This window comes from Aristolochia californica, unplaced genomic scaffold, assembly GCF_029961685.1.
Source record: "Aristolochia californica isolate CCGP_79_NKW_82.1479 unplaced genomic scaffold, dmAriCali1.0.hap1 SCAF_16, whole genome shotgun sequence".
In the NCBI taxonomy this organism is placed as follows: domain Eukaryota; kingdom Viridiplantae; phylum Streptophyta; class Magnoliopsida; order Piperales; family Aristolochiaceae; genus Aristolochia; species Aristolochia californica.
In genome coordinates, this window is record NW_027181837.1 from 13,769,107 (window position 1) to 13,841,195 (window position 72,089).

The 72,089-nt window shown below is 36.2% G+C and overlaps 3 protein-coding genes across 6 annotated transcripts; 2 read left to right on the top strand and 1 right to left on the bottom strand.

The window, feature by feature from the left end:
- Nucleotides 1-22,764: 22,764 nt before the first annotated feature.
- LOC137953231 (uncharacterized) lies at nt 22,765-27,008 on the top strand. The gene is made up of 6 exons (XM_068800516.1): nt 22,765-23,250; nt 25,697-25,823; nt 26,038-26,177; nt 26,347-26,409; nt 26,488-26,556; nt 26,676-27,008. Exons 1-6 carry the CDS (start codon nt 23,047-23,049, stop codon nt 26,745-26,747), a joined length of 675 nt encoding a protein of 224 aa, XP_068656617.1. The 5' UTR covers nt 22,765-23,046; the 3' UTR covers nt 26,748-27,008.
- A 6,438-nt stretch (nt 27,009-33,446) lies between these two features.
- On the top strand, nt 33,447-37,730 carry LOC137953451 (pentatricopeptide repeat-containing protein At2g01390-like). Of its 2 annotated transcripts, XM_068800869.1 has the most exons (3): nt 33,447-33,669; nt 33,797-34,664; nt 36,460-37,730. In XM_068800869.1, exons 2-3 carry the CDS (start codon nt 33,914-33,916, stop codon nt 37,446-37,448), a joined length of 1,740 nt encoding a protein of 579 aa, XP_068656970.1. In that variant the 5' UTR covers nt 33,447-33,669; nt 33,797-33,913; the 3' UTR covers nt 37,449-37,730. The 2 variants fall into 2 exon arrangements, with proteins under 2 accessions (XP_068656970.1, XP_068656969.1); XM_068800868.1 differs by having other exon boundaries at nt 33,447-34,664.
- Nucleotides 37,731-38,704: 974 nt separating this feature from the next.
- On the bottom strand, nt 38,705-48,447 carry LOC137953116 (coatomer subunit delta-like). Of its 3 annotated transcripts, XM_068800345.1 has the most exons (13): nt 48,098-48,447; nt 44,996-45,018; nt 43,340-43,393; nt 42,527-42,566; nt 42,195-42,418; nt 41,494-41,736; nt 41,249-41,414; nt 40,352-40,650; nt 40,072-40,267; nt 39,825-39,978; nt 39,665-39,727; nt 39,465-39,561; nt 38,705-38,956 (listed from the first exon to the last, which is right to left on the bottom strand). In XM_068800345.1, exons 3-13 carry the CDS (start codon nt 43,340-43,342, stop codon nt 38,867-38,869), a joined length of 1,575 nt encoding a protein of 524 aa, XP_068656446.1. In that variant the 5' UTR covers nt 43,343-43,393; nt 44,996-45,018; nt 48,098-48,447; the 3' UTR covers nt 38,705-38,866. The 3 variants fall into 3 exon arrangements, with proteins under 3 accessions (XP_068656446.1, XP_068656445.1, XP_068656447.1); XM_068800344.1 differs by lacking the exon at nt 44,996-45,018; XM_068800346.1 differs by lacking the exons at nt 44,996-45,018; nt 48,098-48,447 and adding an exon at nt 47,704-48,024.
- Between the last annotated feature and the right edge of the window lie 23,642 nt (nt 48,448-72,089).

Here is a 72,089-nt window from a genome sequence, read left to right on the forward strand (position 1 = left end):
AATCTTCCCCGACACGGAACGGAGTAGGAGAGCAGCTTTAGAGACAGATAAGGATCGTCGCGGTCGGTGGTCATGAACCAGAAACTCATAGAAATAGAATAGCGGTATAGAGATGTTGAATTGATGGAAAAAAGAAATACTTCATTGACTTCATTAACTTCATTAACTTATTATAATTAGAGTACATGAAGCTCTAATTATAATAGAGGAAGGTAGAAGAGTCCAAGTACAATAAAACTACTTTTGTCCCAATTACACCCAAACTCTAACACTTAAAGCTAAGTCCTAGCACAACTCAATATAGATAAAAGACAAACATAACTCAAACTAGAAGTTTTCTAGGACGTGACCATAAGATAAAGATGCCTATGTGAGTCCTTCTTGATCTTCCAACTTATGTGATAAGTATGTTAGCTCGTGGTAATCATGGTGGGTCCTTCTTCTTATGTGCCTGGGCCCATCTTGCGGGCCTTCCTTGGTCGTGTGGCTCATCTTATAATACTCTTAGATATGTGGGCCTTCCTTGGTCATGTGGGCTTGGGCCTATCTTCCAAAACTCCCCCCTCAAGTTGGGGGTGAGAGAACAACATGAACTACCAACTTGCTGCAAATATAATATTTTTGTATAAAATAGCACATATTCCAATATGCCTTCATCTTCCAACACTCCCCCTCACGCTGTTGTATCCTTATATGAGACCCTACTAGCATAATATAATTAAGAGTAAAAATCACTCCTAACCGGTAAGACATTGTTTCATACTCCAGTCCAAATGTTGGATGTAGGGCATACTCCGTCTTCTGTCGGTAGTGTGTTTATCGGCATTGCTCTGAAGTGTCCACCACCATGTCCCTCCACAGAATAACAACTCTCGAGTGGTAGGAGTAATAAAAGCCATTACAGGGGGGTAGTGGATTTATTTATAATGGTGTCCCAATCCGGACACCGACTCTCATGATATCCCAACCGTGATATTTTTTAGAGTTAAATTTACCATGGTGTCCCAACCGTGATTATTTTTGAAAGTCAAATAAATTATGGTATGAGAAAAGGACTGAGGTCACCTCTTCTTCAATAATAATTTCTCATCCAAAGAGACATAATACCAACAGCTGTAATGTAACACAACCATCTTCCAACACATATAACACGAACCAAAATAATAAACCTTCTAGAAGGACCCATGAAATAATCACAATCCGATATAAATATTTTTTCTTAGATGCATAAGCTTCATCTTTTGTGCTCCCCCTTTCTTGAATATTTTGGTCACATAAAACTTATCCACAACATATGGAATAAAATACTTCTTGTTTGTACTTCTTCTACTTCTCCCCCTCAAGCGGGAGGTAATGGCAGTGATCCCTGCCTGAACCAAATATCATAGATGCAACCATAAGCCCAAATAACAGAGATGTATAGATAAGCCCTCAAACCAAGGAGAAGTGAGATATTCTCCTGATATATCAACTCAAAAAGTGATGCAAAACAATGGGCTTAAATTCGGATTTTTCAATGCAACAGAATACCAGCATGACCTTTGATTCTTCCAATGCGAATATATCTTTAAATATAGATCAGATTGACATGAAATTTTCTTCGTCTGATACTACACTTAAATAAATTTCATCCATGTATAATTTCACTTCATAAAATATAATTATCATAAGATAAATAATCTGATAGATTTTGGTCTTTGTCATCTGGCCGAACTAACTACTATTTCTCATTTTTTTCAAGAATGACCATTGATTCTTTCGGGATCAATATCTCCTTATAAACAAATCATACCGAGAATTGGTTGAATAGGTAAGAAAATAAAATTACATATATTTCCTTTGATATATAATTATCCATGTAAAGTCTCTTTCTTCATAGCATAAAATACCTCGGAAGTTGAAGCTTTCTGCTGCTACTCGAACCTCTTTTGCAATTTGACATTTGCTACTTCAAATATCAATTTCTATTTGTATATAAATCAGATAAAAAAATGGTTGAATAGGTAAAAGAATAGAATTAAAAATGTTTCTTTATATATATATTTCTCCATATAAAGTCTGGTTCTTGATAGCATAAATTCCTCGGAAGCGGAAGCTTGCTGCTGCTGCTCGAACCTTTTTTCAATCTGACCTTTGCTCATTCAAATATCGATATCTCTCCGTAGATAACTCCGATTGGAAAATTTTATTTTTCCTTAGAAAGTAGACTCAAATATATTTCCTTAAAATATAATTTTTAATATTAAAACCTCTTTATAGATGTGAAAACACAAATAAAACTACTAGTGTGGGGACTAAAAAGAAATAAACTTCGAACCTAGACTTAGGGTTTAGCATTTAAAGAAAAGGATCTCATTATCTCTATGGGTTGATCAAGTAAATTCATAGAACCTGCTTTGATACCATGTTGAATTTATGGAAAAGTGAAATACTTCATTGACTTCATTAATTTATTATAATCAAAGTACATTAACCTCTATTTATAATAGAGGAAAATAGTAGAGTCCAATTACAATAAAACTACATTTGTCCCAATTACACCCAAACTCTAACACTTAAAAATAAGTCCTAGCATAACTCAATAGAGATAAAAGACAAATATAACTCAAACTAGAACTCTTATAGGACGTGACCATAAGATAAAGATGCCTTTGTGAGTCCTTCTTGATCTTCCAACATATGTGATAAGGATGCCAGCTCGTGGTAATTATGGTGGGTCCTACTTCTTATGTGCTTGGATTGATCTTGTGGGCCTTCCTTGGTCATGTGACTCATTTTATAATACTCTTAGATATGTGGGCATTCCTTGGTCATGTGGGCTTGAGCCTATCTTCCAACAAGAGGTGAAAACGTAAAGCAAATAACGAGTATAGGGACTGAAAAAAAGATAAATATGAACCTAAATTTCTAGAGATAATTGATTAGAAAAGATTACATTACCTCCGTGGGTTGGCGGAGGCAACTCATAGAACCTGCTCTGATACCATGTTGAATTTATGAAAAAGAGAAATACTTCATTGATTTTTTTGTAATCAGGGTACATGAACTTCTTTTTATAATAGAGGAAGGTAGTAGAGTCCAATTACAATTAAACTACCTCTGTCCCAATTACACCCAAACTCTAACACTTAAAGATAAGTCATAGCATAATTAAATAACCCAATATAAATAGAAGACTAACATGACTAAAACACCTTTAAATTGAAACTCTTCTGTGAGACCAGCTTCCATAATAATTCTGGCTCTGTAAGACTTCTTATTTTCTAAGACTCATCATGCCACCTCACATGATCATGGTGGGTCCCACCAGCTTGTGTGATCATGGTGGATCCATATCTTATGGGTTTGGGCCCATCTTACAATACTCTCTAATATGTGGACCTTCCTTGGTCGTGTGGGCTTGGGTCCATCTTCCAACATACAATATCTCAAAGTAGATTTTTTGTCATCCAGGGATCAAGTCCAGTCTGCATCTGAGAACCCTTCTATGTTGAAGTAACCATGGTTCTTATAGAGAAGCCCTCTTCTCGGAGCTTCTTTCAGATATCACAATATTCTTTCAAGGCTTGCTAGTGAGTAATTTGTGGTTTGTGCATGTATTGACTGACAACACTTACTGCATATGATATATCCGGCCTTGTTACATAGAGATAAATGAGTTTCTCACAAGTCTTTGATATTTTCTGATATCCACATCTTCTCCAATGCCTGCAGATAATTTTTTATTGGAATCCATAGGGGGTTTCTACTGGTCTACACCCCATCATTCCTATTTCCTTAAGTAGATCAAGGACATACTTCCTTTGAGATAGTATAATCCCATGTTTGGACTGTAGTACTTCAATACCTAGAAAGTATCTAAGTAATCCAAGATCTTTGTCTTGAATTCTTCACATATCTATTCCTTGGTTTCCTAAATACCCTCAGAATCGACAATATTGTCAAGATATATAGCCAAAATCACTTTCCCTTTAGGTGTGTCTTTAAGAAACATGGAGTGATCTACGAAACATCTATAAAATCCAACTCGTCTGAGTGTTTAGCTAGATTTATCAGACCATGCACGAGGAGACTGTTTCAGACCATAATGGGGTTTCTACAATCGACATACTGACTCCCCTCAACCACAAATCCAGGTAGTTGTTGCATATAAATTCTTCCTTTATATCCCCATTGAGAAAAACATTTTTTACATCAAGCTGATAGACTGACCAAGAAGAATTAACAGCAAGAGATAATAAAATATGTACCAAGTTCATTTTGGCCACCGGAGAGAATGTTTCCTCATAATTGATCCCATAACATTGCGTATAGCCTTTAGCAGAAAAGTGAGCTTTAAGGCAAGAAACTGGCCCATCTGGATTGTGTTTAACTATAAAGACCCACTTACACCCAACAATTTTTTTTCCTTATGGAAGAGGAACTAGAGCCCATGTTTGATTCTCATAGAAAGTTTGCATTTCGTCGTCCATTGCTACCTTCTACCTTGGATGTTTCAAAGCCTCCTATTAGGACTGTGGGATTGAGATGGAGGAGATAGATGCAAGAAATTGACAATATGAAGAGGATAAACAATGGTGAGACACAAAATTGGATATAGGGTGAGAAATAGAGAGGCTAGTGCAAGTTTTGGATTCTTTTCTTAAGGCAATGGGTCGAGTATCATATTGTGGTAAAAAAGGAATAGGAGAAGATGGACTTACCTCAATGGAATCCGCAAACTATGCAGGTGTGGAGTCAGCCAACGCTTCAGGGGGTTGAACAATTTCTATAGCATGGGACACAACCCGTCACGGAGAGGCTAGTACAAAAGAGAGACCTGGAGGAGCATTGTTAGCGTAGTATGAAGAGTCTTCTAAAAAAGTTACATCCCTAGATACAAGTAGCCTTTGGAGAGTGGGATTGTAGAAAATATAACCTTTTTGCGTGCGAGAGTATCCTAAGAAGATACACTTGACAGATTTTGGAACAAGTTTACTATGTTGTGGGGTGGTAATATGAACAAAGCATGTACAACTGAAGACTTTCAATGGAAGCGAAAATGGATCACCATGTGGAAACAATAAAGAATATGGGGATTTATGACTGAGAACGAAAGAGGGGAGCCTATTTATAAGAAAACATGTAGTAAGGATGACATGTAGCTAATAAAAGTATGAGACTTTTATGGTATACAGTAAGATACGAGCTACCTCAAGAAGGTGACAGTTCTTCCATTCTGTTGGGGAGGGGGGTGGGGATAGGCAAAAGATGTTTGATGGATAATGTCATGCTCTTGACAAAAATAGTCAAGATCTTTGGAAGTATATTCTTTTGCATGATCAAACCTAAGTATTTTGATTTTCTGACCAAATTGAGTGACAACCATAGCATGAAAAGATTTAAATATGGATGGTATTTTAGATCACTCTTTAAAAAGAAATAGCCATGTGATACGAGTAAAATCATGAATAAAGGTAATAACGTACTTGACTCGAGAAATATTTGAGACACTCAAGGGTCCACATACATTTGTGTGGATCAATGAAAAAGGAGCAATACTTTTAAGTTCTGGACAAGGTGAGTATGTGGTCCTCTGGTGTTTGCTCAATTGACAAACTTCACAATTTAAATTTGACCTATCCTTAAAGGTAAGAAAAAGAAGATGAAGAGATTGTGCGGATGGATATCCCAACCGATTTTTCCATAGACTTGTCTCAGTTTCCTTGCTTGAGACGATATTTATTTGAGGCACATCCAGGTAGTAGAGGTCCCCTTGTTCACGGCCTCCACCAAGCACCCTCTTCGTTATAAGATCCTAAAACACACATGAAGTGGTTGAGAAGGTAATTGAGCAATTGAAACGTTGTGTTAGCAAACTAACAGATAAAAGATTCTAGGGAAAGGTAGGAACAAAAAGAATATATGTGAGTGGAAGTTATGGTGTAACATCGGTGGATCATTTCCCGAGAAATTTAGTTTGGGAGTCGTCATCTATGGTTAAAAGTTCACAAAAGTCTCATTCCTAAGCTGATTTCAATAAACATGATCCCTTGAGAATCACCGCAGTTCCATTTAAGGGCTTGGGTAAATTTTCATCATGGTCCAAATAAATAAAAAGGTTCCTAATTACAAGAGATCCTATGGATGTTGAATTTCTGGAAAAGAGAAAAACTTCATTGACTTGATGTAATTTGAGTACATGGAGCCTCTATTTATAATAGAGAAACTAGTAGAATCCAATACAATTAAACTACCCTTATCTCAAAGTTAAACACTAAAAGATAAGCCCTAGAACATTTGAACAACTAAATATAAAAAGAAGACTAACTTTTGAAGAGTAGATACAGAAGAGTCTTACATTACTCTCACAATAAGAAGTCTTATAGAACTAAAATTATTATGGAAGGAGGTCTCACAGAAGTGTTTAAGTTAAAAAAGTATTTTAATTATGTTAGTCTTCAATTTAGGTTCAGTTGTTTAATTATGTTAGGACTTATGTTTAAGTGTTAGACTTTGGGTGTAATTGGAACAAGGGTAATTTAATTGTAATTAGACTCTACTACTTTTCTCTATTATAAATAAAAGCTCATTGTACTCAAATTACATCAAGTTAGTGATCAACATGGTGTCAGAGCAGGTTCTATGAGTTGACTTGTTCAACCTACATAGATAATGTGATCCTTTTCTGATCTATCATCTCTAGTAGTTTTGGTTCGTATTCTATCTTTTTTCACTCTTTCCAGTCCCAATACCCGTTGTTTTCTTGTCATTCACACCTCCATACTGATCTTTTCATATTAAAAATTATATATTAATGGAAAGATCATTGAGTCTATTTTTCACGCAAAAGGATTTTTGCAATTAGAGTTTTCTACAAAGAGAAATCAATATTTGAAGCAGCAAAGGTCAGATTGCAAGAGAGGTTCGAGTAGCTACATGAAACTTCAAATTTAAATCCTTTTTATGCCATCACGAACAAGACTTTATTTGGATAAATTTATATCAAAATAAATATCTGTAATTCTATTTTTTAATCTATTCAACCAATTCTTAATCTGAGTTTTCTAGAGGGAGATATCGATCTTGAAAGAGTCGATGGTCATGCAATTTAAAGAAGAAAGAGTACTTAGTTTGGCAAGATTACAGAGTCAAAAATATATTAGATTATTTATCTCAAAATATTTAATGAAGAGAAATTTTAATTTTATGAAAGGTATTGAATTCTAGTTTCAAAAGGATAAAATTTCATGTCAATCTGATCTATATTTAAGGAGATATTGGCATTGGAGTCGACAATCTACAAAATGAAGAAAATCAAGAGGTCATAAAAGATTCAATAACGAATCTTTTTGTATCAAATTAGGTATCAAATTAAATATGTTCAAGACTAGTTTCTTTAGAAACAAACCATTTTTTTATTTTGAGTTATATTCTCTCCTATTATCTCTCCAGGCATTAACGTAATTGAGTTTTCTTTTCTCCAAAAATCCGAGTTTTTTAGCAAAATTTATCTTCTAATAAACTATTTTTGGTCTGAATTCAACACTATCTTATGTTTATAAGCATCTTTGATCCTAGAAATCTCTTATATTTGGAAAGTCTAATATAGGAAAGTACTGCTAATTCAGGATAGTCTATCATTGGAAAGTTTCTATTTGTGAGTCCCACTTAATCTTCCAAATATGAGATAGGAAAGTCAGCTTGTGGTAGTCCCTCTTGATCTCCAACTCTTCCAGCTCATGCCAGCTTGTGTAATGACTCATCAAGTCATCCCTCGTCCTCATGGTGGGTCCCACCAGCTCGTGCAAGCTTGGTGGATCCTACCTTGTAACACAAAGAATTCATAACAAATGACCTTGTCCTTCTGAAATGTTGTTTTGGGTGTTGAGGTCTTCCAGTCAAAACATGGGATTATCTTATCTCAGAAGAAGTATGTTCTTGATCTAAAAAAGACATGGGGATGATGGGATGTCAATCGGTAGATAACACCAAGTTGTGTGCAAGTTCTGGTGAAGATGTGGATGTGGAAAAACATCAAAGGCTTGTGGAGAAAGTCATTTATCTTATAGTGACAAGACCAGATTTAACATATGCCATAAGTGCGGTTAGTCAGTACATGCATAAACCACAAGTTATTCACTAGCAAGCTCTGGAAAGGATCCTCCGATATTTAAAAGGAGCTTCATGCAAAGGACTTCTATATAAATGTCACAGTCACCTCAATATTGAAGGATTTGTGGAAGTAGATTGGGCTAGATCACTCGATGACAGGACATCCACTTCTGGATATTGCACTTTAGTTGGAGGGCACTTGGTTACATGCAAGAGTAAAAAGTAGAATGTGGTTGCTAGATCCAATGCTGAAGCAAAATACAGGGTTATGACCCATGTAGTCAGTGAGTTTCTATTGATCAAATCTCTCCTTAGTGAGTTATGATTCTATTGAATTTATGAAAAAGAAAAAATACTTCATTGACATCATTTATTTATTATAATCAGAGTACATGAACCTCTATTTATAATAGAAGAAGGTAGTAGAGTCCAATTACAATAAAACTACCTTTGTCCCAATTACACCCAAATTCTAACACTTAAAAGATAAGTCCTAGAATAATAAAATAACCAAATATAAATAGAACATTAACTTGACTAAAATACCTTTAAACTGAAACTCCTCTATGAGACCTGCTTCTATAATAATTGTGGCTCTGTAAGACTTCTTCTTGTGTAAGACTCATAATGCCATAACTGTATGGGCCTGGGGCTTCTCCTTGGTCTATGGGCCTTGAGCCTATCTTCCACATCTCTTGGATGTGTGTGCCTTCCTTGGTCTTATGGGCTTGGGGCCATCTTCCAACACACTTGGATATGTGGGCCTCCTTGGTCGTGTAGGCTTGGGCCCTATCTTCCAATAGATTCCACAAAAAGACTCATATGGCACTCTATTGTGACAACCAATAGCCATCCACATTACTTCAAATTTAGTCTTTCATGAGAGAACAAAACATATTGAGGTAGATTGCTATTTCATATGAAAAAAAACCAAGTTGGCATTATATCTCTCAAATATATTTCATCTCAAGGACAAGAGACAAATATACTCACAAAGCAGGTTATATCCAAGATACAAACCATTATATGTAGCAAGCTAGGCATTTATGATATTTTCTCTCCCCCAACTTGATGGGGAGTGTTGAAACCCTTATGATACATACCACTATATGCTAGCCACAAACCCTAGACCTTATGCTCCTAAACCCTTAAAAACGCTTAAAACCCTTATACCCTTAAAACTCTAAACACCCAAAACCTAAATCCATAAAACCCAAAAAAACCCTACACCCTAAACCCTAAATCCTAAAAACCATAAACCCTAAAACCTTAAATCCTTAAAACCCAAAAAACTCTAAACCCTAAACCCCCAATTCCCAAAACCTTAAATAACCCTAAAACCTAAAAAACCTTGATTGTCTTTATTGCCTTTAGCTAAAGAGATGGCTTAGTCTTGGGACCTTATTGTCCGAACCCTTCACTCTTAATTTTGAAGCAGGTTTACAACAACTTCCCTTTCATTAATCAAATCACTATTTGAAAAAGTTATAAATTTATTTTCAATCTTGTAGGTCATTAGTAAGCCCAATGGTTGATGTCCCATTGCTTTTCTCTATTTGGGTTGTCAATTATCTATATTATCAATGTTGTCTTATTAATTTGTCAATTTTATCTTATTAATCTATTTTTAATGCATAGATAAGAATGATCGGTCAATCCAATGTGATTAATGGATCATGCTTCATAGCTCATTATGTCCAAGTTAAATCTTATTGATCAGTCACCTTGATTGATTGATCATGCTTTATATTAACAACCAAGTTGCATTCTGGATGATCAATCATTGCTAAGTAATGACCAATCATGCCAAAGTTAGTTTTCTAATCTAGGCTTCAAAGCATCATAAAAATTTATCGTCAGTGATTCTAACATGTTTAAAACTTGGATATGCATAAATAAAACATATTGTGAAAGAAATATTCCCTATAGCTCCAAAACAATTCTTTATACCTCAATTCTGAAGATTGGTAATTACTCTCTCACATGGTTAAAGTTTTTGAGATTTTATAGAAAAACTTGGACTCTATATTTCCATTCTTTATTTCTTCACTCATGGTTGGTTCTTCAAGATGACTTGACAAGTTGATAGAGCTTAAGGTCTTGAGATGCATATGCCGGTTCTTTTACAAAGACCTTGATTTTTGTGTAACTAGAAGGAAAAATATATTAAATGCTAAATTTATAATTGTTAACACTATTAAGTTTTTTTATCATCAAAATATTGATGAGATCCATCTCTAGGTCAATAATATGTTCTTTACTAGTGGTGGAATGGGTGACGTTTGTATGTGACGAGGAGCTTTGAGGTCAATGATAATCCATCATATGTTGTTTTCTTTTTGTGATGTTTTAATATTTTTGATTTGCTAAGAATGTAGTTTTCATTTTTTTATCATTATTCTTCTTTATTTTATTTTATTCCTTTATTTTCTCTTTATTTATTGTTTCTTTCTTTCTTTTATATTTCTTTTTTCTTTCTCTTTCTTCTTCTTTAGTTATTTCTTTCTTGTTTCTATCTTTCTCTTTTTCATATTTTTTTATTTCTCTTTGTTTCTTCTTCATTCTTTATTTGACTTCTTCTTTCTTCTCTTCTCCTTCTTGTTATTTCTTATTTCTTTCTTTCTTACTTATTTTCTTTCTCTTCTTCTTTCTTCCCTTCTCCTTCTATTCCTTTTTTTTTTCTTTCTTTCTTCCTTATTTAACATTCTTTCATATTTCTTTATTTCTCTTTCTTTCTTTGTTTTACATTCATTCTTTCTTTCTTTTTTCTATCTTTTTTCTATCTTTTTTCTATCTTTTTTCTTTCTTATTTCTTTCTTTTCCCTTTTTCTTTCATCCTTTCTTTCTCTCCACCTTCAAACAACTATAAATATAGCCTCAAGGCATGGGTAAAACATTCAAACCTCTTCCTGTTAGCTCAAATTCGTCCTTACACCTTGTTGAATTGAGGATCCCTTTTCCATAATTCCGAGCCAGAGAAAGAAGAAAGAAAAAGAAGAAAAGGGAAGAAGAGCTCTCTGGTAGAGAGAAGAAAAAATAAAAGAGCAAAGAGAGGTTGTGCCAAGCAAAGAGAGAGAGAGAGAGAGAGAGAGAGAGAGAGAGAAAGTAACTCGAGATTGAGATGTGTAACTTGATTAATTCTGAATTACAACACCTCTATTTATAGTAGAGGAAGAGGTAGAGTCCTTATACAATTTGCCTTTCAATCCTAATTATATTCCAACTCTAACTCTCTAAGATAAGTCTATTCAAACTAATCTACTAAAAGACTAATATGAGTTGAACTAGAACTTTTTCTTCATTCACGTGAATTAATTGAGGAGGCCAGCTCATGGCCTTATCCTTGTGGGTCCCTCATGATCTTCTAGCTCATCTTGATAAGGTTGACAGCTCATGAGATATTTGTGGGTCCCACTTGATCTTTATGTCTTCTAACTCAATTCAGCTTGTGCTTCTTAATTCCTTAACTCATGCTTGCTTGGGTGAGGACTCTTCTAGGTTTCCCACGTCCTCATGGTGAGTCCCACCAGCTCGAGCACCATGGTGGGTCCCACATTGTAACACTCCCCCTCAAGCTGGGGGTGAGAAGACATCATAAATGCCCAGGTTGCTGCATATGGTAGACATAATCTTGTGAGTGATCAGCTTGGTGAGAATATCTGCAACTTGACTTTGTGAGGATATATGCTTTAGAGATAAGAAACCAGCTAGGAAATTTTCTTGTATAAAATGGCAATCCACTTCAATATGCCTTGTCCTTTCATGGAAGGCTGGATTCGATGTAATGTGTATTGCTGCTTGATTGTCACAATATAGATCTATTAGAGCTTCTTTTTAGAATCCCAATTTAGTGAGAAAAGATCTTATCCATATGACTTCACTAACAGTGTGTGTCATGGCTCTATATTCTACTTCTGCACTCGACCGTGCTACTATATTTTTGTTTTTGTTTTTCCATGTAACCAAATTTCCTCTAACCATCATACAAAATCCCGAAGTAGATTTTTTGTCATCCGGGGATCCAACCCAGTTTGTATCTGAGAATCCTTCGATGTTGAAGTGACCATGGTTTTTATAGAGAAGCCCCCTTCCTGGAGCTCCTTTCAGATATCGTAGTATTGTTTCAAGTGCTTGCCAATGACTAAGTTGTGGCTTATGCTTGTATTGACTTACCACACTTACTGTGTATTGAATATTCAGCCTTGTTACACACAGGTAAATAAGTCGTTCCACTAGTGTTTGATATTTCTCAATATCTACATCTTCTCCAGTGCCTCCACAAAATGTTGTATTTGCATTCATAGGAGTGTCTGCAGGATTGCATCTCATCATTCTTGTCTCTTCTAGTAGATCAAGGGCATACTTCCTTTGGGATAGCACAATCCCATGTATGGATTGTAATACTTCAATACCCAAAAAATATTTGAGTAGTCCAAGATCCTTCGTCTTGAATTCAGCACATATTTTCTCTTTTGTTTTCTGAATGCCCTCGGAATCACTCCCAATTAAAATAATATCATCCACATATACAACCATAATCACCTTACCTTTAGGTGTATTTTTAATAAATACTGAGTGATCTACAGAGCATTTGTGAAAGCCGGCCCGTATGATGGCTTGACTAAATTTCTCAAACCATGCCCAAGGGGACTGCTTTAGACCATATAGAGATTTTTTAAGGCAGCATATGGACTCCCCCTCAACCACATACCCAAGTCCCACATTGTAACACACCTCTCTTTTTTTTCCTCTTCTTTCTCTCCTTTGGTTTCTTCTCTCCTATCTCCCAAGAGCTAGAGTCCCTCTATTTTCTCTTTCCCTTGAGATCTTTTGTGTTTATGTGTTGACCCTAGAAATCAACAAAGACAAGCCAATATAGTTGAATACAATATACATTTTGGATAAGGGTGGTCATGGGTCAGATTTTGTGAGGAACATGACTCAACCCCATCCGAAAAAACTAGGGGATAGGGTCCTCATTGCACCTTGCAAGGATGGGGTGGAAAAAAAACCTAATGGATTTCAAGGAGAGGATAGGTTTTCCCAAACCTGATCCAAGAGGATTAAATACCTCAAATGCGAGGATGAGATGAGGATATAGGGATAGATCAAGGGATGGGGTAAGAGTAAAAGAATGGGGTGGGTTAGGGTAGGAGGGTACGACTGGGGTTGAAAGAAAGGGAAATAAGAAAGGAATGAGGTTTATTTTTCAAACTCGTTCAAGTATTTTAGGGGTTAGGCTTTGGGATTTGGATTTGGGATCAGGGTCGGTTTTTGGAGTTTTGAGTCAAGGTCAGGATCAATTTTTTTAAACACAAAACTTGAACCTGCTCATCCCTAATTTTGTGTAGTATTAAAGTGTTGGAAGATGGACTCAAGCCCACGAGCTCAAGACAAGAAGCCCACACGTCAAAGGAGTGGCATATATGTAAAATATGGTACTTTCCATAAAGATGGCACAGAAGTGTAAATATGTGTTCCTTTTATGTCTTTTGTTTTATCAAGTTGTAGCCCTAAGGGCATTTTAAAACTATAAATAAAGGCATTGGCTAAGAGGTAGGGCATTGAAGCAGTCTCCTCTCTTTCCACAAATTCGTCCAGCCCACATTTTTCTTTTTGACACAACCCTCTTCTTCCTTAATCCAAACTCTCTCCTTCCACGTTCTTCTTTTTTTTTTCTCCTTCTCTCTTCTTCTTCTTCTTCTTTCTTTTTGATCTAAAGTTCCTTTCATGGGATCCTAAATTCTACATGGTATCAGAGGAAAGAGTTTAGGATCTCTTCATGGAGTTATTATGAAATCTGTTCAAGAAGTGTAAAAGGAGTTCAATCATGAAGAGATAAGTTCATACTCTTCTTATTTACGGTTTTTTTCGTTTCCTTTTCTTATTTACATACTCCTTTTTATTGTTTTTCTTTACTTCTTGAATTTTGAGTCACATCAAGTCAAGATAAATCTTTATATGTTGTAAAGATTTATTTTTATGACTAAATTGATATTATAATCTTGACTCCTTGTAAATCAATTACAAGAGTAATCAAGATCATTTGTTGTTTGCATCTTATTAAGATTGTTGGGTTAAATTCAATTACCTTTATGTAATTTGGATCCATCTCATTTGAGGTAGAATTCCAACACATGTTGTTGTATCTTCTCCTACTTAAGCTTGCTCATGGGTTTGTGTTATGTTGTTGGATGCCCATTATATGTTTGATAAAATTCCAGCAGTCATTTACCCTTTGTAGTTCCATTTTTTTTTAACTTCAACAATTGAATTTTTTTTTACGTTGAAGTCTCCCATGAGTTGAAGATAAATCTCTTCCAAGTGTCTTGGTTTGTTGTTAAATCTTCTCTAATTTTTTGTCTATTGCTCGTTTGTGTGGGAGTTTGGATTAAGGCCTAATCGGTTGCATCTACTTTCTTCTTTTTGTTCTTATGAATACAAGAGAAGTTGAATGATGGTTGAATTTTATTATCACTTTCTAAAGGCACAAATTTGTTGATAATTAGGTGATTGCCTTGTGAAAGAAATTGGTTCTTGTTCTCTTTTGTTGGTGATTGATTTGGTCTATGGGTTCTTCAAATTACATTGAGTAATTGTTCTTTGAAGAAGACCTTTTTCCTTGACCTCCATATTTTACTTGCCTCATCATGGAGACTGGATACAATAGTAATAAGAGTGATATACTCTGTTTTACTACAATTCCACTTAGAGGTCTCTCCAATTACATGAGCTAGTCACAATCGGTTCGGAGGGTTCTTATTACTCGTGACCTCTTGAGCCACGTTGTTAACTTTCCTCCTCCGATTGATGAAGAAGATGTGTCCTACCACAAGTGGGTTAAGGATGATAACATGGTGATAAGTTGGCTCATTAATAGTATGGAAGAGCAGGTGGCCAACAATGTGGTCCACTTGGAAACCGCCAAGAACATATGGGACACTTATGCCAAGCTTTACTCAAGCACTGCTTCATTACAAAAAAATATATGATGTATTACAAAACATGCTACATACGAAACATGGAGATAATATTCACAAATTTTTGGCACGGTTTCGAGGTCTTCTTCAAGAATGGAAACTAGCTCAGCCATATTCCACCGACATTGCCGTTCAAGAACAATAAAGAGAAGCTTTGGCAACAGCCATTTGCTTATCGAATATTAAACCATACCTTGAGGTGGCCAAAACTCAACTTCTAAGTTCTTCTGCTCTTCTATCCTTCGATGATATTAGTGCTACATTACTTCGGATACCAGATCCATCCCCTCCTTCTCCTATTGATGCTCCATCAGCGATGTTCTCTGGCAATCGGGGAACATCTTTCTCATCCTGAGGACGGGGCAGAAATATGAGAGGGGGTTGAACTATGAGAGGGGCTGAAAATAGAGGAGGTAGAACGAGTCAGAATTCTTTCCGTACTGAGCCTCAACTTTGCACTTATTGTGGCCATTAGAACCACCTTGTGGCATCATGCTGGAAAAACTTCATGGCAAGCCTGATTGGGCCACAGCTAACCCAGTCTCGGTTAACGTTGAGGAAAATGAAAATAAGGTTGAATCATCATCCTAAAATTTGACTCTTACGGCTGAGGACTATGCTGCATTTTAGAAAATGAAGTCCTTCATGGAATCCTCTCCCTCATCATCTACTGTTGCCACTACTATTGCCTCAGGTATGCTTTCTTCCTCTTCCTCTTCGATCATCGACTCCGGGGCCTCCGAACATCTATCAGGTAACAAACACTTGTTGTAGTCTTTATCTCCTTATTATCCTCATAAATTCGTTACTATTTCTGATGGTACCCAAACTTAGGTCCTTGGCAAAGGTTCCTCCTCTCTTACTTCATCTATTCCCCTTCAAGATGCTTTGTTTTTTCCTCAATTTCCTTTAAATTTGCTCTCGATTAGCCAATTGACCAAACAAATAATTTGCTCTATCACCTTCTCACCGTCATCTTATGTCTTTCAGGATCTCACTACGAAGCGGGTGATTGGTGGCGGCCATGAAAATGGGGGTTTGTACTACTGCACTCTTCCACCATTAGTTGCATTATCGTCCACTACATCTGAGGCCCAAGTTTGGCACAACCGACTTGGTCATCCGTCTACCCCTTCACTTCGTTCTTTGGCTCCATCTTTAAAAGGACTTTCTAATTTTAGTTGAGAGGTTAGTCAATTAAGTAAACATATTAGGAGTACATATTCTCCTCGTCTTACAACTACAAGTACTGCTCCATTTGAGCTAATACATTCTGAGTATGGGGCCCTTTATGTGTCTCAAATATTTCCCAAGTTAAATATTTTGTCATTTTTGTTGATGATTTTACTCGAGTGACTTTGTTATATCTATTTAAAGAGTGTTCCGAAATTCTTCCTTTGTTTAAAAAATTTCATGCTATGGTCTTGATACAATTTGGGAAGAAAATTCAAACCCTTAGATCTGATAATGCTAAGTAATACATGTATCATGACTTCAAATAATTTTGTGAGAGTAATGGGGTTATTCATCAAACATCATGTGCCTATACTCCTCAACAAAATGGTGTTGCTGAAAGGAAGAATCGTCATCTTCTTGAAGTTGCTCGGGGCTTCCTCTACTCCATGAAGGTACCCTATTTCTATTGGCCTCATGCTATACTTACAACATGCTTTCTCATTAATAGGTTACCTTCATCAGTCCTTCATCATAAAAATTTTTACTCTATGTTATTTAATGGTGAAAATCCTTTTTCTCTTCCTTTAAAAGTGTTTGGATGTACGTGTTTTGTTCATGTTACATCTCCACATAAAAATAAACTTGATCCTCAGTCTATGAAGTGCATTTTTTTGGGATACTCTCGCACCCGAAAAGGTTATGTCTGTTACAATCCTACCTTTCGGAGGATGTTTATCTCTAGGGATGTGACTTTCTTTGAGGACACTCCCTTCTACTCCTCCCATGATGCTCGTCCAGGATGGACTTGTCCTTCTACTACTCCTTGTCCGCTTGTGTCATTCAATCTTGAAGTGGATCCATCCCCTGATACACCGGCCGTACCTTCACCTGTGGAGTTGTCGGATCCACCCGAGGTAAGTCCTTCTCCTCCTATGTATGGGCCTGAATTTGATACTCGGCCTATTGCTTTAAGAAAAGAACGTCGCTCCTGTACTACTTCACATCCTATCTCAAATTTTATGTCTCACCATCGTTTGTCTTCCGAGTGTTTTTAGTTTCTTGCGTTCCTTTCTTCTACTTCCGTTCCACAATCATATCAGGAGGCTCTGAAGCATCCAGGATGGAAGGCAGCTATGGATGAAGAAATGCACACCTTATACGAAAACCAAACCTGGTACTTAACATCACTCCCGAAAGGTAAAAGACCTGTTGGTTGTCGATGGGTTTTTTCGGTGAAACATAATCCGAATGGATCAGTTGCTCGTCTTAAAGCTCAACTGGTTGCTAAGGGCTATATGCAGTGCTATGGGATAGATTATGAGGAAACCTTCTCTCCTGTTGCAAAATTGAATTCGGTACGCATCATCTTATCTATTGCTGCTAACTCCTCATGGCCCGTCTATCAGTTGGATGTTAAAAATGTTTTTTTAAATGGTGATATCAGTGAGAAAATTTATATGGTTCAACCTCTTGGTTATGTGATTGAGGGGGAGTCAGTATGCCGGTTAAAAAAGTCTTTATATGGGCTTAAGCAGTCCCCTCTGGCTTGGTTTGATAAATTTAGTCAAACACTCCTACGGTTTGGTTTTCATCGGTGCTCAGTTGATCATTCCGTATATTATAAAGATACGGTCAAAGGGAAAATATTATTGGTCGTATACGTGGATGATATTATCTTAACCGGTGATGATGCTTTGAGCATACAAGAGGTGAAGTAGATGATATGATAGGAATTCAAGACTAAATACCTTGGTATGCTTAAATATTTTTTGGGTATAGAAGTTCTTCAATCCAAACATGGGATAATATTGTCTCAAAGGAAATATGTCTTGGATCTCCTTGAAGAAACAAGAAGGGTTGTAAACCAGTTGACACACCTATGGATACAAATGTAAAATTATGAGTCACAAATGAAGAAGATATTGATATTGGAAATTATCAAAGACTCGTGGGAAAACTTATTTATCTCACGGTAACTAGGCCAGACATATCACATGTTGTAAATGTGGTGAGTCAATTCATGCAAAAACCACAAATTACCCACTGGCAGGCTTTAGAGAGAATATTATGTTATCTAAAAGGAGCTCCAGGAAGAGGATTGTTATATAAAAAACATGGGCACTTCAACATAGAAGGCTTCTCAGATGCAAATTGGGTTGGATCTCCTGATGATAGAAAATCTACATCAGGATATTGTACTCTGGTTGGGGGAAACTTGGTTACATGGAAAAGTAAGAAGCAAAATGTGGTTGCAAGATCTGGCGCCGAAGCAGAATACAAAGCTATGGCCCATACCGTTAGTGAACTTTTATGGATCAGGACCCTTCTTACTGAACTAGATTTTTATAAAAAGGGGTCCATGAATCTGCATTGTGATAATCAAGCAGCCATTCATATCACTTCAAATCCAGTTTTTCATGAAAGAACTAACATATTGAGGTGGATTATCATTTTATAGGGGAGAAGTTTCAAGCAGGAATAATCTCTCTCAAACATGTGTCATCTCAAGAACAAGTAGCTGATATTCTCGCTAAACCTGTTACATCTAAAATCCTATCGTTTATATGTGGCAAGCTGGGTATTTATGATGTCTTTTCTCGTCCAGCTTGAGAGGGAGTTTTGAAAGATGGGCTCAAACCCACGAGCTCAAAGGAGTGGCATATGTGTAAAATATGGTATTTTCCATAAAGATGGCATAGAAGTGTAAATATGTGTTCCTTTTATGTCTTTTGTTTTATCAAGTTGTAGCCCTAAGGGTATTGTAGAACTATAAATAAAGGCATTGGCTAAGAGGTAGGGCATTGAAGCAATCTCCTCTCTTTCCACAAATTCATCCAGCCCTCATTTTTCTTTTTGACGTAACCCTCTTCTTCCTTAATCCAAACTCTCTCCTTCCACGTTCTTCTTCTTTTCTTCTCTTTCTCTCTTCTTCTTCTTCTTCTTTCTTGTTGATCTAAAGTTCCTTTCATGAGATCCAAAATTCTAAAGAAAGGTTTGATTTAAAATACTAAGATGCTCATCCCTATTGATTAATGGAACAACACTTTGTTCATATTGATCCTCTTCTCAAGAAAGTATCAATCTATCATGTAACAAAGGCGTTGTTGCTTATATACCCTTGAAATATAGAATAATTATGTGATCATCTTAACACTAATTAATCTAAATTTAACAATTAAAAAATATATAAATCCTATATTAGTGACATTATACGTTATCTATGTTTTGTACTTATGAATTGATGGTCATTATCATAAGTATAGAAGAATTTACTTGATATAAAACAATTAAAAATGATAAGTGACTCACTGAAAAACTTATTTATATATTCGTTTTATTATCTATATGAACTGCATAAGATCACTAATATAGGTATACATAAATAAGTAATAATTATTTTTGAAATTTTTGGAATTGTTTTTATGTAACAGATAGAGCCAATTAATTGTTATAAAAATATTAATTTGAAGGTAAGGGTGTTAAGCACCTAGTCAAACATACCAAAATACAGGCATGTTTGGTAGCGGAAAGCCAAGTAATTAACCCAAGACCATAACATCACACCCACCTTCACAAGTTGACGACCACGACGGCTTAACAGTAGTGACACGGTCCACTATTACATGGTCACTGAAATCTAGGTCGATGCGATCGCCCACGCCGGGAGTCGAACACGTGACGTAGCACCTGTTCAGATACCAAATGTTAAGCACTTAGCTAATATACTAGTTTGTAGATGTTGGGTATGCTAACTTGACTAATTTTTTTATATCTTATTGTTCAACTAGATTTCATTTAATTGAATATGATGAAAATCATCTCCCTCAAACTGCAACAGAGTTATTCTACCATCAACATTCATCATTAAGAAGCATAATTGAGAGGACTTCTGGAATATGGAGGCAACAATTTGTAATTTCTGATCGAGAACTTTTATACCTGTATAAGACTCAAGTGAAAATTATCATTGCATGTTGTATTATTCACAATTCTATATGGATATCATATCACAACGATGAAGGGATAGGAGAGGAACCGGTAGAAGTTATTAGGGATGATGTAGAATTTGGACAAGAGTAAGAAGAAGATGAAAATGAAGATGAGATATAAAAGAACTCATTAACCAACCTACAGTTTCAATACCAATGAGACGAAGGAGAAATGAATAAACTAAAGTAGTTACCCATTTTGGTAACAATATAGTAGCTCAAATGTGGGACATATGTAGAGTATAATAGTTGATTTAACATGACCAATTTGTTTTTAGATAAAAAAAGTTTTAAATTTTGTATTTGATATTTTATTTTATTAAAAAATTATTAGATAGGTATCATAATGTATGAGACTTATTATTAATGGTCATTTGTTTCCCTAGAAAAGACACTAATAGGTCCATTTAATTTTGCTTGAAAATTTTTAAAATTTTCCATGTAATTTCCTTGTAAGGCACGAATAAGATTTTATCTGAAGGTTTCTTGAAAATGTATATCCTAGGAAAAATATTTCTAGCTTTCCCTGGGATATGAATTTCCAACCAGGGGCACTAACGAGACCTAAAGGTAAAACAAGTTAAACATACTAGGAAAATCTCTTATTGATGAGTAATTTCAATTTTCAACACCCCTATGGTTTGAAACATAAGCATGCAAGATTGATTGTTTACAAATTAAAAAAATTAAAAATGAAGAAAAATGTCCTAATTTTTCATTATTCAAGTATTTTTGCAATAATTCCTAAGCTCAGTGTAATTTATTTAAAAGTAAAAACTAAATATATTGGAGATCAAAAAGGCCCCATTTGTACTCCTAGTTGGAAATTTATATCCTAGTAAAAGCTAAATTTTTTTTTCTAATATACTCATTTCCAAGAAACCTTCAAATAAAATTTTATTAGTGCCTTATTAGAAAATTACATGAAATTTTTTAAAAATCTCCAAGGAGAGGAGAGGGGCTGATGAAGATCATAGAAGAAGGGGGGAAATCTGTGGAGAGGAGACAGAGGAAGAGAGCTTCCGAAGAGTAAGGTCAAGCATAGAACCCAACGTTTTTCTAGGTAGTAATTTTAATCACACCTAAAAATTTATTTAATCTTCCATGTAAGGATTTCTAGGTAGATATGCATTTCCTTTAAAAGTAAGACACTAATAAATACAAAAAACTCATTTCTACCTTAAAAAAGTTTTTTTTCAAAAAATATATAGCATCCCAATTTGTTAAATTGCTTTGATCCTATTTTTGGCGTAATGGTAAGTTCCGTTTCTCATTACGGTAATGGCAAAAAAAAAAAAAAAAAATCTTGCAAGGATCTCGAGAGTGTAAATACCTAACCAACACAACCCGAAAAAATTAATCTATTAAGTGGGACCAAGGGTCCACACTTACACCCACCCCACCAAATGCAAAGACCAAATCAAATCCAAACAAACCAAAGTCCCATCGGGGAGTGTCAAATGCCAATTACCAAACCATCCATACCCAACATACTAGTTTATTAAGGTGTGAAAAAATAAATACTTAACACAAATCACCAACATATTCTAATACTCCCCTACAAATCAAACCCCGATGTTAAACTCAAGATAAATTTCAAATACAAATATAAATATAAAGTCTCCGTACCAAACATGCAAACACGTAGGGATTCACACGCATGGATTCGAAGGTAAGATGTGCATAACCCTGTATTGATAATGTATAAATATTTGACCAATATAATTTAAAAAAGCCTGATACCTTAACATTGGTACGGAGGCCGTCCGTACCCTATGGAAATATGCGGGTCCCATCCCTATCGTTGATGTATTGAAAAGACATTCGATACAAATGGGCCGTCACAGCAGTGACGGTGTCATGATAGCACGATATGGCGAATGTATGGAAGACGCCGAGGTCATCTGCATAGAAGCTTACTGATTTGCTCCTAGAATCTAACGGCGAATAATTAGCACACGTGGCGGACCTTTGGGGGGAAACCCGAAGCGACAAGAAGAGTGCTTTTTCAATAAGGGGGAGTGGGCCCGGTCGTGGGGCAGAGACCCTACCAAAGTGGAGAATACGACAGAAGTGAATTTCGGTTACTGATAAGAGGTGACAGACAGCTTTGTTGGATTTTCATTTCACCTGCTCACCTACTTTTACCCCTCCCCAGAAGCCGTCAAATCGTTTTATCCCTAATCCGAATATCAAAACTACCCTTACCATCTAACTCAATACCGGTTTAGTTTCGGTATTTCCTTGTTCTTTCCTGACCCACTTTATCCCTGATTGATGTGTTACTACTATTATCACTATAAAAGGGTGGTCCAGCTCGTTCATTGTACTTTGTTTAAGGTTATTTTCGTCATTCTAAAATCTGATCGCTCTTTGTAGTCGGCACATGCGCAGAAGGGTAGAAGGTATTTTTACTTCCCGCCCACTCTCGCAAGCGGTCTCAGTAACCGCCAGCGGTCTCGGCAACTCGACCGAAGCGCAGAAATAACGAACCAAACGTGCCTACGTGTTGTTGTCCCATTGGATTTCTCTCGATCGTCGGGATTCAGAGCACCAACACAGTCTCTCCCTCTCTCTCTCTTTCTTTCTTTACACTCTCTTCACTTTTCGTCTCTCTCCCCCTCGTTCCTGTGTTTTTTCCTCACTGAAATTCTCTCATTTCCACTCACTTTACCCATTTATCGCTTGAAACTTTTTGTGGAATTCGGCTTTCCTTTGCTTGATCTTCCTTTTCGATGCGATTTCGTGCTTGGATTGGTTCGACTTGGACATATTTTTCAGTTTGAGCAGCGGAGGGCTGGAGAAAAATGCTCGAGGCTGTGGAGAGCTCAGGCAATGGGGGATTTTCGTCGCAGTTGCAAAGCTGTGGAGATAGTAGCGAGGAAGAGCTTTCCGTGCTTCCTCGGCACACCAAGGTTGTTGTCACCGGGAACAATAGGACAAAATCGGTTCTCGTTGGTCTTCAGGGCGTAGTGAAGAAGGCCGTAGGACTCGGAGGCTGGCATTGGCTGGTAATTTTGATCGTATAATTTAGGGTCTTTTTGGGAACGGGGCAGTCGGTTTTGGAATAGATTTAGGCTCGTTTTCTGGATTTTCTGGCGTAATTTGTTGGGTTTTGGGGGGAGAATGTGGGTAGTTGGGTGTTTAATTGGGGTTAATATGTGGCTCATTTGGAAAAAAACTGGAGGTTTTGGGTGAGAATAGGCTTTGAATTTTATGAAGTGGGTTTGAGTAAGGGATATGGGTTACTTGGGAATAATGATTTGCAGTTTTCGGCAAAGTTGGAATTTTTAGCTCTGTCGTGTGTTTTAGTATTTGCTTCTATCTGTATTTTGTTCAGCTGCTTCTTCTTTGAATTGGTATTTTTGAGTTAATACTTCGGTTCCGTGATACATGTTGGATAGTATGTAAATTTTGCGATTGATGATAAAAAGTGATTTAGGACACTGCTCGATCTTGCACATTTGATCTTATTATTAGGTTTTCTTTCTATATGAGTTACTGGTGGATTGAGTAGGTGGCTTAATGGCCACAATGATGGTTTGTTTATCTGAGCTATTGGATTGAGGTCTCTCTAATGTATGACAAATTAGGGTGCATGTGTAATTAACAATCATGCGGGGAAAAAGAAGTTAATTGCCTGCGTTTATGATATCTTAAGCTCTAGAGGAGCTTGGTTAGTTGCTTTACCGACATTTGGGATAATTGAGCTGGTTCTAGTGTAGTGCCCTTATTTTATATTTTGATAAGCATGTTCTCAATTTTTTTCTCTTTATTAATCAATTTTCTTTCCATCAAATTGAGAAATTAGATTTTTTTTCTGCAATTATGTTTCTGATGCAATTGCCGAAGCCAATTACTGTGGCTTTGTTGTTCTCAGATTCTGTAACTAAAAGTTGCATTGTGTTGCCCTTGAATGATTTTCTGTAAATTTGGCCTCTTTGATTTTGATTTTTGAAGATTCTGGTCTGCTAGGATTAACTACTCATTTACATTCTTTTTTATTTAATTTTAGAATTTGAAGTTCCCCAGATTATTCATTATTGCCCTCTTCTATTTTATTTATTTCATTAGAGAAACACATTCATCTGCATGCTCTGCAGATCTGAGTTGGGTGCGAAATGGCTATCTCAGCTGTCCGATCACGGCTGAGATAGCCATTGATCAAACGACTGCGATAGTTGTCGATCAGATGGCTGAGATAATGGTTGATCGGACGGCTGAGTAGCCGTTGATCATGATCGGATGGCTGAGATAGCGTTTCACATGTTTCGTACCAAATGGTTTTTCGTATTGGATCAGCTTTCTGTATATATATACATATATATATATATATATATATATATATATATATATTTGTATGGTATCTTTACTTATATTGTTGTCATCTAAAGTATAACATGGCTCTTTTTTGCAACTTCACCCAATTCTCTCTCCTATTTTCTCTTAGTGTCTGCACCCAAGTCTACTCTTCTAACTGAACTTTCATACTTGCTGCAATTGTCTTCTTATTTTGGTTGCAACCAAATAGTTTTCTATTCAAATTGAGCCAAAAGGTTTTTTTTTCTTATTACCTGAAATAAGGAAACTTAGATAATCTATTTCTAGCTTATAAATTGGCCAAACTTAGCAAATGTGGACTAAATCCCAAGTGAGTTTGGGCTAAAATTCTGAGCTTCTCATTGTTTGTTTCTTGAATCTTGCTTCTTTGATGTGATATTTTATTTTTTGTCCTTAGCTTGGATTTTGTCCAGGCTTTAATTGCATTAACTAATGCTTATTCTTTTTGCTTTCAGTGGTTTCTTTGGAAAACTATTGTTTATCATGTAACATGCATTCTATGAAGTGTCTCTTTTATAATATTGTTTCTTAGGGTAGCACTCCAATAACTATTCCCGTTTAAATTTTTTGCTGGGCATGGTTGCACTGTGACTGTTTATTATGGTGATATGTTCTGTCCTTTTGGCCTTCCTAGATATGATTCCCAATTTTTGTGAAGTGGTTCAAATTATTTCTCAGTAATCATCCAGAACAGCAGTTAGTTGCTGTGTTCTTTTCCTGCATTGCGGTGATTTCGCATCCAACTTTTTTATGCATTAAAATTCTTTCTAATTGTTCTTCAATTTCAAGTAAGTTTGTATTGTATTTCTTTTGGAGATCAGTAGAAGATCTATTTCAAAATTTTGATTGCCATCATTGTTTTATTGCACTTGAGGTACGTTAGTCCATTCCTCTTTAAATTACATGTTATTTCTTTTCATATTAGTGTTCAGACAGGTCACTTATGTTTGCATGATAAGTTTCAATTCTTGGAGACATCTAGATATCCTTTTTCTCTTTTTATCTTAATATTTTTTTTTCAAAGACAGGTATTTTATGCATAAAATTTATTATTGTAATGTTATTATCGGTTCAGTCGGGGTAATTTTTTTTGTGCCTATGTTCTTGATGCTCCAGGTCCTTACAAATGGCATAGAAGTTAAGCTACAGAGAAATGCTCTTAGTGTGATTGAAGCGCCAACTGGTAATGAGGATGATGATGATCTTGAATGTGAGAACATTCAGTGGAATGGTTCTGATATTGGTTAGTTTCAAAAAATTTCTCATTGATTTGTTGGGTTATCATCAATACTTCTCAAGATGGGAACAGCAGCTGTTTTTATTACAATGGCAATTGGTTTGAAAATCCTATAATCGGTTTTTTATTTTTACAGTGTCTTAAAGTTTTCTTTGGTTGTATTCTCTTCCATTCTTAATGTTGGTCTAACTTAGCATTTTGTCTTCGTTGACTCATGCAGCATTTGACGACAGCCAAAAGGTCCAGAGGCCAAGGCATCGCCCCCATAAATCAACTGTGTCAGCTCAGAAAGCTGCCAGCCGGTCCCACTCAAGTGATTTGCACTCTAAGGCATCTGCTTCACCAGCTCGTGGTGTAACGGTATAAACTGATCTTGTCTATTCAGTTTTTTTTCTTTTTGTTTAATGGGCAGTTGTTCCCAAGCTCTTTTAAGAATTGTTCAAATTGTTTTTGTTTGTTGTAAGAAAATCAAATGAGTCAGAGAGTAGCCTCTGACCATTGCCTTAACTTTTTCTGACGTGTTGCACAGAGAGTTGATTTAAGCAAATTAGAGACAACTGCACTGTGGAGATATTGGCGTCACTTCAACTTAGTGAGTATCTCAACACTTTTCTCCATTGCCTCTGCCAAAGATTAGGCAACTCTGAACTAATCTTCTTTATATATACAGGTTGCCTCCAGTCCTAACCCATCAAAGGAGCAGCTGACAGATGCGGTTCAGAGGCATTTCATGGCACAGGTATATTTCGTTTAGTTGTGTTCTTTGTCAAGGATGGCTTAGACTATTGGTATTGTTACCATCATAAATCTCCATGAAAGGATTGTAACCGTCTTGTACCCAATTGCTCTATTGCACAGCAATTGGATGAGTTGCAGGTCATAGTAGGCTTTGTTCAGGCAGCGAAGAGGCTAAAAACTGTGTGCAATTGATCAGATCTTGCCCCCTAGCAAACGAAAACATGTGGCTGATGCTAACAGATTTGGATCCGTTTTGCCTTTAGTTTTGTAGTGTTTTAGTTTATCTTTGTAACATAGTGTGTCGTTGGACAGTAGGGATTTCCCTCAATGTTTATGGCTGTTCCCAAGTATAGTGTCCTGTTATCTAGTTATGTATGTAAATATGTCATAGTTAGATGTACTAAAAACTGGTCAATATGGCTTTAACATTGCCCTTATGAAACTAGCGCTGACTTGGTTTTTTTTTTTTTTGGGGGGGGGAGGGGGGGAGGGGACCAGTAGAAAGAGTGTGTTTGGTTTTTCAATGTATATTCTCATCTCTATCTCTCGTCACTGTCTTATTGTAAGAGAAACTATGCAAGCATTTCTCTGTTAGTGTTATTGTGAGAGACGTAGTGCTGGGAAGGTCACAGAGATCAGAGCAAGATCACCATTGTTATCAGTAGAAATGTATACAGGGTTATTTTACTCATTTCCAGTAACCAGTGTATATATCTGGAGTTATGGGTAGATAATATATCTGAAGGTCACGCCTGTCGCATAGCCAATTCTCTGAGGGATAAACTTCTTATAAAGATCACAGCAAGATCACCATTGTTATCAGTAGAAATGTATACAGGTACTTTGATAATTTCCAGTAACCAGTGTATGTATCTGGAGTTATGAGTAGATAATATATCTTATTAGGAACATATGGTTCAAATTTGGTCGAATTCTAATTTTTGTACATGAAGCTAAATGAATGATAGCTATTAGGGGCATTTTGTGAACTTCTTTTATATTCACTTGAGTGAAAGAATAAAAGGAGGTGGAATTCCAGAGCCTAGTGCCTGTGTCCAGCTCTCTTTCCTAACTTCTCTCTTTTTTCTCTCTTTCTCTCATCTTCTCAATTGTTTTCTTATTTTTTATGTTATTAGAGTAGTGAATTCTTGTATCAGGCCGTTTTAGGACTTTTTCTTCTCTTCTTGCTGAATGCATATTTCATAGGGGTTTTCCAAATCACCATTTGATTGGAGTTCTAAGGTCGGAATTTTTCTAGTTTTTTTTCAGCCATAACCCAAGGGTTAATGGTTTTTATTGCTAATGAAGTGAATTCTATTGGTTTTTATTGCTAATGAAGTGAATTCTATTGAAGCTGCCCTCAGAGGGTCCTATTGTTGGAAAGTTCCAAGTTTTTCCCTAATGGAGATCTAATTCCTTTCGTTTTGATCGATTGGTGGTGGAATTGGTTTGCTACACCAGTTTTTGATATTGTCCTTGCCTTAATTACTTTGCGTGGGGCCCACGTAGCCTATTGCCCACTTCAATTATTGTGGGACGGTTTAATTGGGTCTTTCTAAGTGGTTTGTCTCTTTATACTATTGTAATTACTACAGAAAGGTTGAAATGGCAAAATTATCTAAATTTGTTCTAATCTATCTAGAAGTTAAGAGGAAGACCAAATACTTGAGGGATGAACATCTTGTACCACTAATTAATGATCGGGAAGCTAAAAATAGCCTAGTAATGACTTGGTTAACTGCAAAGGAGATATGGATGTCCCTTGAGTCTATATATGTGTTGGAGAGCAATTTATTAAAAATTTATGAACTCTATTTTAGATTGTTTGGCTTGGAGAGAGGTGACATGAAAATTATTGATTATTATAGTAAGATGCATGGTATCCTAAAGGACATTAACATTTATTGCCCATTTATCATCGAAGAAAAACAATTGAGAAAACAATAAGAACAAATTTATGTTGCAAAATTTTTGGAAAACCTTGATCCTAAGTATAATGAGGTACAAACCCAGGTTCTTACTTTAGACGAGGTTGCTTCTCTCCCTAATCCTTTCAGTAGGGCGTGGCTTGCAAGTTTAGTTGTGATAATACATGGTGGTAAGAAAGCATCTATAGTAGTAGGGTGTGACATACAGGATTAGTTGTGTAAGGAAGCATCTATAGTTGACGTTCTTGCCCTTGGTATCTTGCATTAGTCTATTGGATTAAAAATCACTCGTGGCCATGGTAGTAGCAATAGGGGCCAAGGCTGGGATGGATTTGTTTGTCAAAGACAAAGGTCATTCTAGGTGTGCCTATTGTAAGTGTACCAACGATATTTTTTATAGATGCTGGAAAAAGTTTGTTAAACCAGGATGGGTGAACATTACTATTTTTAGAGCGGTGAGAACTCTACAACTTCTTTGTGTTTGGGGTTCTAGATGAGATGCAATAATTAATTCAAATGATGACCTAGTTGGTTTATGTTTCTACTATTGTGCCTCAATCCACTTTTGCTGCAACAACTACTCTTGCTAAATCAGGTGAGTTTGCTTTACATAAACATCTAATTTCTACTTTGGTTATTGATTCTCGTGCGTTAGTTCGTGTGTCAAGTATGTCTTACTTGTCTTCTCAACTTAGTCTTTCTTTGCCTATAAGTCACACTTGTAGATGTCTCTTCTTTAGTTAGTGGAGCAGGACCAATTAAACCTACTTCTTTATGTCTTGATTCTATTTTGTTAGTTTCTAAATTTCCTGGGGATTTCTTCTTTATTAGCCCAATTACAAAGTCTTTAAATTGTTCTATAGTTTCTACCCCTCTCATTGTGTATTTCAAAACCCCCAGACAAAGGAGATGATTGATTCAAGACATGACAAAGATGTATTGTATCACTTGGAGGGATCTTTATTGCTTGCATCCTTTGCACTTCATGTTCGTGGTATACCTTTCTACTGCCATCTTTGTTTTAATCATCCGTCTCTAGCAAAGTTATCACAGTTGTTTCCTCATTATTTTCTCCAATCCAATTCCAGTGCAAATTATGTCAACTTGCTAAGCACTGGTGAGCATTATTTCCTCCTAATCAGTCTTCTAGTTGTAATCTTTTTTAGATTGTCCATTTAGACGTGTTGCGACTATGTCATGTGGTCAGTATGTTTGGTTATAAGTATTTATTGTCATTTATTGATGATTTTAGTAGGACTACATAGGTATATCTCCTAAAGAGAAGTTTAAAGTATTTGATGTATTCCAAACATTTTATAATGAAATAAAGACTCAGTTTGGTGTTATACTTCATGTTTTGCATACCAATAATGGGCCCAAATTTATGAATTATAAGTTTCATTCTTTTTGTCGGTCTACATGTATTATTCATTAGTCTACGTGTGTGTGTATATTCTATAACAAAATAATGTAGCCGAGAGAAAAAATTACCACTTGTTTGAAGTCGTGTACACTTTGTTATTACATATGTATCTTTGTAAATCTTTTTGGAGAGATGTGATCTTTATTGTTTGTTTTTTTATTAACAAAAGGTCTTCTTTTGTACTTGGTTGTTAAATTCTATTTTATATTCTCAAGCCTAAGTTGAGTTATTTCCCTTATGTCTTCCAGTTTTTGGTTGTGTTTGTTTTGTCCATGTACTTGGACTCATAGGGGATAACTATCACCTAAAGTTATCAAATGTGTCTTCTTGAGATACTCCTGAACACAAAAGAGTTATAAATGTTTTTGTCCATCTGCTAGGAAATATTTTTTTATCATTAGATGTCATAGAAGACTATTTTAGCATATCTAGTTTTTCACCTAGTGACATTGTTTGTTTTATTTTTGTTGGTCCTAGCCATGTGGAGGATCCACCTAGTCCACTACTACCAATACCAATAACTAAATTGTTACAAGTGTATCAACTCATACAGTACGGGATCATACCACATAATACTCTCTCTTTGTGACCTGAATCAACACCATATTCGTATAAGGTACCTGAGGTAAGTGATCTCCATCTTCCTGTTGTTGTCCGCAAAGGTGTCCGCACTTGTACACTGTATCTATTTCACGATTTGTCTCTTTTCATTCTTTGTTGGAGTCTTTTAAATCTTTTGCTCTATCATTGTTTTTATGTGATATTCCTTCTTTAGTGTAGAAAACTTTATCCTCTCCTTTATGGACACAACCTATGGATGTAAAAATGGAAGGTCTAGTGGATTGTAGGAATTGGAATCTATTTGAGTTACCCCCTAAGGTGTCTATTGTGGGAAGTCATTTGGTCTATATCGTCAAATTTAATAGCGATGGGGTCCATTGAATGGTATAAGGTACATCTTGTGGCTAAATGATATACCCATACTTATGGTATCGATGTCTTTGAGACATTCTCTCCTATTGTCAGTTATCTTCCATTCGGATTCTGATTTCATTGCTAGTGACACAAGTTTGGCATTTACACCTGTTGGACATTAAAAATTATTTTTATATGGTGACCTGATTGAGGTAGTCTATGAAGCAACCTCTTAAGTATGTTGCTCAGGGGGAGGTTGGAAATGTATATAAGTTAAGTAATATTTACGGTCTTAAGCAAAGTCTCAGGGCATGATTTGAAAAATTCAGCTAGTTAGTTATGTTATTTGGTTTTTTCAAGAGTCATTGTAATTATTCCTTGTTTATTTCGAGAAGATCTACATGAATTGTGGTGGTACTTGTTTATGTGGATGATATTATATTGTCTAGAAGTGATAATCAAATAATTGAGGAGGTGAAAATACGTCTTACACAACGTTTTCAAACCAATGATTTAGAGTCTCTTAAATACTCTTTCTAGATATTTATGTTACTAGGAGTAAAACAAGAATTGTGTTAACTCAAAGGAAATAAGTGACAAACATGCTCTAGGAGTATGGGTTACTAGGGGCGAAACCTATAAATACTCCTATGAAAGTTGGTCATAACTTAAAGTTGACAGTCTAGAGCTTAGGAACAAAACTATGTATAGGTGACTTGTGAGGAATCTTATCTATGCTACTATCACTCGCCTAGATATGTCATTTGTAGTTAGTATGTTTAAAGGGAACACTAGGAAAATGGTTGTTTTATATGCACCATAGTAATTTGAGAATTGAAGCTTACTCAAATGTTGATTATGCAAGATCAAAACTAGATAGGAAGTCCACTTCTCACTATTGTGTTTTGTTGGTGGAAACTTGGTTAGTTCAAAAAGTAAGAGACAAAATATAGTAGTTCGTTCCAGTGTAAAAACTGAATAAAGAGTAATGACTCATACATTAAGTAAACTTATAAAGGTTAGATCAGTGTTACAAGAGATAAATTTTATTAGTACGAAGGTCATGACTATGCGTTGTGATAATTAAGCTGTAATGATTGCAAGCAATCCTATGTTTCATGAATGTATAAACAATATAGAGGTTGATTATTATTTCATCCTTAATATGGTTACTGAGTGTAGTAGTGATCACGCTATATGTTAGGTCAGTTGGTGATAATTACACTAAAGTTTTGGGCAAGGAGTTTAGATTTTTTTTTAACAAGTTAGGGATCTTGGATAAAAACGCTCTATCTCAAAGAGGAATGCTGAAATATATACAAATGTATTTTGGTAATTTCTAGTAACCATTGTATATATCTGGATTTATGGGTGGATTATATATCTTATTAGGAACATATGGTTCAAACTTTGGTTGAATTTTGATGCGTATATGAGTGGTAACTATTGGGGCATATTTATAAACTTCTCTTATACTCACTTAAGTGAAAGAATGAAGGAAGGAGATCGAATTCCAGAGCCCCCAAAAGTGTGCATACATCAACACTCTTTCCCAACGTTTCTCTTTTCTCTCTCTCTCTCTTTTCTCTCCTCTTCTCAATTTTGTTTTTTTTTTTTCGTCATCCATTATTTTCTGCACCTCTCTCTCTCTCTCTTTCTAGTCTCTCTCTCGTCTTAACATGTGACAAGTTGGGGAGGATGAGTCCAAACCCAAAACTAGAACGTGTTCCAACAAAAGTCGATAGACCCGCAGGATTACAATTGCAACACCATGTTTTTTAATTTTATTTAATCGTGGTTAAACCATTACAATTGACATCAATTGATATTGATCTAATCTATACTTTAGTATGACTTTAGTAAGTGCATAGTTTTTGCTTTCCCATTTTATGGTATACCCATTACTCATCTCAAGTTTTGATCAGCCTTAGAAACTGAACTTCATGCAACAAAGTGATAAAATTATTAATAATTTGTCACTCTTAACCTATTATTATGTGTGGATTGGTAGTAAAAAGTGAGAAAGAATCTAGGGTAAAGAATTCATCATCATTTTTTCTCGAATGATATTGACCAAACTATATCCTCTTAGATCAAAATAGTTGGCAATAGTTGATTTCTTTGGCATAAAAGTTGAATAATCTTTTGAATTGTGGTGATTAGTCTTTAACTAAGATTAACTTAATTCCATAATAGTCTTTAACTAAGATTAGCTTAATTCCATAATAATTATTGTCTATTCATTTTTACCATGGTTGGGCTTTAAGTTTCTCTAGATCTTTTTGGTTTCCTAAAATTTAAAATATCTAGAACTATGACTAATCAAATACGAAAAACTATTTGGTACGAAATATGCGAAACATCGAATGACTGAGATAGTCTTTGATCATGATCGGACGACAGAGATAATGACTTTTCGCATAAAATGACTTTTAATATTGGATCACCCTGTATGTCGGACTGGAATATCTAATTTTGAATTAAAATTATTCAAATAATAATTATGTAAAATTTAACGTAACCTTTAAAATCCGAGAGGCAACCGAGCTATACACGAAACGTATTACCAATATGCTCGTCCATCATTTTCTCTCCTCACTCGTCTCTTTAATTGGTCTGAATAAACTGAACACAACGCCACCGATTAGGCTTGGAGCGTCGCCAAGAGAAACTGCGTAGGGAGACCGGCGAGTGCAACTCCACCAGTCTCGCTGCCCAAAGAGTGATTCCTGTACACGGCTATGCATTTGTCTTTTTGTGTCTTCAACTGATTTTCCTGTCAAAGGTCTTTCTGTTGTGTTCGGCTGTGTTCAATCAAACTTCTAATGATCTGCGTTCTTCGATAGAGGTGTTCTGCCTTCTCCTTTCCTTTTTAGTTTTCTCCTTATTCTTGGAAGTTCAATGATTTTCATTTTGCTTAGATATCCTGAGAGACGAGCCTTGCGTAAATTTGGGTTTGTGTTTCTCTCTTTCAGCTGTTCTTCGGAATGTTAAAGAAAAGGAAATCTTTATCTGAGTGAGATATTGGGTCCTTGCCTTTTGCTAATTATTCACATGTTTAGAAGTTAAGAAGTGCAAAAACTCGTTTTCTTATGCCAAGTTGTGGTGGAATTTGTTCATTTATCAGAACAAGGAGTCTTTCTTTGTACTGTTCAAAGTATTTTGTCAATGGATTTCATTCCCTTCAACAATGTGAACGAAAAAAACGATTTTTACGAGCCTTTCCGAGAAGAGCTACTAAATCTGTCAAAGAGAACATTGAGACAAAGGATAAAGAGCTAAAAGTCTACATGAGAAATATCATTCAGAACATATCGAGGATTTTGAGATTATCAACTTGGGATTCTGCGCAGCAGCAATTAGAGAATCTCGCCATTAAATGGGATTCTTTCACCGTGAACCAGGCCCTTAAAACCCACCCGCCCATGGAAAAGGCGTGGTTATTTTTCAACTGGGCTTCGCGCCAAAAAAAGTTTAAGCATGACCAATATACTTATACAACCATGTTGGACATTTTTGGTGAAGCAGGGAGGATTTCTTCAATGCACCATGTGTTTGAGCAGATGAAGGACAAAGGCATAAAGATTGATGTGGTTACTTACACTTCTATGTTGCATTGGCTTTCTAAACATGGGGATTTCAATGGGTCATTGAGGATTTGGGAGGAAATGAAAGTCGGTGGTTTTCATCCAACGGTAGTTTCTTATACAGCCTTTATGAAGGTTCTGTTAGACAATGATAGACCAAAGGAAGCTGGTGAAATTTACAAGAACATGATTGAAGTTGGACGTTCTCCCAACTGCCACACTTATACAGTTTTGATTGAGTATCTTGCAGTAGCTGGTAAGTGGCCCATTTCAAAGTTGTTGTTTCTATAGAATTTGTGAGAATATGGTATGGAAGCGCAGCTTGCCTAATTTGTATCCCTCCATTCTTCTCTTTGTTACTGTTTTCTCTTATAGGGTGAAACTATTTCTCTGATTCTGTTAATCTAGGAAAAGTATGAATTGCACTTTCTTGGAAGTTGGCTTGTTGAAGCCAAACCTGCCCTGATGTCCATTGGTACTACTTGTTTTGAGTCGGCATTGAAGTTCAATAGGAGCTTTCTCAATTACACACAAATTGATGTGTGATATGGAGTTGAAGATAGACCAGAAAGTGGAAATCATGTATGACGATCCCTAAGAAATACTTGGGGCAGCGCTATGATGGTGTAGAGTGTGAGAGCACTTCTGATGTAAATTGGTTGCACCTGCTTTTGTTATTATAGGTGATACATGTTACTTGTCTGATGTGAATGCCTTTAAGTTGTCTCTATTGCTGATATCTGTTACAGCCTTCCACTAGTGTGAGCAAGCATAAGAGCAGATAACTACCGGTCATTAGTTTTTCACAGCAATTATAAGAGCAGATAGCTACCAGCCATTACTTTTTCATATCTAAGCAACTAGTAAAGCTGATGATGCAAGAAGTTGTTGACATCTCACTATTTTCGAGGAGGGGTGAAGTCGGGATACAATTCTGTACTCCCAAATTGTTTGCATGAAAACTGTTGTATAAGTTTTACAGAAACTATGAGAATCCTACTGGGAGATGATAGTTAATGTTGTTTAACTATATCAATATTTTCTGTGAAAAAACTCATCTATGACTATTTACTAATTTATACTGTACGCAATGGAAGTCTGTGTGGAAATTTCTGCCATAAATGTAGAAGTTCTGATTATCTAATAAATGTTCTTTCAAGCTGTTGCAGCTATGGCTTCCTCAACTAGTTCTTGTGATGGTTTGTACTTCCTCTTCTCCTTATTTCTTGATGGCTGTATTTTTCCTGTCCACTGTTGTTGATTTTCTCACTGTTACTGTAAATGGTCTTAACTGAGTATCAGACCTCAAGTAAGAATTGAATATACTATAGTTTTAGTTGTAACAGTGAGAAAAAGGGTCATGATAAAGATGGGGGAAATAATTAGGGTGACTCACAGAGTGGTGAATTGTCTAAAGGCCTAACAAGAACACTGCCATGAACTGTTCCTTCCCTATAAAAGGGAATTGGTTATATCATTCCATTTCCATGTCCATGTTGTTGAACCTCCTTGGAACATGTTAGGATCTTTGTCTCAGTTGACAAACTTAGATCTTCTTGAAAGTTTCTTTGGTGGCTCTAGCTATGACAATCTTCAACATGATATTCATATGTACTGATTAGTTGCCCTTATGGAGTAAAGACAAAAATCAAATTTCATAAAAATAGTGCGAATATCATATGATAGATTTAGGAGAACTTGAACTATAGATGATATTTCTACAAGAAGCAATGCTAATCCAGAATTCAGATTTGCTTGGATTAGGCATGTAATTAAGCTTATTTATTAATTTTGTCTATTTTTTTTTTGTATAGTAGCTTCTCAGCTGTTTGAAATTCATATTTCCTGTTTTTAAGTATCTTGTGGTGAAAAAAACATTTGTGGCCTCTGAATCCTTGACTATGACTTGTCTTTTTTCACGGCAACTATGTGGAACAACTGTTTAGGTGCAAATGTTAAGCATATAATCACTTCTTTGCAATGTTTAGGATTGAACTTCATGCTTTACTAATACTGATTTTAGTTTGACTGAACTACTCGATTGTTTGCAGGAAAATTTAAAGAAGCTCTTGATATCATGAGTAAGATGCAAGAAGCAGGGGTACAACCGGACAAGGCAACATGCAATATTATGGTACAGAAATGTGCAAGAGCTGGAGAGATAGTTGCTATGGTTCAAGTTCTTCAGTATATGAGAGAAACTTCCCTAGTTCTTCGTTATCCTGTATTTCTTGAAGCTCTTCAGTCAATAAAGAATGCCGGAGAAAGTGAACATCTCCTTCGAGAAGTCAATCCCCACCTAATGTATGAAGGCATTGATGAGCAAATATCTGAAACAGAAGCACTGGACAGGACCCTTGTTTTGACTCTTTTGGAAAGACACAATTTTGTGGCTATACGGTGCTTCTTTGATGGATTACTTTGTAAGAAATATTCCCATATGGACTCAGCACTGATTTCTACTGTCATTCATGCATGTTGTGCAAACAACAATGTAGTTGCTGCTTTGACAGCATTTGACTATGGTATTAACATGCATATCGAACTGGAAAGAACTGCATACACTACCCTAATAGGCCACTTCATTAGAACTGCATCGTTTGCAAAAGTAGAGGAGGTGATTCAACATATGGTTAAATCAAGGGTGACCATTGGGACCCATTTATTTTGCCAACTGATCCACAAGCTTGGAAGTGCTGGAATGTTGGATTCTGCTGTAAACATTTTCAACTCTGTGTCAAATGAACAGAATGTAGCCACTTATACTGCTCTCTTGGATGCCTATATGCGACATGGAGATGTTGATAAAGGTATTCAGCTGTACATGAGCATGACTGAGAAGGGGATTCGTGCTTCATCTGGTACACTTGAAGTGTTGATAGGTGGTCTTAGGAAAGCTGGAAGACTTACTGAAATGGAAGTTTATAGGAAGGAACAACGGGACCTACAAAGAAGTGAACATTCCCGGGATATCTATCTGAATGAATGCTTATGTAACCTTCTCTATGATAGGTTTCAGGCCTTGCTAACCAGAGGATAAAGATTAACAGGCAATTGCCATCCAAGAAGTGGGCTGAACTTACTTGCTAAGATCAGCCTATAAAAGAGAGACTTATTTGATTGGGTGACGATTTAGAAACCCATAAGATATTCATATATGAAAACAATTGCAGTGGACACTGCTGGTTGGGAAACACCGATTTGTGTATTGTAAGTTATTTATTATGAAAACAAAGGCTGTTACTTGTAGTTGTAAATTTCACTGGCTGTTTTTTCTTGGTTAGTTTGGCTGAATGAGATAAAGGCATAAAGCTCATCTCATGTAATAATAGAGTATTTGAAAATACTTTGATATAATTACTTAAATGTCAAAATGAACAAGATATGCTTACTTAAAAGACTGTTTCTGTGAAAATAACAAGAGTAAGGATCAGAGAAATTTTGTGCTGACTACTTGTTAGGTGTTTTTGCTAGATTGTCTAATGGTAATGTTTGCCTTCTTCCAGAGAGTATATGAGCTCAAGAGGTACCAATTTGAGAAGATTTTTCACAAGGTGGTGAATATTTCTTCTATGTTTTCTGTTGGTATTGTTCTTCAAATCAGGCGGTTTTTCTTTTGTCCAGATTGATTAAGATGTTCATACCTGAAGAAGCAATCAAGTGTTTCGAATTCAACCAAAATTTCACTTAATAAGGAATTTCCTCTCAAGGAAAAAAAGGATTTTATTACCTGGTAGTTGGATAATCTGTGGATTATGTTTCTTTTTTGTTTGTCAGTAAGAGATCTTCTGACAATTAGACCTTTCTTTTTCTTATTGAACTGTTTGCTTCTGCTTGTAGATATATCTTTGGGAGAATTTTTGAAATTTTGAAGTCGTTTCGTATCATAGATCTACTTTCCCATGGAAAATTATTAACTTGAGTCATTTGAAATTTGAATTGAATTCTCAATGAATTTTTTTGTGCAAAAACAAACATTTCAACCGTGGAGCGCTCGAACATTCTCTCTGCCCTGGGTTGGGAAATTCAACGCTTTTGCTAATTCCATAGAAGTTTTCCTACGGTTTTTTTTTTTTTTTTTTTTTTTTTTATGTTTCTTAATTGTACGTTTTCTACGAGTTTCTTAACAGTGCTACATACTCTTCTTCTGTTTTTTCTGATCTAATTTCTCGTTTCCATTTCCTATTCTGACAACCATGGCCCAAAATGTTGATGCTCAAGAGTTGGCTAGCACCCATCAGGAGAACTTGGAAAAAATGGTAAACGGCATTGGGAAAACAGACTAATTGGAACCTATTAGAAGTATGCTCAAATCTCTACTACTCATTTTCTAAAGTTTCCAGGGAAAATCCAGTGAGACAACCGAGACAAATTTTGGTCTAAAACCACAAAGCTTTCTATTATATTTTCTCCAACAAGCCAAATGGAATTGAGATCCTCGGCCAAAACACAAGAGACTCACACCACTTGGTAGTTCTCTGTGATCAGGACTGTTCTCTGACTGAACTTTGGTGAGGGCCCACCTTTCAGTGGCAAGACATTGAACACCTGCAATGCACATCAGCAAAGATAAATTGTGACAACAGTTGAGGAAGAAGTTGAATAGAGAAGGCTGGATGAAATAATGAAAATTATCAATCTGGAAATTGCTAGTTGCAAAATGTAAGCTACGACAGGTTTCAACACTAATAGCTCTCAAAATGACTTAAGAATTGTTCTTAGTGGATGGAAGCAGTCAAATAATTCAGCAGCCATCCCAGAGATTACAAACAGGGTCGAGCACCAACAACTACTTAAAAAGAGTTAATATTCTTATATACAGATGGTCGACTAATAACCTATAGTGGAAGCACCTAGTGAATCAACTAATCGTAAGGTCATTAGACTCATAAAATATCTACACAGAATCCTTAATAATCTACAATTTTAGAGATGAAACCCTTTGGTTCTCTACTAACACAATACCAATGTCATCTTTCCTTCAAATATGGTGGTCATTCAGTAGCAAAGATTTCTATATAACCAACGTGTAAAACCAGAGTAAAACTTCACAAACCTTCACATCACTGTATGTCTTTAGTGCAGTAAATCTGACATTTATAGGGAAGAAAACTGATGAATCTGCTGGTGGGATTACAAACTCCATTGATCCACTGTCAAGAATTCAACAGGTATATAAGATTAAATAATTCAATAAAAGAAAAAAACTCAACAGACCAATAAATGAAGAAAAAAGCTCAACAAACTACAACTGACCTGCGATTGGAGTTATCTATCAGAAGAATGGACCACTCTAAGACAGAATTCCTTGCATCATACCTACATGGGAGAGGCAGAGAAGAAGGATTATGCTCTGTTGGACAGGACAAGGTAGTGACTCTACGTGACAATATCTGCATATATACAACACATTTACCTCCATTCTCCATCAGCCTGTGGCACAGATGGAGGCCCTCGAAGTGCAGGAAGTGGGACAGAAATCACAACGTTTTGCAGATCAAACATTGTTGATGCTTCATATTCCATATTGACATAAGTTTCATTGCCAGAAATGGAGGGCCAGCAATTGACTACAAATCATAACTATAAGTTAATTAACAAAATCAAGAAATAAGAGCATTAAATCAACAGAGCAAAGAAAAAACGGGCAACCCAAAACCCACTTGTCAATGGCACAAGGGACTCATCCATGCTCTGCATTCTCCACTTCAGGAGAGAGGGACCAGGATCATCCCCAGTCACAGTGGGGAAAGGCCTATTAGGATCCTTCAGTCCAAGAATATTTTCAGTGGAAAATAAATCCTTGTTGATGTTAGGGTGGGTCTTGAATAAGACACTCTGATTTGATCCAGTTTCAATCTGCCGGTCAGAAGAAATAGTCATGATGTTCTTCCATTATGCATGTATATGAGAGAGAGAGTGAGAGAGAGAGAGAGAGCGAACCTGAACTCGAATAAGCCCATCCTCATTATTCAGTATTTGGAGAGAAAGGGTACCTTGAACATCAAAATTTTGAACTCCACCATCACGCTTCAGTGTCACGTTAAGCTTCTCCTCAATGGTCAGTGTAATAGGATCAGTTGGTGGGGCCACTGGCCTCGTTGGACCAACAGTTGATTTTACATCCTCAACAAATTCACCTTCAGCTTTCAGGGACTCTAAGACTTTGTTGGTCTTCTGTGATTTCCCAAGCTGCATACCGGATCCCTTTGGAGGAGCACTAGCAGGTGCAGAGGGACGCCCTGATGATACAAAAATGTACAAACAAATGAATAGTATAAATTCTTACAGCAGAGATGGTCATGAATCCAAAACATGATGCCAAAATATCCGGTAGATTCATTCTCCGTAAGTCAAATATTACATTTTTGCTTCGGAGTATTTGTCAACTATGTCTGCAGCTCAATGATAAGCAAAAAACATCTCTATGTTTTTACCGCATAAACATGTCCAACAGATGTTTATTGCAATAATTGACCACGTTGTTGAATTCTCGCCAGAGCCACAATACTCCTTTTGTGTTTGCATTCCAGCCTTTAACTTGTTAATTAGAAGCATCAGTATAATAAACATGATTTTTTTTCAAATAGTAAGGTTACAAAAGCAAAACAGAAAAGCCAGGATAAGAACAGCAAATCTGTTGCAGCAAAACCTATTAATACTAGCTCCTTGAGACTGTAGAACTATTTCTTTGTTTTTTATTTTTTGAGAACAGCAATTTCTTTAGAATGCATACCATTCAATCAATACACTTTTTTCCTCACAAAGACATCAAATCATTGCAGCTGCTCTCCAGTTTCAATAGATTGACATTAATTGCAAGAGAAGAGCAAAAAAAACCTTTAGGCTTGCTAGCAAACGAATCCAAATCGGTGCTCACACCAAAACTTGAACCACTTCCAAAGCCACCTCCACCACTAGATATACTCAAATCATTGAAGCTACTCTCTAATCTGCTTTGAAGGCCCATAAACCCTCCTTTATCACCACTCCTGCCCTTTTCAATCTGCAGAGGACCGTTGTAAACAATTCAAGCTCAAACACAACTAGCAAGTGATGAATAAGAAGACATTCATAGTTCATACCTTGCTTTTCTCAATCTCACTAGCTTTACGCTTCATGATATCCTTGGTTTCATTAATCTTGCTCTGTCTTAATTGCTTGTGCAGTTTTTCTTCATGACTCTCCATCTCACAGTATTGTTTAACTTGTGCCACAGTTGCACCTTCCTTATGGCCAAGGGAAATGGCTTCATCGAAGGCAAATATAAGCTCAAAAGCAGACTTACCAATTCCTTCCTCATCTAGGGAAGGGGAGTACTCGGGCACCTAAGTTAGTTATGGTATCAAAACTTCTTGGAAGAAACACTACATGCCTTTAAAATTATGAAAGATAACAAGGATCAGTAAATTCATTAGAAAAACATTTTGTCCAAGCTTCTGAAATATTGAAAAATGAAAACGCAAATTGCTGTCACACATTTTTCTTGAACAATGAGAAAGATATTTCATAGTGAAGCACAGAGGCTTATAATAAGATAAAATACAACATTGCAACCACAATACATACACTCCTACATAAAAACTAGCCCAGAGGCTAAGTGTCACTTTCACTTGTATAAATTAATAATTTTTGATAATTCATATGAATTGTTTGAGGATGCCATCTACAGAAGAGCTAGATGATCCAAGAAAAAGAGATATTTCACTGTTAAGCCCCTGAACATCCAATGCTAATCATGAAACCATTCTATAATTCATTCAAAAAACAAAAATATGAAGGATACAAGTTTTGAGAGCAATGTCAAGGTCTCCAAATCTTCAAGAATGTTGCTCTGCTTGTTTGTCACCAGTAGTAAATAAAGCGCTTCAATTGGTTGGTATACATATCGCACATTCTCAGTCTCAACATATGTGTGTTGTTTTCCTGTGCCAACCAACTTAGGAAATGCAGCAAGTAATCCTTCAATCCGTATGCGCGACATATCAACAAATTGCCTTGAAACCAAAGCTGAATATAATGAAGAGGACAAAATTAAGTATATAACACATTCTTATTCAAATGGAGCATGAACTTCTAAAAGCATCCAAAAATCAAGGCCTGAGAAGAGTAACGCACCTTTGCCAGATTTAGAAATAATGGACGCTGCAAGAACCACCTAATTATTGAATACATACCAAAACACAAATCAGTACCATACAAATAGCTCAGCACACAACCTCAGGAGATCTAAAATAGGAGAAAGAAAAAGCAATTGCAAAGCACAAGAAACCTAACTGCAAATAAAAAAGTAATGGCCTTTGCAATTCTAACTGCAATCTACTTATAAACAAAGCAATGGACTTTGCAATCAAAATGAGCCCCTGGCCGGACTTAAAAATGATTCTATAATATTTTCTTTCAGACAAGAAAAAAACTTCTCACTAGTCAAATAAAAAATCCATAACAAGGTGTTCATACAGGAACAATAGACAATCATGACCAATACTTAAAAGTTCATTACTTTTTTTATAAGTTGATTGCAAAATTAGAAATCTGATAATAAGTTGGATAACAAGTTAGCAATATAATATTGGCAGGACTATGTTATCCAATTATGTCAACGTTTGGGCCAACAACAATAGCATGATATTGGTTACACTTTCCCAGGAAAAGCTCCTACATTTAAATATTTTGTAGATGTTTTAGTGGCTACACAAGTATTCCAGAAGATTAACAATTCCCTGAAAAGTTCAGTGAACTATTTTCACAATGCACCCCTCTAAATTGGAGGTGAAATGAACAAGTGCAGAGATCGATTGCACAATTCACATGATAGAAAGAAGACATCAGTGTTGGAGCACACAAAAAAATGTTAGTACATAAGACAGCAGAAAAAAATGAAACAAATATTAGAACATAGAACAGTAGAAAAAATTACTAAGGATTTACCATTTTGAATGTAATTGAATCAAACCAGACACTGGCAATCACCTAGCTTCAGACCTGTTGAAGTCCCCATAAAACCACATACACAGAACATTACTGTGGCTTCAAGATATACAAATCATACTTGTCAAGAATCATAATTCAAGTACAAAGAAATAGATCATCTAATCCAATGTGCAGTAGGCATACACCAATCTGCGCAACTTACAAGTGCCTTTTTACAATTTAAGACCCTAAAAGTGTAGATGTGCAAAAGACACGAAATTTCCTCTTAATACTCTTTGTCCAACTTAAATGCCAGTTTTTCTACCATAAATTCTGATGAGAACAAATGTAAAGACGTAAAGAGGTTTGGTTTTCCTTATATTGTTCTCACACAACCCCACCAACTTCAGTGTCATATGTCAAATCCAATGTTCCAATCTTCAAAAATACCCTTCTCATACCCTTTTTCTTTTTCTTTTTTTGTTTTGAGAAAGATGTAATTGCTTCTTAAGCAATGACCAATTGTTAACGTGGACTGAGTAGCAGTCACACTTTTCCCTCTAACTTGTGTCTGTATATGGTATATATATAGATCCTAAAGTCAACATTTGTATAAATGTCAAGAATCGAATTGTGAATTTATAGCCCTACGTTCAATTATACATGGGCAGATGGGGCATAGGTGGCACAGCCATACACGGATGCGGCACAACCACCACAGCCCACATAGGTGAGACAACGTATGCTGCATAGCCAAAAGGGGAGCACTGGCAATGTCACCAAAACAGGGTTTTCAAAGAGGAATGGCAGCCCCAAGTAACTACAATGCCCACCCGGGGGCTACAACATCTTCAGGTGGCTCAGAAATGCGAAACAGTCACGGCGCAGGCACTATAACAGCAACTGGGACGTGTGCATGAGGAGGAGCCCAGGCGTGCCGTCAAGCGCATGGGCATAGGAGGGTGCGTGGACACAAGAGGGAACACGGGCTGGTGCAGGTACAGCCAAGGCAGCTGTGCGCACACACACTAGGGCAGCAGCCCAGCAACTAGCAGGTAGTTGGCTGGCTGTTTGGTTTGAAATTTGAAATTTGAGTTTGGGGTCTATCCAAATGAATTGGGATAGGGTTATTTAAGACAAATAAAGGCATGTGAGATAATGCTCATTTGAATTCGAATAAAAAAAAGATTTCCCTTGCTTAGGTGGCTAATTCTCATAAGGTCTTAAAGGTATACGGAAGGCTTATCCTTGTTTTGGCTATAAATAAGCTATGTAAACAGATGTAAACTATCTCATTTTCATGCAAAGGATTCCCTTTTACACATAAGAGTGAGTTTCTCTTCCATTTGCCTTATTTCTTGTTGAACAGGAGGCTGACTACTCTACTTCTCATCCAGAATAAGCTAGTCCATGTGCTAAGTTTCTAAGAGTGATTTGCTACGCAATCTAACGGTGTGACACCAAGGTTACTCATGGTGGGGCTGTTCTAATTGATTCTTCTTGTTTTACAGATAATTTTCAATTTGTTTTGAAGCTCACAGTACTAGACAGTTCAGGAAAATTAAAAATGGTGAATATGTTATTGAAGCCAAGATATATGATGGAAAAAAAGCTAGACTCAAATCTAGCTAGAGTTGGCTGCAATGTCAAGGCATTTACAAGATTACCACTCACCCTATTATACTACAGCAACACACCTGTGAATCATAGAAAAGGTTAATGGTTAGAAAAGGAATAAATTTAATTCAGGTAATTACATCTAAATCTAATAAAAGTGGATCTAATTTACATGGACTACAGCTTGTATTATTTATTTCCTATGATAGACACAAGGCTGGACTCAAGGCCATCTCACATTAGTTACATCCAACTATTTCCCTCTTAATAAAATCAAGAAAACAAGTTTGACTCTTCACTGGTTTTACAACCATATCATTATCTCTATCAATTCAAACAAAAGAAAAAAACTTAACTGGATATCCACCATGAGCACATAGAAGAAGGAAAGAATGTAGAACAAGAAGAAACCAAATTCAAAGAATCATATCTAAGCCTAATAGCTAAAACTATTATTCCTTGTTTCCTGTATATGTAACGTTTTTCTCCTTAAAGCTACCTATAGTTTATTTCCTATAGCATTTAGGTGTCTTTTTTTTCAATAATGAATATCATTTCATTGACAATAAATAAGCATAAAATAGTGGGAGGGAGAACCTCGCCCTCAGATTACAAGGACTTTTAAGTATTTTCAAATTTCAAGCAATCTACTAAACAGTAATCAGATCTAACTGATTTCAATATCATAGGTACATCCAGAAAATCCAAGTTGATTACAGGTATCTTGATTTTTCTCCATTTCTACATCAAATTTGTTTCCAAAATCACTATGTTTGAAATCCTTACTTCATTGACTAGTAGCCAATTCAATAGAAATTAAAATTTGAGATTTTCTAACCATCTGGTGGATGTTTGAAGAGCTTCCTACATTTGACAAGGTATGGTTAAGATGCAGTCAACTTCAAAAGGTTACTGCTTCTTATAAGATGACCCAAAGCCTGATAAGGATACTCTTTTCCCCATATAGTCATTGACAAAAGGTCAACACATATCGAGTTAATGAAGAAATCAACCCCCGTTTTTTTCTTCAATCACATCTAAATTGCTTTGCTTGTGAAATTACTCTAAAGATCCAAACTAAGACTTCTACAAAATCATATCCATCACATAAAGATCACACAGACAAGGTGCACTAAGATCTTCACACTCAAAATTTGACCAATGAATTGTGAATTTCAAGCCCTAGCAGCATCTTGTTAGAAACGTGCTCAAGGCTATGACAATCACAGGCAAGTTTCAAGTCAAACAACTAAATAGCTAAAGTCAATGACAGACCTAAGTTAAAAGAACAAGTAACCTTGAAAGATTTTGGGAAGTTTTCCTCTTCCTTGTGACAGAAGTATTTCAATTAAGAGATTTTTGGTATCTCAAGAGAGCAGGTTCAACAAAGGTACTGTAAGGACTTTAATTTGTCATCCTCTATTTTATCTGGCTTTTTTGTTTTTCTTCCTCTTCTTTAACCAAACACTAAGTACGTATGAGTAAAATATAAGGCCACCAAAGTAAATGAAGACAATGAGCAAAAACCAGAAAAGAAATCAGCACGATACATCCCAAGGAAGGGATAGAATCTCCTGCAAGCAGGCATTATAGAGAGTCTCCATTTTCAGCTAGAGCATCTGGTAAATGATGATATGGATCATGTGAAAAACACGTAAAACATAACCTTAACATCCTCATACAATTACAGGAACTGAAGGGGGAAGGTTTATTCCTAGAAGCCCAACTAATGAACACGTTGAATTGTCCTCTACCAGAAGTATGGCAACATCAACACTGTCACCATGCATAAGTCACTCAAGGAGAGCCTAGAATCAGTAGATTTCAAGTTACAAAGCCAAATGGCACATAGATATCACTTGAACATTTGCCCAACTAACTCAAATGACACCACCACCTCCCAGACCGAATTGCTATTTGAGCTATTGGCAAAATTATGCCTCAGTCAACCCTATGTGCTGATAAATAGGTTCATACTGAACTCAATAAATACCAATACTTTTTCATTGTTGACTACACACGCACACACCTCCTTCCCCCTCGTGACCAACGAGGCAAAGGCCCAAGATATAATAATAAATACCAATATCATCCTCCAGTTCTCTCAGTTCATGGAACTATGAGGATGCTCAAATTCTTGAATGGTCAAGAAGGGAATATTGTGAATAATTCTTTCATTACTCGCCCCTTGGTGACTCTTTCTTTTAAAAGTTCATCTGTTCTCTCTTCCAAATGCACCAAACAACACCCTCCAGCGTCAAATGCCATAAAATCCATCCAGATCTTGGCAATGGGAGGAGATGAATTTTTGAAGGTCAGGGAACAAGAGTAGTGCCTAAATTGTTTGAGTTTGTTCATTGATTTGAGGTAAAAAGTTGTAAGCAGTACAAAAGAATTTCGCAAAGGTGTGTAATTCCCTAATCTAGTATCATCAATGCAGTTCCCTTCGGAGAATATAAATTAGACAAGGTGGTTGGAGTTGTCCATCCAATCCCATATTACTCATCCCCATGCCCCATCTGTAGGTTTTGCAAGCACATGAAAATTCAAGGCATACCACCTGGTGGCCAAAAGGAAGTACTATAGCAATGCTTCTCTAACGAGGTATAGTGACATGTATGCAAAGAGATACCAATCAGCAATGGCTAGATGTTTTTTCTCTACCTTTAATACAGCATATACATGAGTCTTAAATGATATTGAAATAAATAAAAATTATATGTGCCTCATGTTTCAGCGTTATTGTCAGGAACGTAGAAGCATGCCTTGTGTGCTCATGTTACCGAGTTCAGGGAGAAAGGATGTTTTTCTCTCCTAATGAGAGAGAAAGGATCTCCACTCTCTGCTTACACGAATCGAGAGAATTATAAGTGAACGGGACAGAGTCCGCTCCCATGTTTTCTCCTCTAACAGAGGTCGGAGAGAAAGGATCTCAAATCTACGAAATCAAAGATTGGAGACCAGAGACCGGTCATTGATCTATGAGATCAGAGAGAAAGGGGACGGCCCCGCCCCCCTTTTTCCTCCCGATCCAGAGATCGGGGATAAGGGGAGGCACCGCACTGCCCCATCCTCTCCGATCCGGGACAGGGAAGGCACCGCCTCCCATTTCCCGCCACCAATGAAAAATAATAAAAATGCTAATAGTAAGTACCATACCTAGTGGAGTCAAGGAAGATTGCAAGAGGAGAAATGGACTCTGGAGTGTGAGACGGGGTAGTCAGGATGAGATGAGACGGTGCTGGTCCTGCTTGCCAAGCTAAATTGCAGTTACCAGTAATTCGAGGTAGCAAACCTGTCCCGCAAGCTTGCTTTTACCAAGACTGTTTTGGTTGCGTTTGCCCCCCTCTTCACAAGGGAGTTGATCATAGAATTCCTTCAAAATAAAGACGTCTTTAGAGAAGAAATGTTGTTTGGTTACAAGATTGCTTAGCAAAAATCAACATCTTGGAGACCATGCTGTCGTAACCAAAGATTCGATTACTCTTCTCCCCCAAATTGTCTTTAAGTACTAACCATGCGTGGGGTTTGTTCCTCACACTCTCACCTTTTGTGGTCTTTGACTCCATGATTTTAACCAACCAATTGCTTATCCTTCTTCTTCAGATATGAACCATATTAGTGGCTTGATAGACTCGTTCTATCTATTTTATTTTTAAACCTTAACCCTCCCTTATCCCAAGCCACCGGAGCCACTCCATAAAAATTGTCTTTAAGCCTATTTGATCTCATTTCTTGTCCCCCCTCAATCGTAGATCATAGTTCATAATGTACCTCGGAATGGAACATTTTTCAAATTTAATTAGCACCATCATTCTCGCAAGTGATAGATAGCCAAACTTCCAAGCCACTGGGCTAGTGTAGCCCCCCCCCCCCCCCTTAGTACTTACCTAAATCAATTTTTTCTCTAATCCTCAAAATTCTTGTGATTTATTCTAAATCATCTTTTCCCAGTAGACTATTGATTTTGGTTATTTATTCTTTGACATGTATTTCTTTCATACATATTTAACTCTCTTTTTCTAGTTTGTGCACTTTAATGCTGACAAAAACCTTGTGAGATGAAAAAATCGTAAACTCGATATCGTTAGCACCCTTAGAATAGTTAGTCGCATATGTGTATTGCACTATATACTTAGTCTTGGTAGTATAATGGTGTACATGGAGATTAAGGACACAAATTGTATATACACATGTTTAGGAACATCATACACATCTGTTATAACATGTTAAAGCACTTATATTCAATCATTCTCATGCTTTAAAAGTCAATTTAGTTTAACCGATACTGGAATGATTGATCAACCTCTGTCATTGACCAATCATCCAAAAGTGTGCATGCTAAGACTATAAAACATGATCGATCAATCATAATCAATTGATTGATCATCCAGAACAAGGTTAGATCATGCTATAACGCATGATCGATCATCCCATTTGGATTGATCGATTAATATAGTCCATGCAAACAAATTTTACATGGAATGTTTGTTTCATCCTACAAGATTGATCGATCAAACAGAATCTGTCCAAACAGGGACATAAAGTATGATCAATCATGAGAAAATTTTGATTGATCAATCATCCCCTGGTAATGATCGAACAACTTAACTCTTCTGGACCAACAAAAACTCATTGATCAATCAATAAGTCACATCCTAGTAGAAAAATAGTCGTTATAATAGATTGATTGATCAATTACTTTACAATGATCGATCAATCAACGTACTAATTTTTTAAAACGGGCAAAAAAGATTAATTTGGCTTGGGAAAATTATAAATACCCTACCAAACCACACATAGAAAAGTTAATAAGCATTTATTGGTAAAATCTTCAAACTTTTATTCTCAAATCTTGCAAATACTTCTCAAAGTGCTTTTGAGTGAAACAGTGCTACACAATTGTATTATTATTCCTCTTTCCTCCACCTATTCCTTGCATTTCATTATAGTCAAGCTTCTACACACTCTACATTGTACTGAAAAGAAGTGGACGCTTGGATCTCTCAAGGAGAAGGTACTCTCCAAGTGTTTGGGTGTAAGTTTTCCTTTATTTTGTTTCTACTTGTAAAAGGTTCATCCAAAACCAATTCAATCTAGATAGAAAGGCCTAGTTAGAGCTAGAATCTAGCCAATCTCTTAGGGTGATTGAGTTTTGTAAAAAACGTGTATTGAGCTACAAGTGGCTTAAAAAAAACCAAAATCTTTTAATGTAATTCCAACTATTAAAGCTTTTAAGAATAGTGAAATTTCTCAAGTAAGAGCTCTTGGGTTGTGAATACCAATAGGGGAACATCGATAACAAAAATTCTCTTATCTACTATGGTGTGTGTATATTTTACATTGAAATTGTTTTGCTACATAATTTTTAATTTATTACACACACGACTTAGTTTTAACTTGAGATTTTCAATTCACCCCCTTTTGAGAAGCCAAATGGGCCAACATATTCTTTGTAAGCAAATACACCATTTGGAACAAAAAGAAATAACAATGAACAACCATCAATAGGAAAATTTTAGAAAAAAGTAAATTGATCATTTTGAAAATATACAATATCATAGAGGATAAAAGGATCAAACTAGTGTGTGATGCATGAGGCAAATGAATAAAATTAAAAAGTTAAAAAATATAATTTTTAAAATAATATAATATACTCCATGAAAACCTTGTGCAATGCATTAAATCTTAAACATATGTCCTACTTGTGTATGCATGGGATGCAATAGTTTACATCTTGAAAATAAATAGGAAAATATTAAATAGTAAAATAAATAAAAATTAAATGGATTAAAATATTACATGTAAAACATTAAAAAGATATAAAACAAATGAGAAAAATATTTAATAATAAAACATTGAAAAGAGCTTTATAATTAATTCTAAATAGATGACACAAAGATAGATTAAAATAAAAATTGATTAAATAAAAACTAAAAATGAAATAGAAGATATAGATAAAAAGAGAAATAGAAAACAACAAATAAAAATTAATCCAATAAAAGAATATATTAATAAATATAGATAAAAAATAAAATAAAGTACAATATTTTAATTATTTTTATTAATTTTAATGATGAAATAGAAATATTGATATTATTTTAAATATAAATAAGTACAATGCTTTCTCCTCACATTATTTAAACACACGACCATGTCTCTGTTAAGTTGTCGAGCCTAATTAATGCCCTACGCTGAGTTAGTCACAGATCGACCTGCGTGGTAAGGTCGTCGTGGGGGTTGGAAAGGTTTCAATTTCTCTTGTAAACTATTTCATCTTCATAGTGGATTACTGCAACGGCAGAAGACAGGACGTAGTCTCACCTTGAGGTAAACCTGTATAAATCCTGTTGTTTGTTTTCGTGCTTGCTTTTCCTTTCTTTTACGATTATTATTATTGTTCTCGTTAGTTTGGAATTAGGGTGTTTAATTGCTAACAGCCTCTAACCATATATGATTATGTCCATTTTTTAATATAGGCTTTTAACTAATTTAGCATGGTTCACACAAATAATAAACAACTCGCTCAATACTAGTATAGTTTTTTGTTCCTACGCAATATGATAAAAGAATCATCAAAAGGATCCACAATATGATAAAAAAATATTGACTAAATAGAAAAAGTAAAAGTAAACATAAGAAAGAGGGAAACAAGGAAAAATAGAAAAAAATACATGAAAAAGCATTGAAAAACATATTTATATATAAGGAAAATATTGAAAACAACAAACAACTCATCTCAAAAGTAAATTATGGAAACCGGGAATTGCAACAAGACACCTACAATATCAAAACTACAAGTCAATAGAGCAATGGGTGCAAAACAATCTCTTCCCTAGAATTGCTATTTTCCTCTTAAGGGCTTTCCTTTCTTAGGGGAGGATCTATGCTTTCAATTGAAAGCCTTAGCCGAACCAACAAAGTGAAGTCCAACTCACAAATGTAAATTCCAACTTAGCTCCTATAATTTGATTTGCTAAATCCCTAGATCTGAGACTCATAAGTCATAATTCAAAATTATCAGTATCATGATCCACAATGATTTTCTACGTTAGAGCATGTAATTAATTAGAATTCTAAAAGAACTTAAATAATGGAAGAAAATGCAGTTTCAAATCACTCCCATAGAATAAAATACTTATGTTTGAAGAAAGTTAGAGAGTTTGTTTATGGATGATTCGAGTGTAATAGGCTAATTAGTAGTTTCAAAGAAGTCATTAACTAGAATCAAAGCCATGCAGTTGTCATTTGGAAAAAAAAGCATATACCAGTTTTTGTGAGTTTACATAAAGAAGGGAACTCCAATTTTCTATTTGCCCATGTGCATCATGTTTATGAAATTGTTGACGTACAATGGGCCCAGTCCATAAAGTAGTGTGACCGTGAGTACAATAACAAAAGAACATTACAAGGTTTCATGTAATGTAAGGTCCAATATCCGATTTAATCCACTGACTTGATCTCCAAGCACAAACTTGATTCAAGCTTTGTAGAATTTAGAACTTTTTCATAATGATCTTGAGCCAAAGAGGGAAAGGAGAAGAAGATGAAGGAGGAGAAGAAGAGAAGAAGAGAAGAAGAGAGAAAGGAGAGAGAGTTTAGAGATTGTTGAATTTATGGAAAATAGAAATACTTCATTGACTTATTATAATCAAAGTACATGAACCTCTATTTATAATAGAGAAAAATAGTGGTGTCCAATAACAATAAAACTTCCCTTGTCCCAATTACACCCAAACTCTAACACTTAAAGATAAGTCCTAGCATAATAAATAACTTAATATAAAAAAAAAGACAAATATAACTCAAACTAGAACTCTTCTAGGACATAACCATAAGATAAAGATGTCTTTGTGGGTCCTTCTTGATCTTCCAACCAACTTATGGTTATCTTTGTGAGTCCTTCTTGATCTTCCAATCAACTTGTGGTTATCTTTGTGAGTCCTTGATCTTTCAACTTATGTGATAAGGATGTCAGCTTGTGGTAATCATAGTGGGTCCTACTTCTTATGTGTATGGGCCCATCTTATAATACTCTTAGATAGGGGGCCTTCCTTGGTTGTGTGGGCTGAAGCCCTCTTCCAACACTCCCCCTCAAGCTGGGGTTGAGAGAACATCATGAACTCCCAGCTTGCTGCAAATGATGTATAAAATCTTTTTGTATAAAATGGTAGTCCTCCCATCTTCCCTCATGCTGGTGTTCTCTACCATAAGACCAACTGGCCAATTCATAGTGGGGGGGAGGGGGGTGCGATATATCGTAGATGTAATAATAAGTTCCTCCATTATGGTTTCCCAATCGTGATATTTTTTGACAAGGTATCCTCCATCATACCATGATATTTGTTTTACAAGACCTGTCATGGTTTCCTGACCTTGATATTTTTTGATAAGGTGTGCTCCGTCATGGTTTCCCAATCGGGATTTTTTTTGACAGGGCCCGTCATGGTTTCCCAACCGTGATATTTTTTTACGGGGTCAACTAAATGATGACATGAGAAAGGATATCGAGGCTACCTCTTCTTCAATAATAATATCCCCAAATAGACATAATAGTTGTAGGTGAATATAACATGACTATCTTCCAATACATATAACACAAACCAAAATAAGAAACCTTATAGAAGGACCCATGAAATAATCATAATACGATATAAATATTATTTCTTAGATGCAAAAGCTTCATCTTATGTGCTCCCCCTTTCTTGAATATTTTGGTCACATAAAACTAATCCACAACATATGAAATAAAATACCTCTTCCTTGTACTTCTTCTACTTCTCCCCCTCAAGCTGGGAGGTAATGACAGTGATCCTAGCTTGAACCAAATATCATAGATGTAGCAATAAGCCCAAATAACAAAGACGTATAAATAAGCCCTCAAGCTAAGGAGAAGTGAGATATTTTCCTGATATCAACTCAAAAAGTGACGCAAAACAATGGGATTAAATTCGGAGATTTCAATGCAACAGAATACCAATATGACCTTTAATTATTCCAATGAGAATATATATTTAAATATAGATCATAATGACATGAAATTTTATCATTATGAAACTAGACTGAAATAACTTTAATTCAAGTATAACTACTCTTCATAAAATATAATTATCAGAAGATAAATAATCTGATAGAATTCGGTCTCTGTCATCTAGCTGAACTAAACAATGTTTCTCATTTTTTTTCCAGCATAATCATTGACTCTTCCAAGATTTATATCGCCTTATAAAAAACTCAGATCATGAATTGGATGAATAGGTAAGAAAATATACTTATATATCTTTCTTTTTATATATATAAAGTCTCGTTCTTGATAGCATAAAATACCTCGAAAGTTGAAGCTTTCTACTGCTCAAACCTTTTTTTTCAATATGACCTTTATTACTTCAAATATCAATTTCTCTTTGTAGATAAATTCGATTGAAAATTGGTTGAATACGTAAGAGAATAGACTTATAGATATTTATTTTGATATATATATCTCCATAAAAAGTCTCGTTCTTGATAGCATAAAATACCTCGGAAGTTAAAGCTTTCTGCAGCTGCTCGAACCTCTTTTGTAATCAGACCTTTGCTCATTCAAATATCGATTTCTCTTTGTAGATAACTCCGATTGGAAAAAAATCATTTTTACTTAAAAAGTAGACTCAAATATATTTTCGTCAATATATAATTAACAATATTTAAATCTTAATATAGAGGTGAAAAATGTAAATCAAACTACGGGTGTAGGGACTGAAAAAAATAACTACAAACCTAGACTTAGGGTTTAGGGTTTAGAGAAAAGGATCTCATTATCTTTGTGGGTTGACCAAGTCAACTGATAGAACCTACTCTAATAATATATTGCATTTATGGAAAGTAGAAATACTTCATTGACTTATTATAATAATAGTACATGAACCTCTATTTATAATAGAAGAAAGTAGTGGTGTCTAGTTTGGCATTAGAAAGTTATAAATACCCCACCAAACCATGGATTGAGAAGTTAATGAATATTTATTGGTAAAATCTTTGAGCTTTTATCCTCAAATTAAAAAACTTATCAAAAGTGTTTTAGAGTGAAAGATTGAGCTTTACTCTTGAAAAATTCATCACTATTTCCATACTTTTCTTTGCATTGCAGACTAGATAAGCTCCCTCACTCCACATTGTGTTGCAAAAGAAAGGAACTCTCCAAGTTAAGGTTGTAAGTTTTTCTTTCTTTGATTTTCAATTTGTGAAAGGCTCATCTAGAACCTATTCAATCTAGATAGAAAGGGCCAACTAGAGCTAGAATCTAGCCAATCTCTTAGGGAGATTATTATTGTAAAAGAGTGTATTGAGCTATACGTGGCTTAAAAGAGAGCCAAAATCTAAGTGTAAATTCCAACTATTAGAGCTAAAAAATAGTGAAATTTCCCAAGTAAGGGTTTTCGTGCAGTGAATACCATTAGGGGAACATCAATAACAAAAATTCTCTTTGTGTTATGTTTTGTCAATGTTTATATTTCATCGAAATTGCGAATTTGCATGATCTTTTATTTACATGTTTTACATAGTTTTTAATTTGAAATATTCGATTCACCCCCCTCTTGATAAGCCACATGGGCCAACACCATGTATCAACTCTTTTTGCTCATGTGGCACTTAGGTAGCTCTTAGGTGGCATTTTATTTTGTTTTGATTTTAATCGTTGTCCATTCAATGAGCTTTAGTGTAACCATCGATGGGACCTTGATTTTAGCAATTAGTCCTGATTTTGACCAAAATTCTGATTTTGATCATTGACCGACCATTTGACTAAACCTTCATGGTTTGACCGTTGAGAGTTTAGACTTTGAATGCTGATAAACTAGTGAGTAAGTTCCTTGAATCTTGACTATTGATCAATGTCAACGATCTAGACCGTAGATTGAGGGTCCTAATTTTGATGCTTAAATTTGCATGTCAACATATGCCCCCTTCAAGACTTCATTCGTCGAGTAGATGATCAAGGCTTGAAGTTCCCTTTTATTTTTTATTTTATTTTACTGAATGATCCAACGTAAGTTGAGGATTTGTGAGTTTTCGGTTCATCGATATACTGTCTTGAAAAGATCCATGGGCCAACATTTTTAATTTTTTTGTAAAATGGGACTTGTACATCGATCTTCCATGCATGAGGCGAAGTTGCCAAAGCCTTTGATAATTTGACAACTAGATATTGAAGACTAAAACGAGGCCATAGTAAACAAAGACATGGGTCCACTTGATGAAGGACCTATGCTTTATCTTCTATAGGAAAATCCAAATCTCAAACAAACATTGTCTCCTAGTAGAATTCAAATGTCAAAACTATCTCATGGATAATACAAATTTCAAACAAGCTAACTCACAACAACTAAGGTTATCGAATGGCTATTTCTGTCCAATTCGAATAGTCTGCAACTGCTTCAACATTTCGTGTTGGTCTCCAAATTGGATTGCAACGATGCGAGTTGGCACTCTTTGCTAATTTGTTCAAGGTGCTGCACATCTTGAGTTAAACTTGTCCAAGGTCGTCAATCTCCAGGTAAGCTTTCAAGCTTTTTCCCCTTTTTTTCTTCCTAGTTTTCTTCTTCTCGGTTTTTTTTATCCTTTCTTCTGGTTTTTTCTTCTCCTTTGTTCTATTCTATTTTTTTTTTCTCTTTCTCTCAGTTTTCTTCTTCTGCTTTCTTCTCTTCTTTTTTTCTCCTTTCGTTTCTCTTGTTTTTTTCTTCCTCGTATACTTTCTTTTTCTCTCTCTTCTAATTTTTTTAGGCGCTCCGATGGCCAAAGGCAAATTCCCAACCACCACAATGCTACCTGGAGGAGCAAGCTGTTGTGGCTCGACTTTCCACCTATCACTCTGCCTTTGATGGGTGAGAGGAAGACAAGCCATGGGGGCTCATGCTCGTGAGGTGTGATGGGTTTGGATTCAAATTCCGGAACCCAAATCTGATTAATATCCAGACTCGCTGTTAGGTTCCATCGATACTCGGACATGCACGTGCCTCTAATCTTCGGCTGTGTAGGACCCGATTCACTCCCTAAATCCAATTTCTGAGTCTGCGTTGGGACCCATGCACGTGCAGCACCCGACTCTTGAAAACTAGATTCAATTTTTGAATCCACACCAATATCGCACATGCATTCGTCCATGCACATATACGATTCTAGTTTCATAAGTGGATCAAAGTTCTTTTTGGGCTTTTTGGAAAAGTGGCTTTTCAGAAAATCGGCTTCTTAGGAAGAGTTTCGAGTTAAAACCCTTTATTTTCTTGTTGTAACTTAGCCATTTTTTTTATTCTTTTCCAATTAAAATAGTACCGCAATAACTTTGTATAGAAGGTCAGGAGAGGAACTAAAATCTCTAATATAATTCATCAGAGTCATTAATCATTCGAGAAACTCCATGATTTTACGCAATTTAGCTACATCTAATTGCTTGTAGATTCAAAAAAATCCAATGTAAACATCCTCAAGAAGGAACTAAGGTAGAATTGATCATCCAGTATTGTTTGATTATGCATTGAAACATTGACAGACATTCCCGTGACTCTGATTTACACGAACAAAATTCCTTGCTTTCACTTTTCATTTAGTATGGCCATGTGGCATTCCATCATTAGGTGTCTCGACTTGCTAGTATTTAGGTAAATAAACACTTTTTTTTTTACCAAAGTCATAACCATTCGCCTTAGTTTGGTTTAGTAGTGTTGCTGAAGAGAACCTATTGCTCTAGTTCATAATACATTGTTGAGGTCGTGAATCGTTGCTTCTTAGTTTATGGTTGTTATTAAATTGCCTAGATGTTGTTGATTTGTTTGGTGGGATAGGAGGCTGCAAGGCCACTATGATGAGAGTTTTGAGTCTATTTGAGGTCATCTCGTCCAAGGGTATTTAATGTTATTGAAGGTTGCAGTGTTTATGCCTTATAGAGAAACACTTGCTACTATTCACAATTTGTCATTGAGCCTTATTCGTGACTATGGTTGCTTGAAGTTATAGCTTACTAAACGTACTTGTATGTCCTTGAGCCTCGTCAGTTCATAACTTGCAATGAGGGGCGATTGTTGATGGATTCGTTCAAGATTGAGAGTTGTTGGGCCGCCAATTTGTGTCAAAGTTTGACTATGTTGCTCTCCCAAATCTGTTGAGATTGTACACTAGTCATTATTCGATGTGCTTGCAATATTTCAAGATTACTGTTGTTACGACTAGTTTGTTCAAGATTATCACACTCAAGGTTGTTTGAAACTTAGCTCATGTAAGCTTTCTCATTGTCTTTTCCAAAAAGATTTAAATGTGCTATTTGAGAGTGTACTTATGGGAAACATTCAATCAAAACACATAATACTCGATAATGATTTTGAAGAGACTTTAAACAGTGGTTGTGGCCATCCTCGCCATGCTAAGAAAAATAGACTAGCCCAACCAATAGAAGGTTCAAAAATCTATGATCATGAAATAACCAAATAGATTGATGTTACTACCAAGGATGTCGTTACCCAAATTCTTGTCTCAAAACCAAAAGGGAGACCAGCTAGCATAATTTCCATAGTGCCACTTATTTTGGCAAGTGATGCACTCGTGTCTTCAACCAAAAAAAATCCAAATAAAGGCTAAAGCAAGAAGAAACTCTCCACAATAACTAATGCAACATAGTTTGATGGCACAAAGGATGATGCACCAATTAGTCTCAAAGGCATTCAAACACCTCTTAGTGATGCTCAAAGATATGATCTATATGCCAAGGTGACACAAACTCAACCCGTGAGTAGTACTCCTCAAAAATCTCTTGCAATAAACATCAATTTATTAAAGAAAATTATTGAAGAGGAAACTAGTATCTCTAAGGTAGACACCGATGCCTGCCAAAAGGAGGTTGAATCTAAACTTCATAGAATTTCATGCACAAAAAAGTTGAGATCCCTAGAAAACCTATACAAGATGTAAGAAACCATTTAGGCTCATATAGAAGTAATTGAAACTACCCAACAACTAATGGAAGAAAACATCAATCACTCCCCAACAATTAGTAGAGGAGATGATTGAAGTCGATCTACAACCTATAGATGATGTGGTCTCTCAACAACTTGTAGAGGAAGAGGTTAATACTTTCTTACAAACCGCTAAAGTGGAGGTTAGATATTATGTGAAGCTTAATGAAGCACAAACTGATGTTTCTAATCTTGCAAAGAGTTTGCACTATGAAGATATTATGTCTATCATGAAACCATTGTTTGACTTCTACCAAAAGATAGCATCTAAAGTGGTCAAACAATTCTGTCATAGTCTTGCATCCCCTTCTCCTGGAGATGTCCCTAGTGTTGTAATAAGAGTGAATTATATCCTTGACATGATGAAGAATGTTGAGGTCAACCCTCTTCCTTTGAAGACGACAATAGTCAAGTTTTCTTGGAAAGCAAGGTGTGTAGTTGAGGCCAATGCGTCTAAGGCTATTTGAAGTTCCAAAAGATCATTGCATTGGTGAGCAACATGAAGGATTTTTCCAAAACTCATTTTAGGCTTTTCTAATTGTGAAGAGAAGTTGAAATTTGCTTTAGACTTTTCCATCAAGTAGCATGGTGGATTGTGCCAAAACTTGTTGTACGCTTTTCTAGCTGCAAAGAGGTTTTGTATAATCTTATTCTTTGTGCTACCGAATAGTGTGACAGACCTTACCTCTACTTATCGTAGACTTTTCTAGTTGCAAGAATAACTGATCTTTTTGCTTCACTTTTTTAGTAGCTAATGTTGATTAAGTTTCCTATTTGTTTTCAAAATCTAGTCAAGATTTTACTAATTTGAGTTCTTTCCTTTCTTTAGTTTCCATAGCAAAAGTTATCCCATTATGAATTTAGTTTCCTTTTTTATAAAGTCTGAAAATTTTGAAATAGAAAGTCTTGTTTCCTCATTCTTAATTCCAAGTATTAGTGTTCCAACTCTTCCTTAATCCAGAATTATTTCTTGAATATTTTCTTTGTAAATTGGTCTTGTGTTAAAAAGTAATTGCCTCATTTGGGAAGTCTTTTTTTTTAGAAAGTTTCATTTATTATGTTCCTTCTCAAAACTTTATTATTGGATTTTTTAAAGTTTCCTCTAATAGAGGAATTATTTTTTTATCTCCCTCTTGAGTCAAACCTAGTCAGTTTTTATCCATCTATTGGTCTAAAAGTACCTCCTTCGTAATTGAAATTATAAAGAGATGCATTGTGTGCCACCTTGCTTTTAAAGTATGAGAGCTACTATCTTTTTATTCACACCCTTAATTCCTCAAAGTACTTTCTTCAATTTGTTTTTGTTAAAATCACTTCAAAGCAATGCCCACATACCCACTACCTAAAAAGTATAGGAGTATGCCTAATATCTAGCTTGAGTCAAGTCTTTTTATTCTTCACCCAAGAGGTGTTTTTTGTTTGAGCTACCCTTAAAAAGTGAGTAGTCTCTTTATTGTGCTCTAAAGTTGGGCTATTTTTCCATCTTTAAAATTGAGCAGAGTGTGTTTAAGACTATGACCGTTACTGCTAGGAATGATTTTTCTTCTCTCACCATTATATTGTGCAAGTTGGGCCTCTTGGTAAAGAACAAAGAGATTCCCAACTTGAGGCTGAGAAGTAGAAGAATAACTAGAAGAAAGAGGTAACCAACAATGAAGAATTCCACGTGTTATGGTAATTAAGGTTTATGTGGTTAGAATATCCAAGTGACAGGGAGACAAGATGAGAACAAGATGAAGATTAAAAGCAATTATGTGAAAAAGAAGAAGATGAATAAAATCAAGGCAATCAAAAAAAAATTTCAAGCAAACAAGTTTATTGACCAAGATTATTTGCAAAGTTAAGTTACAAACACCAGCTTGAGGGGGAGTGTTAAGAGACACCCACATCTATAGGGGTAGCATGGCTGGTAAATAAGACAACTTCCATGGAGATGACATAGAGTTGTAATCATTCAAGTTGGTGTATGTCCTCTTATGTCTTTTTCCTTTTTAAGCATGTAATCCTAAGGGCATTGTAGTCATTGTAAACACCTTCAGTAAACTATAAATATAACTTCAAGGTACGGGGTAGAACATTCAGTTAGAAATTAGACACCCCAATTCCAAATTAACTAGAGCAATAATAATAAACACGAAAGAAGGGAAACAACAAGCACGAAAAAACACAACAAGATTTATACAAGTTCCCCTCAAGGTGAGATTACGTCCTGTCTTCCGCCTCTGTATTAATCCACTATGAAGATGAAATACTTTGAAAGAGAAATCACACACTTACATGTGTTTCTTTCTAACCTCTCAGGCTGCAACTCGAGATGCTCCTCGATATAAGATGATAAAACCTTAATAGCGGCGCCCCTCAATTATACAGAGAAAATTAGGGCAACCTTATTACAAGAGTGAAATTCCCAAACTACTCTTAATAAAATAACAATTAATATATCCGCGACCAACTCATCGTAAGGCGTTAATTAGGCTTCACAACTTAACACATTCAAGCTTCTTCCTCTTGGCTCAAATTCGCCCTTACACCTCTCTTTTTTACTTTTCTCTTTCCCATGGTTTCTTCTCTCCTCTCTCCTGAGAGCTAGAGTTCCTCTCTTCTATCATTCCCTTGAGATCTCTTGTGTTTATATGTTATCCGTAGAAATCAACAATTTGCTAGAAGCTTGAAAATTTCTTGAGGAGACCTACCCCAAGTTTCCTTGAAAGTTGGATTCTTGATATTAAGGACAACTTCTTACACTTGTTTTGCTTGAAGTATGGTCAACCATGGTAACTACTTCAGATGTTCCTTCTTCTTCTTTTGGTGAATAGTTGATGATAGGAGTCCATGGTTTGACTACCATGGGCCACTTAAATCTATTTGGAGCTTAATCCTCCATGTCATCCTCAATTGGATCAAACATCGAGTTTTCTTCTTCCTCCTCCTCATGTTTGCTTCTTCCTTTAAGCAAAAGTCCTTTGGCCGCCCTAGCCTTTATACAACTTTTCTGCTTGCCAACTGATGTAGAATTTAATTACATCGGCTTTAATAGCTCGCAAGCGTACGAATCGTTCATGTAATCTAGCAGTAAGCGAGGGTCATATCCACAGGGAGGATTGAATTTTGTGTATTCTTCAGTCAACTAGCCTAACCAAATATGTGAATTAATCTGAACTAAACACTAATTATATCCTACATTATCCAGCAATAATCTAATTAACTACTTGCACAACAGGAAACGTCAACTCTGGATTTTATCGTGATTCGTGCCTCTCTCGAGTGCCACGAAACCACGAATCCGGATTCTCAAACCTTGCGTCTAGCCCCTCTCGGGCGCCTAGAGTTAATGACAAAGAGAGGATTACAATAAAATGCAGAGAATCAATTTCTTATTGTGATGATGCTAAAATTATCAACTCTGGATTTTACCGTGATTCATGCCTCTCTCGAGCGCCACGTAATCACGAATCCGATTTCTCAATCCTTGCGTCTATCCCCTCTCGGGCGCATAGAGTGAAAGACAGAAATCGGATTAAAATACCAAAATCCAACCTCAATTATAATCCTACCCTAATTAGCTAATTTAATCAAATATCTAGAAAGCAAATCTTAAATAAATATTAATTATCAAATCAGATTCAATTAACATTCAAAACCTAAGTTCAAACCATATAAAAACTAAATTCAATAATGACGAATTACTCCCCTTCTTCCTCCCCTCGCTCGGGCAGCAACTCGTTCTCACGGGTGCTGCAATTTCCCGAAATCAATGGCTTCGGGATGGCAAGAGTGAGTGGCCAGAGGTAGAGACGACTCCGGCGACGACAGTTAGAAGCCGACGGACGGAGGTAACGTCCGGCGAAGAGCGAAACAAAGCTGACGTTCTCTAACCGGCTCTCTCGAGTCTCGGTTGGAGTCAGAATGGCTCCGGGACTGGTCGGAATATGTGATAGACGCCGGAGGATGGTCGAAAAGCTGGATTGGCACCGGAGAAGCCCTCTCGGATCACTTCTCGGCCTGGCGAGCGACGACTGTCGAACTCACCTCGACGGAGACTCTCTCAAGCTCTCCTCGGGTTTGTTCTCGGTTGCTGGACGGCAGTGGATGGCGGTGGACGACGGTGGCGCGACGGAAGGTATTGGCCCAGCGAACGACGATGGGGAACTCCTCTCGGGTCCTCCCCTATTTCCGGTCAAAGTACTCTGTTTTCTCTTCACGCTTCCCCCTCTCGGGTCTCCCCTCTCGGGTTTTCCCTCCCGGGTCTCTCCTCTCGGGCCCCCTTTCGACCTCCTCTTTCGACGTCCCCCTTTTGCTTTAAATACCATCTTATTTATTTTTAAACGATTTGACCTAAAAATCATCTCCATTTCACTAAGGGCATTTTGGTAAATATCTCCTTCTCCACCATAATTCTCCTGAAATTCCATAATTAAATCTATAAAAAAGCATTTCAGGAAGAAATAAACCTTCAAAACAATGAAATATAATTCAGGAGAGAAAAATATGCAATATCGACAGTGATTAATGCCAAATTCAATAAATGCTCATTTCATTTGAAAACCGATAAATAACCACCTATAACACAATTATAAAGGTTATTCTATTATAATTAACTTAGTTCTCATGTCAGAATATAGCATCTATCACCAACTTACCTTGCTCTTGACTTGATTGTCCTTTTCTAAGCCACCAAAAAATAGTCTTCTGGGCTATTGAAGCATCTTGAGAGCTATTAGATGGTTGAGAAATTTTCAAGACTTCTAATCTTCGGAAAACAAATTTGATGGATGTGGAGTTGTTTGAATGAGTTTCATCACTACATCATGTAAAGATTGAATGACATGTTTTTGGAATGCTAATATGATCAAATATCAAACCTCAAGGCTTTGAAACAAAATCACTATTCTTTTCTTGTGTGTGCCTTTTAACTGACACTTGGTATACAGTTGTCACATTCCCTAGAAATCTGAACAGGTTCTTCACCCTAGAAGCCTATACCATGTTGATTCTCTAGAATGGCAAACCTTTTTTTTCTCAATTTCTCCTAAATTGGTGTTAATGTTGAACTGCGAATTGGCGTTGTTCCATGAAGCTTGCCTTCTAAAAAATTGTACCCAATTTTAGACATGAGTCAATATGTAGTGGGGTCATGCCCTTCTTTTGTACGAGTTGAAGGCAATGATTGCGACAGTTCGACGTCACCTTCTTGGAGCTCAATAATGCTTCAAATTTTGAGCTTTGGAAGTTGCATTGTGACCTTGTCTAAGTGAAGGGACTTTCATTAGCAAAGACTATTTTTTCTTCACGATCTTTATAGTAAGCATTTATGGAGAGTTGAAAGAACAACCTTGAGTGAAGAGACTTTCATTAGCAAAGACTATTTTTTCTTCACCATCTTTATAGTATTTAAGCATTGATGGAGAGTTGAAAGAACAACCTTAAGTGAAGAGACTTTCATTAGCAAAGACTATTTTTTCTTCACCATCTTTATAGTATTTAAGCACTGATGGAGAGTTGAAAGAACAACCTTAAGTGAAGGGACTTTCATTAGCAAAGACTATTTTTTCTTTACCATATTTATAGTATTTAAGCATTGATGGAGAGTTGACACCTTAGATCATCAAGGAGCTTGTGACAAGGTCATTTATCGTATCCCCAATTTTTTTTTTTTTTGGTTTGGATAAGGAGAATGTTGATCACAAAACCACTATAAAGGAGGATTTGGTTAATAAATTGCTCTTTTATGTGCCTAGACACAAAGATATGTCAATTATGTAATTTTGAGTCAATTTGTGGGTCTTCCTCTGTGAAGGAGATGCACAACAAGCCTGAAACTATAGTATTTGACAGATTGTTATGAAGCATATTGACTTGTTCAACTTCTGCAATCACCTTTTTTTTGGTGAAGAGATGACTTTGATCAACACTTCTCATGATCGAATTGGTAGCTCGAGATCATCATGAGCAACATAAGCTGGAGACAATTGTTTTAAGTGTGTGTCTATGTCTGTGTCTACTTACCTCTAGCAATGTTAAAAAAGAGATGGGGTACCAACTATTTTCCACTTTGTTGCTCAACTTTGTTCGAAGAAGATTGTGAACATGAGGTTACCAACATTGGTGTCCATGTCATGAACCACATAGGCATATAATTTGTGAGTGTGATTCTTCTTCTATGCTTGCATTTCTCCTTTTGTACAAAGAGGTGTTATGGTCTCATCTTCACAATGCCTTTATCCTTTGTATCTTTGTCTTGTGAAACTTTTTTGTAGTTGTTTTACTTTGTGAGACTGATGCAATCATTTCCTTTTGACCTCTTTTCTTTTGTAACACCAGTGTCTATCCCTCATCTTCAACTTTCTTTGAAATGGATGCTCTAGGAATTTGAGTTTAAGGGTAAGAGCTCCCTATACAACCCTAACAACCAATACATTACATAGTAAGAACTTAAATAAAAAGGGTCTCACTTACTTAGTGTGAAGTTTTTTTATCAACACTGTTGAATCTTATGATCCTGTTATATCAACTTTGAGAAGCCTTTGAGGGAGAAGAATGAACTAGGAAGGGAAGAGAGAGAGAGAGAGAGAGAAAGAGAGAGAGAACTCAAAGGTGTGGAGAAGGGGAGGCAAGGTTAGGGTGTTCTACTTGAACCTTAATTCCTCACCCTTAAGCCATATATACAACACTTGAAGTTGAGAAAATTACATAACTATCCTCTAAACTTGAGAGTTGGGAATAAGGATTAAATTAAGTAAATATTACAAGTATGCCACTCTTCTAACAATTTCCCTCAAGTGGTGAAAAAACATCATAAATCCCCAGCTTGGAGCACGTAGTGTTTATTGTTTTTAATGCAATCGGCTTTGTGAAGATATCAATGGCATGGCCTTGAGTTGGAACATATTCAAGGCTTATAACACTAGCTTGTAACTATTCTTTAACAAAATGGCAATCAACCTAGATGTGTGTTGTCCTTAAATGACAAACCAGATTGAAAGAAATATGGATGGTTGCTTCATTATCACAATTGAGTTTCATTGGGATGTCTCTACTAAAACCCAATTTTGAGAAAAGGGAATTAATCCACATTAGTTCATTCACTACATGTGTCGTTTTCTGTATTCTACTTCTATACTAAATGGAGTGACCACATTTTGTTTCTTGCTCTTCAAAGTTACAAAATTTTCTCCAACAAATGTAAAATATCCAAAGGTAGATTTCCTGTCATCCGAAGAGCCTACTTAATAAGCATTTGCAAAGCTTTCAACATTAATGTGACTATGGCATTTATATAGAAGTCCCTATCCAAGAGATTTTTTAGTATCATAAAACTTATTCTTGGCGGAATTGCCACATATGATATTGAGAACAATTTTGTTAAGAAATACCACCCTTCTTTCTCGAGAAGAGATGGGAAAGATGCTCAATATCATTTGATTGAATAGTTGCCTCAACTCCTTGTTGTTTGAAGAAACCCTCCACTTCAATTGGTCTTTTTTCACAAAAAACAGACATGAGATAACAAATCAAGTGATTCACTAAGATTCCGAAGAGTTGTCCCGAATTCAAGTTGATTATGCTTTGGTTCTTCCTCGGAGAAAGACAATAAAAGAATTCCCAATCATGGTCCTTGCCGATCGGATCATCCGTATAAGAAACAAAAAAGAAAATTCAAATATTTGATATATTTCTCTTTGAATGAGATCTCATGTCCAGCTATGGTTTCATTAGCTATCTTACAACTAGAATCCCTCTTTTTTTCGATCTGGTTCCTCCACCACCATGAACCCCAGTTAGATTCAGGAAAGATACACTTTTTAGTTATTAGGAGAACCCTAGTTAGATTCAGGAAAAGATACATTTTTTTTTAGTTTTTATAATTACGATCATTGTACCTGCTTCCTTCATTAAATGAATCATTTACGAACACCTAAACAAAGATCAATCAACCACTGCAATTCCACAGATATTTAACATGGCTTTCTTATAGAATAACTATTCTCATACACAATTATTAGAAATCTCTCTTATAAAAACTTAGAATTTAAATCTTTCTTGATAAGGATATAATTGCGAAGAACTCACAAAAGCTATTCAAAATTCATGCCACTGAAATCAGCATCACAATTCGATTTGTTTTATCAACTTAGTCAATTGGATAAAAGACAGTTTAAAACCAAACCTGAACTCTAAAATATCAAAAGAAAAAACCCTTCTTCACAAGGATCAAAAAAATATAATTCAAAGTAGGTGAGAAACGTTGTGGAGGCCGAATAGTCCTAACTGACCTGCGAACTGCAGCTGTAGGAGTGGACGGCTCTGGATCTGACTGTGGAATAATAGGAATAGGTGCATTGGACCCACTCTCCCCGTCACTCGCATCTTTGCACTGAACAGTAGCCTCTGGTAGGTCATCCAATCTCATGTACTCGGACTCCTGAGGAGCTGCTTCAACAACTGTACTGGACTTGTCCTTGTACACAATCTTCTCATTGAAGATCACATTCCTGCTTCTTCTAATCTTTCGACCCTAATCATCCCAGAAAAGATAGCCAAATGCCTCGTCTCCATAGCCAATGAAATAACATTTTTTTGACTTAGCCTCAAGCTTATTACGAGCATCAGAATCAACAAGAACATAAGAAAGACAACCAAAAAGTTTAAGGTGAGAAAATTTGACCTCTTTCCCGCTCCAGGCCTCCTCAGGCAATCCACAATCCAACGGAACTGATGACCCTCTGTTGATCAAGTAGATTGCAGTACTGACTGCATCTGCCCAGAAAGTAGTGGTCATCCAGCGTGCAACCTCATGCTTCTAGCACACTCATTTATGGTTCTGTTCATACGTTCAACAACTCCATTTTGCTATAGTAGCCCAGGAATGGTATTCTCCATTCTGATACCCCGAGTTGCACAATACTCCTTGAACCCGCCATCAATATACTCACCGCCATTATCAGACCTCAAACATTTCAGTTTCAAGCCTTTCTTTTTCTCAACCATGGCCTTCCAAATTTTGAACATATTAAATACATCAGATTTATGCTTCAAAAAATAAACCCATACCTTCCTATTGTAGTCATCAATGAATGTGACATAGTAACGAGAGCTTCCAAGGGATGCCACTAGGGAAGGTCCCCACACATTTGTGTGGACAAGGTCCAATTTTTCTTTCTTCAGTGTTCTGCCACTTTAAAAAAACTGACCTTATTTTGTTTCCCCATAATGCCACTCTCACACATACCGAGATCAACTGATTTCAATTATAGTAGCTTGCCTCTAGACAAAAGTTCTTTCATGCCCTTCTGACTCATATGGCCAAGCCTGCAATGCCACAAATCTGTTGTGCTTTCTGCAACGCAAGTAGCAATAGTATTATTCAAACCAGCAATCGAATAGAGTGTACAAGTTTTCTTACCCTGAGCCAATACCAATGCCCATTTGGTGACCTTCCAGGTGCTATCTGAGAACACCACTGAATGGCCACAATCATCGAGCTGTCCAACAAAAATGAGTTTCTTCTTCAACTCAGGAATGTGTCTAACCTTTTGCAAGGTCCATTTGTTCTTGTTAGGGAGTGCAATGTCAATGTCTCCCATCCCCACCACATTCAATGCCTCTCCATTAGCCAGATACACCTTCCCAAAATCACCTGCAAAATAGTTTTGCATTACCTCCCGATGGTAAGATGTATGGAAGGAAGCCGCTGAATCCAGTTTCCAGTCATCAACTGGACTATGAACTGCAAGCAATAGTGCATCCTGTACTTCTTCAATGACTACGTTAGCAATATCATTCTCGGTCTTCTTAAGGTTTTTATAATTCCTTTTTATGTTGCCAACTTTGCCACAATTCCAACAAGTTGCCTGTTGACCAGGCCTTGACTTGCTCTTGCCCCTGCTCTTTGATTTTAATCTGCCTATGTTTGAGTTCCTGTCATGTGATTTCCCTCGAGAATCAACATTCAATGCTGAACTCGAACTTGAAGTCTCGCCTGAATCCCTCCTACGCATCTCCTCAACCAAAATCAAATCATGAATATCATCATATTTCAACTTTGATTTACCGGTAGAATTACTGACAGCCATTCTCATGGCTTCCCAACTATTTGGTAATGAAGCCAATAGTATCAGTGCACGTGTCTCATCATCAAATTCAATTCCAAAAGACGACAATTGATTTATGATAGTATTAAAAGCATTAAGATATTGTGCAATAAATGTACCATCTGCCATCTTCAAATTGAATAATTTTTTCATCAAATAAACTTTGTTATTTGCTTAAGGCTTTTCGTACATACCTGACAAAGCCTCTATGAGACCGGCAGTCGTCTTCACGTTACTGATGTTGTGTGCAACGGATCTCGACAGGGTTAGCCGAATAATCCCTAAAACCTGTCGATCCAATATATTCCAATAGGTTTCCTCCAATTTTTTCCAGCTTCTTCCCCGACAGTGGAAGATGGAGTTTCTTCCCATAGAGTTAGTCCTCTATCTGCATCCTCCAGTATCCAAAGTCCGTGCTATCGAACTTTTCGATCCCCGATACCTTCACTTCATCTCTAGCCATCGTTTTTCCCTCAGACCCAAACCTCAGCTCTGATACCAGTTGTTTTAAAAAAAATGACGATAACAAAGTAATCACGGTAACCACGCACGACACAAAGAGACAAGATTTATGTGGTTCGACAAATTGCCTAAGTCCACGGAGCTTCAGAGGATTTTATTCAAATCGGAGGAACCACAATACAATGGGAACAAGTTCAAACTCTTCTCTCTTCTATTTGTTTTTCCCACAACGACGAGTCTCTGTTCTTCCGACAACAACGTCGAACAACAACTTTGTTCTCTGCTCCGGCGACGACGTCGCACAAACTGTAGCACCTTCTCTTCCGGCAAAGGCGTCGCACAACAACACCCAGAATATCCCTCTCTCTACTACCTCTACCAGCAGCACCGACGACGCGAAAAATCCCGAAGTCCCGAGAGGCTTTTCTCGTCCCGCGTTGCTCTATTTCTGTAAGTGCTGAGGGCTTCACTGTTCCGAAAAACCAGCCTCTCTGTAAGTCCCGAAGAGTATGATAAAAGCAGCAAGAGGGAGATTTAATTTTTCTTTGAGTGTAACACATGCCAAAGTAAATAAAGGACTTACAAAATCCCCTCCATGTCCTGCTAAAGGTGGTGTGGGCCAGGCTCCACAATACTCAACAAGGCTGAAAACCATTCCACTAAATTAGATGAATGACATAAAAAAACTAATCTAATCTCCCAAGTAATGAGGGCCCTGATATTCTCAACTACCAAGTAAGAATAAGATCCACATTCCACACTTCTATAGTAAGTGGGCCAAATAATGTCATTCATTTAAGTTCTATATCCAAAAAATTTATCGAGATCAAAAGGTTTACCACAACCACTACATGCATTAAAGCTAAGAGTTGGCACTGAAACACATATAGCTCCTAATCTAACAAACAAGTATACCAGTACAACTTGTTTATGTAATCATTAATAGGCTTCTTGATAGTTTACATCATTGAAGCGTCAACCAACCTGTGTTATCCACTATTCTTTTAGTTCTCACATGAACAACAATCTAATACATGCCTTCAATAATCTGATATTCATCATTTCAAGGGTCTAAAATGGCAAGGATAAGGATACCATAGCAAGAGGAAAAAATTATGGTATTTATTATAATCATACAGAAATTCATATACTTGATATTCTTCACATAAGCTGAGAATTATACTATTAGATTAATTAAAAGGCTTCCTTTAAAGCCATTCTAATGAGGTGGGTGTGAATGCATAAGCTAGTCAATAAATGCAATGCTCTACCGTCACTCACCTTCATGGATGTGAGTAAAGAAGGCCAATGCATGACAAACATTAGCCTAGATGTTGTTAATGTTGTGACATGGAGTGTTTTTCCTACTAAGGAAATTATTTAGCTGACTGATGTGGACCCTACAAGTTTTGTGTTAGGAAGGAGGAGGCATTTGAATTCTGGACAAGAGGTTGGGTAAACTTGTACCCAGAGGATGATCCCTCAAGGAATTATTGGAAGAGGTGCACTTCTTATTGTTTTATTATATTTATGTTCTCCAATTTCTCTGCTCCTTTTGTGGCCTTTGGGAAGATGAAGAGAAATCTTCAAGTGTTCAAAAGTCTGATATGAAGTTTCTAAAAGCTTTTGAAGCTAAAGAAAATAGTTTTAGCCATATGAGATCTTCATGATTGTTATTCTTTGTGGGAATAATAAGAAGGAAGTTGCATGAAAGGGGCCCAAATGTTGAATCTTCTTGGGTGTAGTTGTTACTATCGCCTAACACCTACTCGACATCCTCATAAAAAAGAGTTGTTGCCAGAATTTTTAGTATAAAATTAAGAAACCTGAAAACTATATGGTTGGCGTCTCTAAAGGTTAGAGAAAGGATTTCTGATAGATGTAACTCTCTGATCCTTGAAGTTCTTCCATTTGGATCTAAAACATTGTATAACCATGTAACATATTTTTAACTTTTCAATGAACCCTATCATGAAATTTAAGCTTGTTTCTAGGTCAATAATTGGTTATGTGAATTTTTACTTAACTTATTTATTTGTTTAGAACTTTAATCTATTGTTCCTTGTTCACTAGCTTTATTCTTTATTTGTATTGTCGCAAGTTCATTAATGAGCACTCTTTTCAATGGGTGCAAAGAAGTTATTTCATGGTTAGCTTGGTAGATAATAACTACATCCATAGAGATATCTTCACAGTATTTGTTTGAAGAAGTGTTGCTCTTTTGGGTACTTAATGTGCCATTGGCTCTCTTTCTATAGCCTGTATTAATGGTGTCACAGAGCTAGGTCTTAACATGTTGGAAGATAGACTCAAGCCCACACGACCAAAGAAGGCCCACACATCTAAGTGTGTTAGAAGATATTTCAAGCCCATAAGACCAAGGAAGACCTACATATCCAAGTGATGTGGAACATGGGCTCAAGGCCCATATATCAAGGAGCATACTCATAGGCCCACACAGTGGTGACAGAATGGTAAATAAAAAGTATCTCAAACAGATGATATTGATGTAATTAGTTTAAGTTTTAAGGGTATTATTGTAATATTATAATTTTATCAATCTATAAATTGAACTTCAGTGGGAGGGTATCATAGCATTGATTTTCAGGAGTCATA

What these genes read in the sequence shown, in the direction of transcription:
- LOC137953231 (XM_068800516.1), top strand. Translation starts at nt 23,047, where the DNA reads ATGCTCGAGGCTGTGGAGAGCTCAGGCAATGGGGGATTTTCGTCGCAG. An exon ending in ATTGGCGTCACTTCAACTTA is followed by an intron (nt 26,410 to 26,487) that starts GTGAGTATCTCA and finishes TTATATATACAG; the next exon opens with GTTGCCTCCAGTCCTAACCC. An exon ending in AGAGGCATTTCATGGCACAG is followed by an intron (nt 26,557 to 26,675) that starts GTATATTTCGTT and finishes TCTATTGCACAG; the next exon opens with CAATTGGATGAGTTGCAGGT.
- LOC137953451 (XM_068800868.1), top strand. Translation starts at nt 33,914, where the DNA reads ATGCCAAGTTGTGGTGGAATTTGTTCATTTATCAGAACAAGGAGTCTT. An exon ending in TGAGTATCTTGCAGTAGCTG is followed by an intron (nt 34,665 to 36,459) that starts GTAAGTGGCCCA and finishes GATTGTTTGCAG; the next exon opens with GAAAATTTAAAGAAGCTCTT.
- LOC137953116 (XM_068800344.1), bottom strand. An exon ending in TGACATTGCTCTCAAAACTT is followed by an intron (nt 41,737 to 42,194) that starts GTATCCTTCATA and finishes TAACTAACTTAG; the next exon opens with GTGCCCGAGTACTCCCCTTC. An exon ending in CAGGCTGATGGAGAATGGAG is followed by an intron (nt 39,728 to 39,824) that starts GTAAATGTGTTG and finishes TCTCCCATGTAG; the next exon opens with GTATGATGCAAGGAATTCTG.